Raw genomic sequence first — 72,089 nt, 5'->3', positions numbered from 1 at the left:
CAAGGAGCATGTGTATAACCCAAACCAAGTAGAGAGTCCAGGTTGCTAATATGTTGCTTGCCTCAGCATCTAACAAGGAGTTATATGTAAACATATCTACAAGCATACTCACATGGTGTTTGTTAGCACTATTTAACACTTTCTGTGGGTATATCATTGGACACTTATTTGCCAGTGGTGTCCTCAAAGTACAAAAAGAATTTTACATATGTTAGGGGCTGAATGCAGGACCCACAGGAAAGTGACTGCTGAACTTACAAAACAAGATGGACAGTTCTAAAGGGTTCCTGCTTCATCAAAGAGTCTGCCAGACATTCTGCAGGACACAGAGGAAATTGACAAACTGCCAATGCAGGCAGACAGTTTAAATTTTCCTGCTTCACTGAGAAGTCTGCCAGACACACTGGCCTATGGGCTGAAGATGGATGCTCCAACTTACAGAGGAACTTCAGGTGACTGTCCAGGCATCGGGATGTCTCTGTCAGATCTAGAGTTTATATTATCCTTCTGTGGTCTTTGATGGAATTGAAGACAGTTATGGTTATAGTTTTCTTTAGTTATTATAAAAGATAAGCTACATATAAGACTCACAAAGATAGGATAGATGATAGAATATTTTCTTTAAAATCTCGCTAAACGTTAATGAACTAAATATTGTAACTACAGTTCTTACTTGATAAATGTTTTGTTATATATTTTACTTTGTTAATGTTAAAACCCTTCTTTTTATTTAGACAAAAAAGAGAAGATGATGGGGGAGGTCCTTCTGTGCATATGGTTGACTTTTTGGTTGATAAATAAAGCACTGTTGTCCAATAGGGAAACAAGTTAGGCAGGACTAGGAGAGAAGGAGGATTCTGGGAAATGTAGGAAAAGGAGAGAGTCACCATGTGATCCAGGAAGAGAGGACGCATAAGGCCAGCATCCTCAGTAAGGTAAGCCCTTATAAAAATATATAGATTAGTAGTTATGGTTGATAATTAAGACTGAGCTAGCAAATAAGAAATCCTAGTTATTGGCCAACAACATGGTAACTAATATAAGACTCTCTGTGTAATTTGGGGGCCCTAAAGCGGCGGCAGAACCCAGGAAGCTGTCAGAAAGAGTTATCTTTACAGCTGAAAGTCCCCCTTTCAGTTGTACTCCATAAGAAAAACATAGTTTTATTTTACCAGAAACAGGGTTTTAAAATTTTCCAACCAAACCAAAAGAATAGAGCTACAAAATGCAGACCTCCCAGAACAGTTGACTGAGAGGCACAGAAGACAAGACCATGTTAAGGTGGCTAACCTGGAGACCACCTGCACACACTAATGAAGGCTCAAACAGGAAGTGTAAGGATCAGTGAAACGCAGACTGCCTGATTGTGCTGATCAAGTATACCGCATGCAGGAGGCTATCTGGATGAGATAAGGACTTCCATATCAGACTGTGCACAGAGTGATGCCAATTCCCAGTGAAGAGAAACTAACAGACTGTGAACATTGCATAGATTAAATAGAAGGACACAATGAAAATATGCATAGTTACAGAGTGGGGACTTAGTCAGCACGAGGAAGGTCTTTAGTTAGTCTTAGAAACTTCCTACTTAGTGACACATGAATAATATTGGTGCTTCTACTGGACCCAGTGTGCTTTATAAGACTGTCTTCTGGCACTTGAAATTATAAAAACCAGGATGTATGTGCTTAACTCGCTTGGGTTTGTTTGTTTGTTTTCCATTTTCTACACATTATTTGTTTTTCCCCAAGGAAGTTATTTTAAATTTTGCTTGAATTGAAAGTTTGAACTATTCTTTCACGTTGTTTTAAAATAAACTATCTTCAGTGTTCAATGTTTCATGAGGAAAAAACAAAGGAGACTGCAGAAACTTGTGCGAGGGTCAGGGAGGGTTTCCAGGAAGCTACCATGGCTCTTTTCAGTCGTGCGACTTAACTCAGCATTGTGTGATCAGAATCCTTCACATCCTATAAACATTTCTTTGCCTGTCGTAATTGATGATCACTCCCCAACCCCTGCCAAAATGGCTACTTGAGTAAATTGCTTTCATTGTACGTGAGTATGCTGGTTTCTCTCTGACACTGTTATTCAGTGGCAATCAATGCAGTGTCAAAAAGCTGAACATGGAAAGTATAAAATAGTTTCAGGACAGAAAAAATAATTCTGCCTTCTAATTACTCTCTATTTCATGTTTCCCTATTTTTACCAATACATACTTCAGCTTGCAGTTCCTTTTGTGTCTTTGTTTTTGAGACAGTTTTATGTGTTGCAGGTCTTGCCTTCTAACTACTACGTAGGTGAGAATGACCTTGAACTTGTCATCCTCTTATTTTCTCCTTCCACATGCTGTTGGGATTCTAGGCTTGAGCCATGTCTGTTTTCTGCGGTGTTGGGTTGAGCTCAGGGCTTCTCGAATCCTAAGTAAACACTTTATCAATGTAACTATATCCACCTCTGCTTTTTTTAGTTTCTAGCTATTGCCAGAACATTTGAACTGATGCTGTCTTCCAGGAATGGGGGATAAGGAGGGAAGAGAATGGAGATTTACTTTACTGGGTGCAGAACACATTACACTGATATTTGATTTACTGTATGGATCTCTGGGAGGTTGAAACTATTGCCTCTGTTTTATAGATGAGAAAACCAAGACTCAGAAAAGTTAAGTGAATCATCTAAAGCTGCACGTATCAAGTGAGAGAGCCGAGACTGTTCACCGAGAAAGGGTCTAAGCAGAGATGGCAGGCCCAAACCCACCACTTTCCTCAAATGCTTAGATTTGAGTCAATCTTGACAGCATTCTCAATTTTAACCCTCAACCTCTTCATGATTTTTCTAAGGGCTTCACTGTCTAAATAAAATGTGGAGGAACCAGTACAGCCTGTGTGTGGCTGGGGCAGCTTTTGAGTGTATTTTGAAGCCAATATTAAATGTTGATTCCAAAAGGGGGTTATTTATTGGATCACCATGTGCAGTCACACCTTGGGTTTTCTTTGGTGGTCTTCCTTGTAAGTAATGACAAAGTAAGACACCGTTTATTTTATGAGAATGGAGAAAGTCACAGCACAGGGTGGTCTTAAATTTCACAAAGCTTTTGTTAACATAGTTTTTTTCCAATCCTCAAAGTCACACTTCTGTGCATAAACAGAAGTTTTAAGAGTCATATGTTTTCAATGGGCACAGGCTCCTCAGTCAGCAGTCCTTGGGATTTGCCACTCACCCCTGGTAGCTGAATAGGCGAGATCTATGATGAAACCCATTGAGTGAACAACAGTTACTCTCCACCAACTGCCTCAGATTTTATTTTATGGATTTTAAATGTTACTAATAGCTGCATTGTGGAATTTAACACGCTTGCTGCTTTATGATTAATTTTTCACTTCAAACACATGAGAATTGACTTCCTTGCATTCCAGCATGTATTTCCCTAGGCATGACTGTCTGAAAGGAATTAAACTCAACTAATATTTGTTCTTCTTGGCTCAAAACCTTCCCCTGGCTTTGTGAAATAGGGGCTCAGATTATATTTACAGCCCAAAGAAAAATCCACTTAAATATATGTTAAATTGCATAGTCAGATAATAATTATGGCATATCCTTACCAAATTTGTTATATTTAAATTTGTTTAAATAAATGTAAATCATTATTAACTTAAATATGTTGTAAATTTAATCATGAACCATGTGCTGGATTCTAACCTTGTTTTTCACTAAATATTGTATTAATAGGAATTAATAGTCAAAGGACATGTTCTCACAAAATATTTCAATATCAGTTTGAATTATTTATAATTATGACATTTATTTTCAGTTAAATTATTTACAAGTACCAAAATTAATAGCACTAAGATATTTATAGTCTTATCTGTGTGGAGACTTTTGTGTGCACTTTTTAAAAATTTCCCAAATACATCAGCTAATTGCTTTTTACCAGATGATTTTTCATTACAGGTCTCTTATAGGACAATAGTCCTTATCTATCAGAGTCCAACCAAGAGTGAGTTACCATGTGGTTATAGACATGGAAGTATTCAGTGTGACATGTCATTAGTTGTGCTTGTTGTGGACTGGTGTTTTGTGTTACTAGCTGTAAAAAAAAGTAGCAAGAACCTGAAAGAATTCATAAATAACAGTTATTGTAAGCAGTTATTGCTCCAAGAACCAAGGTAGAGTCTACTGCAGAGTCTCCTTCCTCCAGGGCTGAAAAATTTCGGTCTCATCTCAGAGGACGCCTGCATGAATGAATAGCAGAAAAGCCCACTTATCTGTCATGCTGGTGGGATTTTTGTAGAAGCCTGCTCGCCAGGATGCTGAAGAAAGTTGAGTTCAGGAAATCCTCTTATAAGAGTTATTCTCTTAGCCACCAAAGGAAGGTGCAGGGTGGCCTGATGGCCACTGTGTCTTGTAGGAGGCCATATGCAATTCTTTCTGTAACCTAATAATCAGAGTTGCAAGTTATATTTTTGGTTGTGAGACTAGCCTTTAACGGCTGAGCCATCTCTCCAGCCCTAGAGTTGCAATTTGTAGACTACACATATGGAAGGAGGAACTTGCAGATGGGGTGTCAAGGTGCCCATGTTTGGATTACGGGGCCAAGGCCTAAGAAGCCTTATCCTTGTAACAATGTGATGGGAGCAAGATCCAGCAAAAGTTGTCTTATGTCATTACCCTCAGGGTGAATAGGAGATAATGATCTCTTGAGTTAAATAAAATGGCTAAGCAAATAAATGAATGTGTTGAAGAAAATCTGAGCTGCTTTTTTCATGCTTGAGATATTTACAAATATATATAAAAAAAGTATAAAATTAACCTCCATGGTAATAATGGAGACAGAAATCTTCCAAAGGGAAGTAGATATGTGTATGTATTTATTGGGAGCATGGTAAGTGTGTCTGTACACCTCCAGTCTTACCTCTGCCCACTAAAAGGGACTAGAGATGATACCCTAGTAGCTAATGAGCTTGCCGAACATCAAGGTGTCAATCTTCAAATACTATTCTGGTGATGTTCAAATACTATTCTCTAACAAGAGTGGAGAGAATTGAGTCCAGAAATGAGTCCACCTGTATACAGTGAACGTGGTTTTCACAAACTTTCAAGACTATTGAATGAGGACACAACAGTCCTTTCAACAGCTCGTGATGTGATAACAAAATATCTGCAGGAAATAATGAAATAATAGTCACATGATTTTTTTAGAATTAAAGATTTAAATGTGAGAATGTGTAACTCTTAAAATATTAAAACAGAAAGAGAGGGAGAGAGAGGGGGTAGAGAGAGAGAGCTTGGAAACCAGGAAAATAAAACTCTTCCTGCTTGTCTCCCCAGTGACCTCTACAAAGAGAGCCATAGCACCAGCTGGCAAAGCGAAAACACTGAGTCCAGATCCATTTTCAAAGAACTGGTGAAAAGGGTGACCTGAGCAAAGAGGCTAGCATGTTATCAGACATTTTAAGATGATTGAATATATTGGTGGCAGCCATGTCAAATATTATTTTTGATATGGACATTACTATATAATACCATGGATCTTTCTGGAAGGGATTTTATTTTTTAAAAAAATTAACATTTATGCCAGATCAGTTAAGAGCAATCACCAGCCCAACACTTCATGTAGGTGAAGTTATGTAAATTTCTAACTCAACCCTTTTATTAGCTGCAGCCTTAGGCAAGGTATATCACCCCTGGGCATCCTGTCCTTTTCTTCATTCATAATTAAAGTGGACTCAGTCTAGTGGGGGCTTGTGAAATGGATACAATGTGAACAGCACATGGATCTGGCAGCTGGCACAGGGTAAGTCCTCAACAAATATGTAACCATTTATAAAAGCTTAAGAAAACTGAGATTTTACATTTTTTTCTGCTGTGTGTGTGTGGGGGGGAGGTTATGGGTATTTGTGAATGTAGAATCCAGAAGTTAAGTCGAGGTATTTTTCTCAATCATCCATACCCCTTTGTTTGAGATGGATCTCTTTATGTTAACCCTTGTTGGCCTAGAATGTTCTATGTAGACCAGGCTGGCTTAAAAAATCAGAGATCTACTGGCATCTACCTCTCAAGTGCTGGGATTAAAAGTGTGTGCCACCATGATTGGCCTGAAAAGCTTATTTTGAGATAGGATCTCTCACTCAGTCTAAAGCTCGCCAGTTGACTAGAATAGCTTGCTAGCAAGCTCGAGTCCCTTTCTCGTGCACAGGGATTCCAATGTGTGCCTCTGCACCTGGATTTTTATGTGAGTGCTGGGGATTCAAACTCAGGTCCTCAGGCTTACATGACAACACCTCACTGACTGTGCCATCTCCTCAAATTAAGTTTCAAATAACTTAAAACAACTGAAGTAATTTGACTACTAAATATTTCCTGACAGATAAAATCTTCTAAGAGCACAAAGTGCGACCATTGAGACTATTGTCTATTGATTAGTTTGTGAGCTAACTGGCCAGTGAGACCTAAGGATCTTCCTGTCTCTTCCTCCCTAGGGTTGTGAGCACAAGCACATGTCACTAGGCAGTTCTTTCGTTCCTTCCCTTCCTTCCTTCTTTCTTTTTGTGCATGTGGCTTCTGGGTATCAAGTTCAGATTCTCATAGTTGCAAGAAATGCATGTATGAAATGAGAAATCACCAGCCATACTTTCTTAATTCCAATATCGACTGATAAGAAATCAGTGCAAATGTACTACTATAAACAAGTGAAACTTTTAGGTAAGGTAAGAATATGGCCATGTTGCTAGCTGCTTTTCTAAGTAGTCACAAATGTTACATGCGAAGAATTTAAATGTGATTTATAGAAAAGCATCCCTTTTGCTAAATGGAACAACTATGTCATCCCAAATTTTAGTGGTTTAAAAAAAACAAATAATGATGTGCTAGACTTGAGTTTTCAGAGCAGATTAACCCAATAGTCAATATATGACATGTTAAAATTGGACATAGCATTCGGCCAAGTTCTCTGAATCACTCACAGACCTCGAAGAAAAATGGATTGTCTTCAAGATAGTTTTGGTACAGTGTCCAAAAGAAACATTCCTGTAACTTCATAAAAAATATCATTGTTATTTATTGCAAATATTTTGAGAAGGTGACAAAAAGAAAATTACATTGTATGATACACAATGTTTCTAAACACTCACTCAAAATGTGATTCATTTATTCTAACAGCTTATTTCTTATGCAAGTTGCTCACCTTCTCTCTTTGAATGGTTTCAAAATGGTACCAAAATGGTTTGGTAACTCAAGTACCACTTAGTGCCCCTCTCCCTCGATTGTGCAGCTGTGTGAGAAAAAAAAAACACACACACACACACACACATTTAAGAGCATCAAGTTTAAGTTGATTTTCAAGTTCAAGTACTTTCTAGTGTATCCTTGAAAGTGAAAGCCAATAGCCAAGCTTTCAAATAGTTTTGTGTGATGGCTAACAATGGCTGTCAATCTGACAGTGTCTAGAGTCACATGGGGGGCAAGTCTCTGGCCATGTCTATGAGGGATTATCTAAGTTAGGAAGATCCACCCTGAATGTGGGCAAGATCATTCTTCAGGCTGGGGTCCAAGATAGTACAAGAAGGGAAAGCCAGCTGAACATGAATGTTTATTGCTCTCTGCTTCATTACTGCAGACCATGACCAGCTGCCTCATGTTACTGCTGCCAGGAATTCCCTACCATGATACAGTGGCCAGTACCATTGAACTGTAAGCTAAAATAAACCTTTCTTCCTTTAAGCTATGTTTGTCTTCTTTGTCAAAAATCAGTTGTTCGATGGGCGTTGGTGGCATATGCCTTTAATCCCAGCACTTGGGAGGCATAGGCAGGAGGATCTCTATGAGTTCGAGGCCAGCCTGGTCTCTAGAGCGAGTGCCAGGATAGGCTCCAAAGCTACACAGAGAAACCCTGTCTCGAAAAACCAAAAAAAAAAAAAATCAGTTGTTCATAGGTGTGTCCATTAATGTGAAGGTCTTCGATTTGATTCCATTGGTCCATGTGTCTGTTTCCATGCCAATACCAAGCTGTTTTTATGACTATGGCTCTACAGTAGAGCTTGAAGTCAGGGATGGTGATGCCTCCAAAAGTTCCTTTATTGTATTCCATATGAATTTGAGTATTGTTCTTTCAAGGTCTGTGAAGAACTGTGTTGGGATTTTGATGGGGATTGAATCAAATATGTAGATTGATTTTGCTAAGATTGGTTTTTTAATTATTATTCTGTTGATCCTACCTATCCAAGAGCATAGGAAATCTTTCCTTTTTGATATCTTCTTCAATTTCTTTCTTCAAAGACTTAAAGTTCTTGTCATGCAGGTCTTTTGCTTGTTTGGTTAGTTACCCCAAGATATATTATATTATTTATGGTTATTATAAAAAGAGATGTTTCTCTGTTTTCTTTCTTGGCCCATTTATCATTTGTATAAAGGAGGGCTACTGATTTTTTTTTCAGTTTTTCAGTTTTTTCCTGCCACATTACTGAAGGTGTTTATCAGCTGTAGGAGTTCCCTGGTAGAATTCTTGGGGTCACTTTTGTAAACTATCATATCATCTTCAAATAGCAAAAATTTTACTTCTTCCTTTCCAATTTGTATCCTCTTGATCTCCTTTTGTTGTCTTATTGCTCTCGCTAGACCTTCTAGCACTATGTTGAATAGGTATGGAGAGAGAGGACAGCCTTGTCAAGGAGGACCCGAAGAGGGATACATGGATCAACCTGGGGAAGGGAAATAATGAGTTTTCTGTGGTAAACTGGGGGTGTGGACAGTAAATGGGAGGGGCTAGGGGTGAAACCATGAGGCAATGGGATGATGGAGTTGGGGAGGGATATGGTAGAAGAGCAAGGAAAGAAATAACTGGGTAGAGGGAGCCATTTTGGAGCTAGAGAGAAACCTGATGCTAGGGAAATTCTCAGGAATCCACAAGGATGACCCCAGCTAAGACCCTTGGCAATAGCATAGCTTTTCCTGTAATCAGATTGGTGACTACCCTGTCATTATAGAAGCTTCATCCAATAACTGATGGAAGCAGATGCAGAGATCCACATCCAGTTGAAGAGAGAGAAGAGGGATGATATGAGCAAGGTGGGGGGGGCTCAAAATTATGAGCACGAAACCCACAGAGACAGTTGACACAAACTTGCAGGAACTCACGGACTCTAGACTGATGGCTGGGGATCTTGCATGAGACCAAACCAGGCATGTGGGTGACAGTTTCTGTTAGTAGGACCCCAGGCAATAGGACAGGTTCTAGCCTTAGTGCATGATCTGGCTTTTTGAAGATGCCAGGGATGGGTGTGGGGGTTGGTCCTCCTGCAATGGAATGTGCCAGGCTTTCTTGACTCCCCATGGGTGAGGAGGCCTTATCCTTTCTGAGGAGTGGATAGGGGTGAGTTGAGGAGAGGTGGGGGGAGGTGGAGAAGCAGTGGGAGGGGAAGCTGTGGTTGGTATGTGAAATGAATAAAAATAAAATAAAATATAAAAATGTTACATTCATCAAGTGTTTTGTAAGATAGTTTGTGACATATGTTTTCCCTTGTCCATATATAGTAACTCAACTGGAAAACATGAATCATTCAGATTACCCTTTATTCTTTCTATTGGCTGGAATAAAGTAATTCAAATGTAGTCACATAAATTCTACCATTGGATAAACTATATAGAATACTGTAAGTAGTATTAGTTTGCAGTAGTATTAATTTAAGCATCTCTGAATCTGGAAAATTAAAATATCAATTAGAGTAGAGATTTTGATCTAGGCATTCTGTTTCATCATACATGGACATAGATGGACAATGGTAAAAATAAAATACAGGGTAGAGTTTAGTTGTAATTGTTCCCCACCAGTGTCCTGATTTTTGAGGATTTGCACATTGATGTCTGTGCAAGCAGTCACAGTCAGGAGGGAAAAAGTGAAAAATCACTTTGGGGAAGAATCCCAGAGAGAAGTGGCTTTTACTAGAAAACCATTGAAGAACACTGGGAATGGAAAGTTATCTTTGTGCCTTAGCAGTTATTTCGGGGTTTTCCAAAGAGTGGCCAGTGTATTAATCAATAATTACCAATAAATACCTGTGCTAGCAACACAGCTTCACTGTGTCTTCAAAGGTCCAACGGAGCTCACTATTATTTTTCAGTGCTGTAGTTACTGCCAGTTGCCAACCAATTTCCTGGTTTTCTGTCTTCTTAGCCAGTTCCTTTCCACGACCTACAATGTTTTCCACAAATTCATCATTTGCTTTTCACACAACTCTCATACTGCTGTCCATCACCATTAGCACATGGAAGCCTGCCTCCAACTGCATGTCCCAAAGAGTTTGCTCTTCAGACTTCTCTTCATCCACTAATGACTTAATGTCCATCAATCACTTCTCAGCTTTGTAACACATGACTGTTTACTTCCACTAGTCATTGGCATCTGTGTTTACTATTTCCCCTTGTACATGTGTCCTCATACCTCATAGTGGAAATCTGGGAGAGAGACAGGAAGGGAGACATCATCTTTACTGACACTGACTCATGAAATGACTCATGCATGTTTAGTTCCCTACTGGAATCTTAAATTGAAATTATGTGAAGCAATATATTTCTACATTTCTAGACAAACATTTAGTAAACCAACCTTGAAAGAGATACAATATGATCCTTGCTTTCAAATATGTCTGCCAAAGAAATTTGAACTTTTTTGTGTCCTGTGTCTTGCAGAACGGCAAATCAACCTGGCTTAATTACACTATTCGCTGAACAGGTCAAATGTTGAGGCCTGTCCGGTTTTAGCCACTTGAACATTTGTGTTCTCTCCCTCTTGGCTATTCTTACCAATGCATTTTCCCCCAACTATTTTCATTTTGGTTTGTAGATTATTTTAACCTTTTAAATGTATTTCTTTGGGGCTGGACAGATGGCTCAGCAGTTAAGAGAACTTGCTGTATCCATATCAGATGGCTTGCAAACACCTGTAACTACAGCTCCAGGGTATCTGATGCCCTCTTCTGGATCTTTAGACACTTGTATGCATGTGGTGTATAAACATGCATGTAGGCACACACATACACATTTTTAAAAATCTTGAACTAAAGACTTAAATGTGTTTCTTTAGCTTGGGGAGGTAACATATACATGAGGTCATGGCCTCTAGATTCTGCCTGCCTTTCCAGTTGACTTCATTTTCTGTAAGGTTACATCTTTATTTAAATTGAAACAACTCTTTCCCCAATGTAAAAAAATATTTTTATACTTGTATTTATAGTGCACCAACTATAGTTTTAGCAATTTGTTTCTACAGGCTCCTGATTCCTCCCCCCCAATCCCCAAGTACAGTTTATGTTAAGAGATATACCTTTTCTGGGTGTATTCTACACCCACATCTTTTATAAATTAATTTTTATTTAAATTAAAAGCAATCTTATTTTACATACCAATCCCAGTTCCCTCTCCCTCCTGTTCTTCACTCCCCTCACAGCCCCCCCATTCCATCCCCCATCCACTCCTCAGGGTGGGTGAGACTTTTCATGAGAAAACCCATACTAGGATTCTTCTCACTATGACATGCTTTCTCATCTACTTTATTCAATAATGCACATATGGGGCTGGAATGATGTCTTGGTGATTAAGAAGGTTTACTACTCTAAGAGAGGACCCCACTTCAGTTCCTAACAACCACTATCTATAACTCAGCTCCAGGGCTTAGATACCCCTGATCTCCATGGGCATCTGCACTCATATGTACATACCCTTACAGAGACTCACATGAACACACATGATTCAACTTACAAAAATAAATGTGAAAACCCATGCTTATACACCCACTGAAGCAATGAGCAGTTAACCTTAATTGATCCCTCAAAGTTCTTGCCAAAGAGGTCTTCAAGGGTTCTCTACAAATAAGTATTTAGCATTTAAAAATAACCTCAAGAAAATATCAGTAATGCAATGATCTAGTAAGTGTTTCCTACAGAAAAATCATCATGCTTACAACCCTACTATAGATAATTTCCCCTTTTTATTGTAGACTGATACCCTTTCTGTCAGCATGATTTCTCTGGTCCCTATTCATTAGGTACTTATATGTCAGACTCAGTAAAACTGATTGGATTATACGAAGATGGCTTACAAAATCAGTGTCATATCATAGCAGAGACTATGGGCTTTACATAGTAACTCAAAACCACGGTTGCTGCTGCTTCTCTGCCCTCTCCTTCTTTTTTATATCAAATTAAATAGCAAATTCTCAAATGATGTTCTTGTCAGAAAATTATCAACACATATTCTAGACAAAATCCTTTTAGGCTTTGAGAGAAGGTGATTGGTAGAATTGCACTCTAAGTGGTCATGAGCTAGTCAGGAGGGACTGTAGCTGAGCATCCCACAGCAGTGGCTACTGTGACTTGTTCTATACAATTAAAAATGGCTCATTGAAAACACTTAAGATGGATCAACTTTTAAGTTTAATAAGTCTGAAAAGATCTAATTGTGTTGGCCAACCTGAGTTTCTACAGTCATATTTGTGAAACTGAGTTAAAATGTATTCATAGAGCATGGTGACATTTTGGGGTAAAGATCTCTGGGGTAGATATCAAGGCTTATTATCCAAAGAGGTCTCAGAATAATATAAATATTTCTGTGAATTGTAAAATACTTGAATTAATTGGCATCCTGAGATTTAATTACACTGGAACTCAAGGAATTTACTTGGTGCTATAGTTCAGTCTAACACTTCATATTTTCTTATACCACTGTCCGTTTTTGTGAACATCTATATGTTAAATTACAGTTAGAGTTACTTGCTGTCAATTAACATATCAACATTTAATTAAGACAGAAACTAATCTTTTAAAAATGAATAGATCTCCATCATTTGCTTCAGGCTAGAAATGAGAATAGAATATAATACATGTTGAGGATGCAATATGCATTGTCCATAGCCAATGTGAAACATAGGACAAAATTCAGAGTTATTAAGCAACAAAACTAATGTCCTAAAGCACTGGAAACAGTTTCAGGAAAAAGGAGTCCACAATATTTTTTGATCATGAACTATTATTTCATTTTTCTTAGAAAACCTAATCACATGCTAGCCTGTACATCTAGAAGCCCTGTCATAAGAAACAGATACTTATGCTTACTACCTCTGTGTCCCATAGTGATTTGTGTTTCAGAATGCTTTCATTTTTAGAACAATGATTCATATCTCAAGGGGCCCTAGAACATTCTTTGGAAAAGTGGAAAGCAATATGAATAAACATAATTTATTGCACATAAGAGGTACACGTACATACAATAGCAGAATACACCACCTGTGATTAAGCAGAACAGTCTGTCTTGGTGTGTGCTATATACAATGAAGGTTTATGGCTGAATCTATTGCCTGGAACATAGTAGGTACTTGACAAATTATCTTTGGAAGCAAATGCACTGTAGTATGCAAGCCTTTACTCTCTCCACCCCTAGCCTTCAGCAGCTAATTTCTTATAAGACTTCTTGAATTTTTTATATGTGATCTACAGGAAGTCAAGTTTATCATGAACTTGTAACTGGAACTCTGCTTGGCATATTTTAACTTATTATGTTAAAGCAAGGAGCTTCTTTTTATGGTTGTAAAATGTTGCCTAGTATGAAACCCTAGCATGCTGAAGCAGACCCTGTAGCCATTAACGATGAGAGGAGGATTTTTTTCTCAATATTACATATCCTTTGCCTATGTTGAAGAACACATTAGTCTCCAAAGCTCACTGCTCCCCCTGGACCCCACAAGGTTCTGGAATCCTTAGGTCTCATGAGTTGTCTTTTCCTAGGATTTATACTTCTAAGAACTTTGTTTGTGTTTTCTATTTCCTTGGAACTCATATGCTCAAGTCCACTGAACATTTTGCTATTTAAAAGTCTACTATCCCTTTTCTTCTGTATATATAATTTTATTTATCACATATTCATTGCATATAGTAATGGATATAACACTAAAGAGTGTGAGTTTTCTTGTCTCATTCTTCATTTTGAATGAAATACTCTCAGTTTCACCCCATTTATTATATGTTGATGTTTCTGTTGTGATGAGACTTATATGGGGTATGCTTCTTGTTTACAGATTATTGTTTTGATCATGAAGAGTTTAGTCTTATTAAATCATCTGTTGATTTGATTATGTGATCATTTCTGCTTGTGTGAAATATTACATTGGCTTGAGTTACATTGTATCCCCAAATGAAGGCAACTTGATGCCTATGAATCATTTTTTAAGAGTTAAACTCAGTCTCACAGTATTGAGATGTTTTTGCTTTCATATTCATCCAGAAGATTGATTTATAATATTTCTTGTTGTGTCTTCAACTGGTTTTATGTAAATGTGAAGCTTTGTAAAATGAATTTAGAAGGATTCCTTTTCTTTCTATTTTATTGACTAGTTTGAAGTACATTGGTGCTCTTTAGTGATTTGTGAGAGCTGAGTGGTGAATCTGTTTTGGACTGGACTTAATCTCTCTGGTGTTGTCAATTCTATTTAAGTTGTTCACATCCCCTTGGTTTCATTTCTGTAGGTGATATATATCTAGAAATGAATTCATTTCTTTTAGGTTTTCCAGTTTATTGGAATATAGGTCTTTTGGAATACGCCATAAATCTTCTGAATTTTGCTATTTGTCATAATGTCTCCCCTTTCATCTCTGATTTTATTAATTTGAGTCATCTTTCCTTCCTTGATATAGCTATGAATTTATCAATTGCATTTATCTTTTTAAAGAACCAATTAATTGTTTCATTGATTATTTTTCATGTTTATTTAATCAGTTTCTGTTATGATCATTATTATATCTTTGATTTGGGGTTGGGCTTGTTTTTGTTTTACTAAGATCATGGGATGAATCACTAAGCTATATATTCATGATTCTCCCAGCATTATCTTCCAAGTTTCTGGAAAACCTCGTTGATCTCTGAGGAGCCAATCGCTTTTCCAGCCCCAAACTTCAAAACTCTTCACATTCTTCTATATGTTCAGCTTCATCAGAGAACCCCACTCCTGGAATCAATTTTTGTCAACTCTGTTTTCCACTGTGTGATAAACACCACAAACAAAAGAAACTTGCAGAGAAAAAGGCTCATTCCAGCTTTCATGTTGTCATCCATCATCAGCAAGGGAAGCCAGGGTAAAAGATTAAGCAGGAACGAAATCAGAAAGTGTGGAGGAATACTGCTAATTGGCTTGCTTCCAGGTTTATGTTCATTTGCCTTTTTTTTTTTTTTTGGTTTTTTGAGACAGGGTTTCTCTGTGTAGCTTTGGAGCCTTTCCTGGCACTCGCTTTGGAGACCAGGCTGGCCTCAAACTCACAGAGATCACCTGCCTCTGCCTCCAGAGTGATGGGATTAAAGGCGTGCACCACCAACGCCCGGCTCATTTGCCTTTCTTATTAGCATAGGTCAACCCATCTAGAGAAGGGACTGACAACAGTGGACTTGGACATCACATATCAATTATCACTCCAGAATATGCCCTCCAAAAGTGACCTCTGATGAATCTGAAGCAGAGAATTTTTCAATTGAGTTTCTCTCTTTCTGGGTACATCAAGTTGACAACCTAGTTTATCACCACAGTTAGTGTTAAAATAGTTTTATTTTCCTTTTACTGTACTTTGCCACCTTCAGATCTTCACTATTGCATACAAATTTAATTATATTCTTGTTTTATATCAAGCTTTATAATTTATTATTGTTTCTCCATCTATTCTGTTTTATTTGTCTAAGAATTAACTCATGTGCAATCCGTATACATTCTCTCAGTCCTACTTTATTTCCATCTAATTTCTACACAATTTTTAAATAATTTTAATAGTTTTAAACTCTTTAAACTTCATTCACTTTGACAATATTCCAATATTTCCTTCTTTTAATTTTGTTTGTCTTCTCTATTTTTCTGTTGCTTTTCTAGCATTTTTAATTTTGTTCAGATTATTTTCTTTCCATTTATACCCTTAGTTCCTAATACCATAGTCAGTATAGTATATACTGTATGATCCTTCTTTTCATATTCTATAAACCATATTGAAATTGAAGGGGTAATTGTTTTAGTTGAACATTATTGTGTTTTCTTAACAAGCTATCCATCAGTTTTGTTCATCCATCAGTGGTTGCTTCCTCAGCAGTATTCCACTAGTGGAGTATTGATAGAAATGTTTGTTTACATCCCAAGGTCTGTTTCATGAAGTTTGTGGCTTTGTCATGTGAAATTTTATTTTTGATGTTTTTTCTTCTAGATATTTTCTTTTTCTTCTACTTGTATATCCAGAGAAGGTAGAACTACTAACTCTTTCTTCTGTCCATAAATTCCTAGAGGAAACATTTGCTTTATGTTCTAGATTTTTGAAATGTTCATAGATCTCTACACAGGTAGAGGTGACCCAAAGTTGTCTCCTGGTCCAATAACAAAGCATATCAAAACCAACACCCATAGTTCTTCACGAGAACAAGTATGCTCTGACTATATACAGATGTCTGTGTTATCCCAGAAGACAGTCTGGGAATGGCGGCAGACGCTCATCTTTATGGCATTCCGGAGACTGAGATGGGAGGATTACTAGTTTGAAGTCATCCTGGGCTACATAGTACCACCCTATGTGAATAAATAACAACAGTAACAAAACAAAATGTAAATATTTGATAATATTTGATGGGATTTGAATATGAAATCTCCACAGGCTCCTAGGCTAGGTGCTGAAGCATAGGTCCCCAGTCAAGTGGCAGCAGTATTTGGGGGAAATTACAGACACTTCAGGAAATGGGACCTAGCAGAAAAATGTAGTCCTCTAGGGATATACTGTCTCTGTTCCTGCTTCCCATGAGGCAGACAGCCTTACTCTACCACACACTATCATGACATTCTGCACAAGCACATGGAAGCTCTGAAGTCACAAGGCTAAATAAACCATTGTCTTTTAAGTTGTTCTCTCAGTAGTTCTGGTGATAGAATACTTCATATCTGTTCCTCACCTTTATTTTCCAGTCTCCTCTAAGCTGACTTCATTCACTGAAATGCTCACTGATATGTACATCTATATAATAGTGTTGGAGTTAATGAACCCATTGTTACCCTTCCCTCACCTCACCTTAATAGAGCTCTAAGTAACATGTACTGTGTTCATGTTTCCTCCTCAAACTTTGTCTTTGGGCTTCTACATTTGTGGTATAAGTTATATATTTTTTTACTGTCCATTCTTTTTATTCATTTTTAAAGACAGGGTCTTTCTATGTAATCTAGTCTGGGCCTCAAACTCTCCAAGGTCCTCCTACCTCAGCTTTTCAAGTTTACTCTCATGGGCCACTATGCCTGGCTTCATTCTTTTACTATTTTCAGATCTTGGCTCCTCTGCTTCATTGGATAAACTCTTTTCTCAGGTGATTTCATACATTTCCAAGGTTCTGCATTTTTCTTTAGTGTCATGACTCCCTGGAGCTTCCAGCTCATAACTGACTACCTACTGGAATATATTTCATCACTATTTCAGTTTAGGAAGTGTCAAAATATAGTCTCATTTGGAGACACACTTCTCCCATAACATGCATGGAACTTTTCCCTTCCAGACCATTATCTCTCTCAAAGTGTATAGGGCTTTCCTGAGGCTTACGAGCCCCCGAGACATTACAAAATGATTTCTCTATTCTCTGTATAAGTCAAAGAAGGGTCAAACAAAATCTGAATCACCAACAGGTGTCACTCTTGCTGAGCAGTGACTGGGAAGGGTGCCAAAGATGATTGAAGAGATGCCTTTATTAGTCATCAGTGAGGAAAAGACCTTTTACATAACTCTGCATATAAGGGACAAACAGTGATTGTGTATATGTAGTCCAGGATGTTAATCAGATGATGACTTCCACATGGCTCCTAAATACTTAGGTGATGCTTTCCCTTTAGTCCTTTGCTAAGCCAGTCCCTCTTCTATTCATCCAGGTCTTAGTCTCTTGCCCTTTGCCAGTAAGCTGCTTAGTCTTCATATTTTGTTTCCTGCATTTCTCAGTATGATTGTTAATATTACTGTCAGCTTTAATAGATTAAAGTACACATACAGGGTTGGTAAAAATGTCTTTGGGTATGTCTCTAAGGACATTTATAGGGAGAAACATCTAGGTAGACTAGAACTGCCTTGAATGTGGCTTCACACATGTAGGGCAGGAGCCTGGATAGAATAAAAACTGGAAAGGAATGGAGTTTAGGGATATATCTCATTTGGTAAAATGCTTACTGTACAAACATGAGTACTTTCCCATGAACTTCTTGTGAAACTGAAACCCATTGCATTACTTAAGCTTGCAAGAATCTTCTGAAATATTTGAATATTGTAGGAGAATGTTAAAATATTGTAAGATTTTAAATTACAGAAAAACGATTGGATCTCCTTTTTGAGACATGGGATTTAAGAAGGAGTGGGAATATCCAATAGGAGAAAGTCCAGACTCATGGCAGAAAGAGATATATAGTACATACAATGATATAGATAGAATACAGAGAATTGTAAGATCTGAAAGCAATGGCCCTTGAGAGAAATGATGGAACACACTGAGGATTATTTCTGAGACAGAGGTACAATAATAAACCAAAATAGAGCATATGTAGAGATGGAGTTGTACAACTATTCTACTATAGAACTGAGTTTATCCAGCATCATTCTCTCAGGAAGAAATTCAGGAGGGGCATAGTTTTGAAGGGGGTGATAAATTCCCTAACTCTTAGCTAAGCTTGAGAACCTGTAGAAAATTGAAATGAGTCACATTCATTTGGCTTTTGGGTCAGAAATCTGGGAGCTGAGGTACAAAGATCTGGGGAATTGGAGGAGTTTCCAGAGGAAAGGTTAGAATCTTTGCTTCCAAATTGTTTAGCAGATTCTGGAAGAGTGATCAATGGAAAACATGGAGAAATGGTTAGAAAGCTGTCCTTCAAAAGACTGTTGATTTAAAATGTATAGGACAAACAGTCAGTTAGGACTCAAAACTCCTTGAATTCCCAGTCAGACAGCAGGAATGGTATTGTAAAAAGCAATTTGGATAAAATTGTAGGGATAGAAAGAAACTGTATTGAAATGATCTTTTGAGTAAACGAGAGTTACTTTATTTTCCAGTTTATTAGCTGAAAAATGAATTAAGGTGCAAATGAGTCAACTTAACTTTTTAGCTTTGCAATTAGAAGAAAAGGAGCCAGTGATTAAAGGGGCACCTAAAACTCGTCCAAAATCAAGTAAAGAGCAGTAAAAAGGGAAGGGGAGATAATAAATCCGTGGTTAAGTCTCAATATGGAGCAGGGAGGCTGTGGCAAGCAAAAAAGAAAAAAAAAACTGCTTTAAACTTGCCTTCATCTTCCTGGGATTGAGACGTACCTTTTATTACTATGGGGCAATGTTTTATGTTTTCTATGATGTTTAAATGTCAATAGTGTGTGTGTGTGTGTGTGTGTGTGTGTGTGTGTGTGTGTGTGCACTGTGAGTCCACACTCAGCTGTATATTCCACATCTGCAACGTGAAGCTAATTTTGTTTTCACTTTCGTACAGCCTGTCACTGCTTTGTGGTAACTAACTGATAAGCCTTGACTAAACTCCGCCATGTTGCTGGTATCTTCTCTACTTTCTTCCTCTCCAAACAAAATCTATCATAAGCTGAACCGTGAGGTTTCAGAATACACTGCAACTTCCGAGCTGCCCACTGATCAAGCCACAATTACTCCAAATACATCATCATATTTTTCCTTTTAAAAAGTAGACTTTTGACACAATTTTCTTCCTTGATGACTCAATTTCTTTTATTGGACATCTGACTCTCATTTTAGGAGCCATTGAGAACCTTAAATAATTAAAATTTACAGATCATAAAGTTTTATTCAGTCAGTGTCAAGGCTGATTCTCCTATAAGGAATTGAATGTCAGAGATTACTTTTCCAGTGGGAGTGAAGATCAGAACAGTCTCATTTCATCTTTAACATAAATTACCACCAAGTAAGACGCTTGACTGAAAAATCAAGAAATCGTTGTCAGTATGCATTCAAATGCGTTAGAGTAGATAGTTGGCTATTCTGTTATCCATGAATAAGATGCTTAAAAAGTTAAATGTAATGTTCGAACATCAAAGAGGATGGGGGCAATCATCTTAGATAGGAGTTCAGAACTCAGAGGCTTCACTGGTTCAAATTGTTCTGTGGTCTAAAGAGTGAAATTTGTTTATGTTTCAGAGAAATGCTTAAGAGTATATATCTGAGAACGGTGGCTTTTTCTATGATTTATGAGTGTCACACATAGTGTTAATTAGGTAAGGACTATCAAAGGGCTTGAGAAACCACAGCTGGGAAAACGACAGGGATCCAAGTATCTCTGCTGGGAAGATAGTAAACTCCAGAAAGATGCAGGCAAGATCTAGCTAAAGAAACAGCATCAGCTTGAGTGTCACAGACTTGATGGTGAAGCTCAACAGTTGAGCCCTTTTGTAAGGCCAAAAATATGGAAAAGGTTGAGACTGGGTAAAGATACAGGAACAGACAGATAAATGGATGGTAGGTCCAGGTCCAGATGAGAGAACAGGAAGTGTGAACAGTTGTGTACGTAGCATCACCAGAAGGAACTTAACTGAGCTGAATCATCTGGGACTACTGGGAATTCTATGCTTGTCAGTCTTAAACACACACACACACACACACACACACACACACACACACACACACACACACACACACACACACAGAGGTATATGAATGGCTAGATAATAGGTTGGTAAGGGCTGATAGCAAAAGGAGCTTGTACAATGGAGCTTCCCAAGGCAAAGCACAGTGTGAAAAAATTGCCGTTTTATGCAATTTAGAATATCATAGAGCAAAAATAAAGCCTTATCTCAAAAATCACAATTTTTCTTTACTACTTATTCAAATATCGCTAGCTTTATAAATGCCCAATGATGATTAAATGTATTTTTATTGACTTGAATTCACATGGAAATTGGTCATAATTTTTCTTATATATTTTGGAAAGACACCTTGTTAGGCTTGGGGGTAGGGAAGAACATATTTTACTTATTTAGTTTGGAGAGCTTCTAAAGTTTTGGATTACAACCCCTCAAACATTCACAGAGTGCTGTTTTTACTTATCACAATTTGCTCCAGATCATCAAAGAACACATTTTTCCTACAGGAAAGGAGTGTAACGCAATGACTTTGTTGAGAGCATTCAAAATATATAAGGAGCTCTTTCTAGTTTACCTTTTAAAGACGACTAAGGTGTGTGAAAGGGCATTATCCCATGTGGTAGTATGACTTTTTCCACTCCAGAAACATCTTATTCACCACCTTCAAATAGTTGGCTACCTGGTAAGGTAGCAATGGATCCTACTTGAGACAACAAGGCAGAGGTAGCTGGTCTATTATCATCTCAATGAGGTCTATGCTTTGGTAGAAGAAGGAAAGTAGGGTTGTCTGGATTGAAGTCTTTTACTCTCTCTTGCCTAACTTTTGCTACAAGTGACCTTAGGAGATGTTCGAGTGTATAGGAAGTGAAAGATAAACCGATTTCACCATCTGTGATTGAGAAGGACTTATATGAAAAGAAGTCAGCAGGTAACCTCTGGTAGAGAAAGTATTTTTCAGGCAGGCAGGGTATTATAGGTGGACAGTTCCAGTAGGCATCTAAAAGACATTCATTATGGCTGTATCATGCTAAAGTCAATAAGGGAAGAGGTGAGAGATGGAACTCTAAAGGATAGAGAGCTAATAATTCATCACTTTATGATTACAAGTCTCCTGAAGGAACTCAAGTTGAGAAGGATTAAGAAGTGTTTTGGCTGCACTGGAATGAACGAACTGCTGTGACCACTACTTCAGGGAGGACTGGTGAAGGATGAAGAATAAAATACAGAGCTTGGAGGAAACTTGGAGTACATCTCTGATTTATTCTCATTTTTACCCATTAGGGAAAAATACTTTCTAGTTGAACATACGTGTAGCATTGTTTTCAGTTTTACATAGAGTTTGTTCTCCCTCCCCTCTTCACTTGCCAGTTTCTGTTTGCTTCTGAGTTGAATTCAGAAGCTTCCTTTAATTGATACATTTCTTTTGTACTTCACATAAAAGTGGAGGAGTATCAGAGAATGCTGCAGTACTGTTTGTAGCCCTCTGTTTATAAGAATGCATGACAATCAATGTTTGCACTCCGTGAAAGGATGGTTTCAATTTTGTCATTGACATAAGGATGAGTTGTGTTGTTAGCACATACTTACCCAGCCAAGCATCTTTTTCTTCCTAGAGTGTACAGACATCTTCTGGGGCTTTCTTTTCAGTTTTGTCCAAGTTTTAGATTCATCTTAAAGTGGGGGACACCTGTTAAAGGACAGCATTTATGACAAAGACAAGAATATTAGTTGAATGATACCCCAACAGAGTAAGTGGACAAGCATTAGTTTTAGCATGTTTTTTAATACTATCAGTTGCTACTTTATCTATTGAGATTGATGTTCAAATATGCAAGGGAAATCAGATCTGAACATTGCATTTGTTATAGCCAAACAAAGAGCTACAATTTGGGACAGGTGTTTAGAAATGTCTATATTTTGTACTTTATAGCATATCAATATTCAATTAATATTGTGATGCTTAATAATCACAGCCTTAGAAGATCATTATAGACACATCACATGTTTATTTATGAGGAAATGAAAACTTGTTTTCTTAAATCAGAGAATGTGGGCTTTGAATGGTAAAATATGAAAAATGTTAGCTTTTTATTGTTCTTAAATTATGTTTTGAAGTTCATATTCAAATTCTTATTCTTAAATATTTATATTTATTTTATGTGTATGGTTGTTTTGTCTGTATGTATATAAGTGTACATACAACATGTGTGCCCGGTGCCCTCAGAGGCTAGAATTGGAGTTACAGGTGGTTGTACATCCATGTGGATGCTGGGGACTGGACTCTGGTGTTCTACAAGAGCATCAAGGCTCTTGACTGTTGAGCCTTTTTCTAGCTTCCAAGATCTTTTTATGTTTATATCTAGCATTTATAAAGAAATAGTAGTATGTAGTACATGCAGTTTTGCTACAAATAAAGCTGAAATATAAAATACATTATTTCAATGTATTCACAATTGGTTGCAAAACACTTATAATGATAAATAAGAGGAAGTCATTGGAGCCATGAATAGTTTTAAGGTTTTTTGTTTGTTTGTTTCTGAGGCAGGGTTTCTCTGTGTAATAGTGCTGGTTTCCTGGAACTAGCTCTGTAGACCAGGCTGGCCTCAAACTCACAGAGATCTGCCTGTCTCTGCCTCCCTAGTTCTGGAATTAAAGGCATGTGCCACTATCACCCAACTTAGTTTTCAGAATTTTGTTGTTGCTATTGTGTTGAGTTGTAGATATCTTTCTTATGTCTATAACACATTTCATTGTTTCACGCAACTAATCAAAATTCTAATATCTTTGGAAGTCCCAGAAGAAAATTACTTTACTGTATATGCTCAAATTCTTTTTTCATAAAATATTCTGATCCGTTTCCCAACTCCTCTCAGATCCTCCCTACCTCCCCACCCACTAACTGTTCTCTCTCTCTCTCTCTCTCTCTCTCTCTCTCTCTCTCTCTCTCTCTCTTAGAAAATAAACAAGCAGAAAAAAACAGAATTAAAAAAAAACAAAACAAAGACAAAAGTGCAACACACACTATAAAAACATAAAATTGGAAACCATAATATACAAACAAAAGACCAGTAAGATAAAAATGCCCAAACAAAGCAATATGAGACAGAAGTCTACAAAGGTACCATTGAGTTCATCTTGTGTCGGCCATCTACTGCTGGGTATGTGATCTACTGCCAAGTGTGGCTTGTACATCAACTGAGACTATATCAAATTTACTACACTGATGACATTTAGAGATCTTTAGAATCTGAGTGCATATAGACAGCCTCTTACATTTGTTCGACACAGTATTTCTTCCTAGTTCTCTAAGTGTTATGAATGAGTATTTCTGCACAATTCAGGACTAATTTTCAGTTATTTTCTAAAGTTCTTATGGACTGGTGAGTTGGATTACCTGGGAAAGCTTCTGCCTTCAATTCTGAACAAAATTTGAAGCCCAGCACCACATGGTAAATGAGAACAGATCACCCCAAGTTGCTCTTTGACCTTTCAACTTTGTGTCTTAGGCTAGACATGTCAGAATAATTTTACTATTTTATTGTAGCATGGTTAATAAAAACACAGAGACAGAGATTAGGGTTAAAGCTGAAAGATCAGTAAACCAAAGCAGCCAGCCACTAGAGAGTGCTCATCTTTCCCTATGCTCAAACCGAAGTGGAGATCCACCAAACCTCAGATTGCTCTGCTAGCCACTAATTAGTTATAGCCTTCTTCTTAAAAGTTTAGACAAAAGGGGAAATGTGGTGATACTTTGTTTATGATCTAACAAATAAAGCTTGCCTGAAGATCAAAGTGCAAAACTAGCCGCTCTAGTCGGCCACAGAGGCCAGGCAGTGGTGGCACACTCCTTTAATCCCAGCAGCCACACTAGTGAGCCCTAGAAGCTGGGCAGTGGTGGTGGTGCAAGACCTTAATCCCAGCACTAGAGAGGAATATAAGGCAGGTGGAGACAGGCAGGAGTACAGTGTATTCAGTCCACAGTCACGCTGATGACAGGATCACCCCTTTTGGTCTAAGCTTTGGTAGAGGTAAGAACTTTCTAGTGGCTTGGTTGCTTTGCTTCTCTGATCTTTCAGGCAAGCTTTATTTGTTAGGTCATAAACAAAATATCACCACATTTAATCTTAATTTTACAGCAATTGCACAGACATCATAACACTTTGACTTCTAGTTGCCCAGAGTCCACCATCAGCTGCATTCAGCTGTATGCTTGTGATGAAAGAGACTGTTTTAGAGGCTATTATAAAAAACATCACATTACAACATTAAAAACTCTCCACACTCCTCCAACACTTGGAACAGAAACTATCCCCCGTATCATTCATGATCCTGAAGGAGATTCTGCATTGCATCCTTTCTTCAGGCTACAGCATTGATAAGAGGGGTAGTCTAGGAATGGGCGTATGGGTCAGGAAGAGGTGGAAAGCAAGGTCTTAAAGGTTTACTACAGAATTGCCTGAATTTTGAGGGATTGTCATGATTTTTGACATAAACAATATTATTGAACAAAACATTAAAGCATGAATTACCAGGATCACAAATCATGGGTAGAACACATATCTGATTTTTTTTTCTAAGAAAAAGTAGTGATAATTTTTACAACATACTTACTAATATACAGAACTTATTCTGGACCTGCTTGTTATATTTTACATTTTTTTTTGTGTGTGTATAAGTGGAGTGCCTATGGAGCCAGGAGAGAGTGTCAGATATTCTGGATCTGGAGCTCTAGGCAGTAGTGCATACTGGGAAACAAAGTCGGGTCCTCTGAAAGAGCAGTGTATTCTCTTAGCATCCCAGCCATCATCTCTCCAGACCTCAGCTTGTTATATTTTTTTAAATGCCTGATTCACCTTCATTTTACTACCTTGGACTTGGGGACAGGGACTAGAAATTATTATCTTACAAACAACACTTCAAATGATCTGGAAATGCAAAAACAAAAACAAAAATCCCCACAAAATTTTGTAGTACATCACCCGGTTTTCTTTGAACTTTATAATAGAAAAAATTATTCTATTGATACCTTTTTATATTTTCTTGTATCTTGGAAATTAGTACAAAAGACATACAATGGGTACAGCATGAATGAATATACCAAAGAGAGGTTATATGTCAGAAGAAGAACACTTGAACAGAAATTAAAACATGGCAGTCTTCCAAATCAACATCGGGCATAGCCATCTTTGTGACTTTAACCTGGGCAAATGTAGAATACTGTAGAAATGTAAATCACAGCAATATTTCTAGCACATAAATGTAAATGTATAAAAATGTACAATGTATAGCATATATATGTAAATGAAAAGCTTCATACTTCAGGTTGTGTGAGAGATTTATATTCCTCTGCAACATCCTTGGATATGGTGCAAGAAATTGGGAGGGCATTTAGGGCTGAAGATGTCCTCCACAACATTTGGTTCACACGAATCTTTTATTCATTTATTATGAATTTTAATTAAACAGACTTAATTGGAATCACTTTTATATTCCCTTTGTCCTAATATATTGAGTTAATTTATTGGATATCTTGAAGCAATATTGGTTAATAAAATTGACTTTGTAGTTCACATTGAGTTTGAATTTTAACTATCCCAATAATTACTAATTGGTTTTCTCATGAATGACCTAAATTCTCAGAAACATAATTTACTCATAGATGAAATAGTACCTACTCTGTGGAGCTATGGTAGGAGTGAACTGATGTCTGGGCTAAGCATTGAGAATAGTTTAAGGAAAATGATGTGTTTAAAAACTGATGGAGAAAATAAAAAGAACAAATGTTATTTTGCCTGCATGAGAGGGTTAAATTTAGGACATACACTCAGAGATGATGAATTATTTTTACTGAAATAACTGTGTGCATGGTAAATCTTTTTACATTCATATATGCATATCTACATACACAGACATATTTATGCACATATACAAAAATAGGAAAAATTCTGTAAAAAGGTTAATTTTTTTCAAATTTGACATGCTTTTATTGGAACTACAGTAAATGTGATGCAATATCAGTATTTGCTCTGATAATTCATATACAAATTTTAATTAGGTGTAGCTTGAGTTTTAAAATTTCATGAACAAGAATTATCAAGCTAGATATGTCATTTTCTCCCTAGAAAAAAGTCACACTGTTCTCCAGTCTATTTATTTATTTAATTTTAGATCCAAGTTTCCTATGGAGACATGTTCTTCAAGGACATTTGACACCTTTCTGAATCTACAAAATTTAATGCAGGTACTTCTGGGAAATGCTTTTAGTTCATAATGTCAAGGTAAAAGAAAAACTGCACATATTTTTAAAGTTCTTCAGAATAACACCAACCAACATATGCAAGTAAAAAATATATATATATTTATTTTAGAGGTGGTGAGCGGGCTTAGTGATTAAAAACATGTACCTCTCTTGCAGAGGACCCAAGTTTGGTTCACCTCACCCAAGTGTTGGGGTGGCTCACAACTGAGTCACCAGAGGAACCCGACATTGCTGACCTCCAGGGACACCTACTCTCACGTGCATATGTACTCATCCATGGAAACACTTAACTCTGTTTATGTGTGTGAATCTGTGTGTATCTGCACACCTGTGCAGGTGCTCACAGAAGTCAGAAGAAGGAGTCAGGGCCCCAGGCATTAGATTTGCATTGAGGACATTGTATATCAGTAATTACGGGTACCAGAGCTAAGTTCATGTCCTCTACAAGTGCAGGACACACTCTTACTCCTAGGGCCATCGCTGTGGCCCCTTTTTTTTAAAGCCACTTTTAAAAAGCTGAAAAATCACTGACACTGAATTTCTACATTGGTCCACTCCATCAGAAGTATAAGCGATAATTCTAGCATTTTGTATTTAAGGAAACACATCTGCTTGTGTTTAAGAACCCATCAGGGTGTTGGTCTCCCAGTAGTATAATGCTGTGAGTAAAATTTTGTCTGGAACATTTTCAAAGATAGCACACTCCATGATTTCTTTCATACACTACAGCCTGGCATCACTTCCAGTGGGCATGCTAGACACCATATTAAAATAACTGTTGAAACAGGTTAAGATGACTCACCTAAAATATTTTAAGAGTAGGATTAGCGAAGACAGCCTACTAATTTTCATTTAAGTGTTTTCTTGTATCACCCAGCATTAGGCTGCCTGCTTGGGAAAATATCACCTGAAAATTTGATTTCCTTATTAAACGTTTAACATTTTAGAGTTGATGACAGCTAGATAAAAATGATGCAAGGGGAAATAGAACCTTGTAAAGAGTGTGTTTTAAGTGAAATGACTGGAATTATCTTAGACAAGATATATATATATATATATATATATATATATATATATATATATATATCATCAGTAAATATACTTTTCACCCTTTCCTCTTGATTCACATAAATTTAATAAAAAGAGTTTTAAAAAATGTGTGCTGGTCTGCATTTTATTATGTAATAATGTCTGCATGGTACCGATTTTCTGTTTCTCACTTCATCAGAACTGTTTTTCATTTGGTTGGACCTCCTCAGCTGTGACGGTGTTGGGAAAAGTCATCTGCAGTTTTGCAATCGTCTACTGAAAAAGGCTGTTTTCATGTAACTATATGTCTCTTGGAGACCAAATGGGAGATGCTTAATGTTAATAAATAAGCAGTTTCAACATAAATAGAGACCAGGCTTTGAGATCTACAGACTTGATTAATTATTATTTTTTTCTGTGCCAAGCCAAATGGACTCATAAAACAAGCGATAAAGTTGTGAATTGTACACTTAGTTACAAATGTATTCAGAATAAATATGGTTTCTATTTGTCAATACAAATACTACAGTGCCGTGGGACTCAGCCTTAATTCATTACAATAGAGCAAAATACAAATATATGACCCTTGTGTGTAAAACACATTTGTACCGAAGTACTGCAGGAACAGATAACTTTGTCTTTCTTTTAGATGCCAAAAATGTGTGTTTCAAAGCCCTGGAAGCTGTTAACTTACTCCTTTCTGGTCTCCATATAGATTCTTTGAAATTCATTCTGATCAAATCGTATATCACACGGTGGCATTTATATAAGCAATATATATATATATTGAGAAGCTTCATACTTATGGAATTGCAGAAACGGGAGAGTGTCATAAGGGGCCAGGCTGGTTACTATTTTCATTGCTATACTATTACATTTTACCATTTGAATAATATTCTGGCTGAAAGATAATCTCACTTTGGTTAAGAGAGACCATAATTGATTATAATGAACAAAGATTATCCTAGATTGGATTGTGATCACAAATTTCACTTTTTAGATCAAATTGATGGAGAAATTCTGCTACAAGGAAATTCATTCTCTCTATAAATAAAATAATGTTGGTCATCATATGGTACAGTGAGAAGAAATAAAAAGCATGAAAGGTCACAGAATACATGCTTGTATGGCAGCAGCATTTAAAGTTACTTCTGTTTGGACAGTTGTGCTCTACAAAAAGAAAATATAAATTAAGACATGAATCATTATGGCTTTCCCCACTTCTAACAGGGAAATATATTTTATAATGATGAGATGCTGCCCAACTAGTTTATTTTATAAACAATAATAAATTTAGTATGCATCAGTCAATGCCTAACCTGAAAAAAGGGCATATATTCCTGCTTAAAAGACTTTACTTGCTTAACCATCAGTTATAGGATGGACATCCAAATATTTTATGCCTCCTAGGGTGGCTCTTGCCTATCCATTTCCACTCAGCAGTTAATTAGGTGAATTTCCCTGCTTATCAATTATACTTTGCTTTCTCAGATCTGCCCTTCGAAGGTCTTATAGTACCACAACCACCTTGGAAATTCTAGCTCATTGTTTACACATCGAAAGTATGCCGGTTTGAATGAAAATGGTCCCCATAGGCTAATAGGGAATGGTACTGTTAGAAGGTGTGGCCTTGTTGGAAAAAGTGTGTCACTGGGGATGGATTTTGAAGTTTCAAATGCTTGCCCAGGTGTCGAGGAGCACCAATCATGTCCCGACAGGAAGGGGTGTGGCCCAAGCTGACTACTGGCTTTCCAAAAGAGGGAGTGACCCAAAGCTGATAACTGGGGCCATTACAAGATGGTGCTGGGAGGAAGCTATGGAGGGGAGGTTTCAAATATTTACTAAAAAAAAAAAAAAAACAATTGGCTGCCCAAACTCACACCAGATGAGGTCATTACACTCGCCGACTATGCCTAAGAGGGAAGAGGACACTAGGTAAAACACAGGAATACCTGTGGTTTTTCACTTTGAGAGGTCTCCACTGTTACCCAATAAATGAGATCTTGCTTGACTTGACTCCCTGTTGTACCTGATTGTCTCCAGGTTCCGAGAGGCTGCGTAATTGGTGAACAGCTTTCATTTAGTGTGTTTCATTTGTGTACATGTTTAGGGATGACTAATTAGGATTGGAAACCCTGTTGGCAGAATTTGTCCATGTAGAAGATGAACTATCCTCTCTCAGGTACTGTTAACTGCTTCTAACTGTCCATCAAGGGTTGGAGCCTTTGGAGATTTCCCCTATCCATGTTAGTGTTTTTGCTGGTGTTATCACCATGCAGGCAACTGTATTATTCAAATCTGTAGATTCAGCTCTCTGTCATATATAGAAGACACTGTCTTATAGTGGACGTCTGGTTCTTAAAGTCTTTATGCCTCCTCTTTCTTGATGTTCTCTGAGTTTTAGCAGTTGTGTTATATGTGTATCAGTTGTGGATGGATGGATGGCCCACAGTCAGTTGTTTTCTGTATTTAGAATTTCAATTGATATTTAAATTTGAAACTGTTATTTTTCTTTTTTAGGGGTGTGGCTTCAAGATAGAATTTCTTTGGGTAGCCTTGGCTGTCCTGGAACTCACTCTGTAAACCAGGCTGGCCTCGAACTCACAGGGATCCACCTGCCTTTCTCTCCCAATTTCTGGGTTTAAGGGAGCATGCTACTATCTTGCATGACAAAACTTTGTTTCTCATATTTCTGAATTGAGGGACCAAAGGGATTTTATCCAAATTCTTTCTATCTAGAAATATAAAAATCTTTAAGAAAATAAAGATAGAGAAATTATTCATGAGGCAATTCTATGAACATGCAGGCCTAAATATTTTGGAGACACTTTAAGATGCGTTATTCAAAGTGTTGAATTGGCCTTCATGCACTCTCTTGTTACTTTAGCTCATTTTTGAAAGATGAAAAATAAACAAATGAAAGTATACATACGTATATGCAAGTATACCCACATGAGTATACAGATCTAAAAAATAATGTATGATGTATAAATTTTCTTCCCACTGTCAAGTTTTTAACTTCATACTCTAAAATTAATACCCTATATATCTTCATGTGTTTTTCTTTTGCTGAGAAAATTTATTTATTTATTTATTTATTTCGAGACAGGGTTTCTCTTTGGAGCCTGTCCTGGAACTAGCTCCTGTAGACCAGGCTGGTCTCGAACTCACAGAGATCTGCCTGCCTCTGCCTCCCAAGTGCTGAAGTTATTTTATTTTTATCTTCCCATTATATATATTTCATAATTGAGACAATGTTTTCATTAATGATTAATTATTCTAAACTGAGCTTACTACATTCGTTTTTGTTCTTCCCAAAAGAAACAAGATCATAAATTACTTATATGTGACAACAATCACAAATTGAAAATACATGCTTGTTCTTTTTCTGTTGTTTCTGTCAATTAATCTCCTTGAATGTTAAATTGTGGAATATCTTCTTGTCTTTGGAGCTACATAGAGTATTATAAGTATTATAGTTTCTATTAAGGTTGAGTTTCCTTTTGTTTATTTGGATTTTACAATTTAAGATTCTTAAATAATATATTTACCTTAATTAAGTAAGATCCAAATTATTAGTTAATTAATGATTAATATTTATTAATATTTCATTAAAGTGATGAGAATGTCTTTCCCACCTAACTTTATAGAAAGATTCGGAAAGATACTGAAGCAGAGCACTGGAGGAAGGTATCAGGAAGTATGGTTATACTAGGGAATTAAGCTCTATGCTTATTTTTAATGTTTTGTTTTGCTTTGTTTTTTATAGAAGGTTTAGCATATTTCTCTCTCAAGGAAAGAGAAAGTCTATGAAGAAGGAAACCTGTGTGGAAGATCTCTGATTCAATTTGGGGACATATACTCATTTCTGTGTTCATCCATGTAGTCAGAATTAAGGCAAGCTAAGGATTATTTTCAAAAACCTCAAACACTATGGAAACCCTATGGCAATGTGAAACTTTATTGAAATATTTTAATGTAATGCATTAGGAAATTGCAAAGTATGATGCCAAAACAAGATGATAAATTCAAAGTGAATGCCTATGTATGGGCTTCATAAACATCCACACTCTCATTGGGAATAGACACAAGTTTTAAAAAGGAAAGGACAAGAAGAAATTGTAAAGAACATTTTTCCAACAAAGTTAGGCATTTACATAGTCTGGATTATGTAGGAAGACTGAACTATGGCCTATGGAAAGAATACAGAACATTCATGACGCTCAGAGGGCAAGTGGTTGAGATAAGTACAGAGAGTCTTCTATTGGGATCTATTTTCTGACCTACCTGTGATGTGGTCAAAGATTCTCAAGTGTGTCCTGGTTATACTAGCTTAAGAAAAAGCATTGTCATTTTTTTAAAAAAATATTAGCGACATGGTTTATAATAATCATCATCAATCCCCAAGGAGAGGCTAGAGATGGATGACAAGATCCCTGTTACAGAGGAAGAGAACTTACTTCTGTAAGCATGTACTAAAGTTTGGTGCATTCAAGAGAAATAGAGTTCAGAGAACACATACCATATGCAATAAGAGGGTGGTGGAGTAGAGCCTTAAAACAACACAAACTTTCTTCAGAAGAGAAAGTTCTGTCTCTCAACATGTGCCTGGCCTTGAGAAAGAGAAACAACTTAAATCAGGGCAATGGAGTAGAATTTCCCTGCCTCTGCCTATCTCTCTTACATGTTTTTCTGATGTGTAGAGTCATAGATTTGAGAATTCTAGGAGAAAGAGATGGAAAAAGTGTTCCCTATCCCCTCTATGGTCACATTAACCTTTGAGCTGAATGTGTAGAAGGAGTCTAACATTGGAGAGTGCTACATACGTTGGTTATGTGTGTAGACGCTGGAAGCTTTCCAATCCAGAGTGCTTACCAAGCCTTCCATCATCTAGGTGTGAGATAGCTATCACAGAGCTGCCTGTTCTGTACTGAGTATCAAGAGAAGAGTTCATATTGTTTTAGGAATGTTAAGAGGAATGTATGTGAATAATAAGGATTCTTTCTGATCACAATTCTTTAGATTTTTCTCAGGGTATAGTCAGTTTTCAGAGTTTGCTGATATACCTGACTAACTAATGCTTACCAAAGGATCAGTATCCTTTTGTATTTTATCAGCCAAACTCACACAGAACTTGTGTACTATCCTATTTATATCTACCTATTAAGTTTTTGTATACTTGATCTGGTGCATCAATTATAGGTACAGCTTTGTTGAAATTAAAATGTGTTTGAGTCAGACTCATATTATAAAAGCAATACAGAAAAGTTAACCACTAATTGGGACTTGCAAAATATATTTTTACAGATTGAAATGAAAAACAAAATGTCATTTAAATGTTTTAATTGGTTTCAGTTTTACAAGTGCAAACCAGATGGTTTCTTTTCAAGTAGTTTACAATGTCTATGCTGCATAACTGAATTACCAAGGCAGCTGTGATTGCTAACATTTACCTAAATAGAACAACATGCCTTCTATTTGTTTCCTGAGAGTACCTGCTTGAGAACAAAAAAAAACCCAGAAAGACAAGAAACCAACCCACATCTTTGCTTATTCTAGAGAGCATACTACTTTAATAAAATAGCCTAAATATGGGCTATACATATTAAGCTACATCACACAGTGAATGCTAATTTTGTAGTTATACTTCTTTGCTAGGTGTCAAAACCAGTCTCTCTGGATTCATTCAATTTTATGTGTCTACCATAGTAAATTTTATTTACACATTTAATGTGAAGAAATTGCTTTTATATTTATACTTCTGTTTCTTGGTCTTTTTAAACTGCTGGCTGAAATGTTACGTTTTATAAGCAACTGTTTCTTCTAAGAAGGAACTAAAGTCTTCTCACTATACTTTTAGTAAGATATTTCTTTATGTCGTAACAGTAACTGAGGTACTGAAGAAAATGCCTTTCTTCAATCCTATTATGAAAGAGACTAAAATCACGATATACAGAGCCAATGAAACAGTTGCTTCTTTTAAAAGTTAAGTAAAATTGACAAATTCATAGGCAAATGAACAAAAAGGAAAAGAGAACATAAAATTACAAATTTCATGACAAAAGAGAATGACTAATATGTCACACTCCAAATTCAGAAGTACATGAGGGAACAAAATGTACATTCCAAAATGCTAGAAAAGATAGATGAAATGGATCCATTTCTAAATGTATATGACTGGTTAAAGCCAGAAGCTACAGATAATTTAAACAGATCCACAAAAAATGAATGAGATTAAAGAAGTAATTAAATGTCTCTCCATAAAGAGAACTCTCAGAGCAGATAGATTCTGCTAGATTTTATCAAACTTTTAAGGAGGTCTAATATCAACACTTACCAGAGTATTCCAGACAAATTGAACATTACAAATTCATTCTCTTAAGCCATTATTGTTACCCTGGATAAATAAAACAACAGCAACATCAACAAAATTAGAGATCAATTTCTTTAATGAACATAGATGTAAAATTCCTAAATAGAATTCAAATATAATTTTAAAAATACATTAAGAAGACCATTCATCATGACCAAATGGACTTTAGTCCAGAGACGATCATCACCATATACAAATCATATAATGTAATGCAGCATACACATCAACTTAAGAAAGGGCAATCTCAGTAGATGATGGAAAGAATTTGACAATGTTCAACATTCCTCCATGTTAAAAGTCCGGGACATATGAGGAGTAGATGGAATCGAGGGTCTGTGCATAACAAGCATACATTTAATGGCATAGTAAATAGGGAGGAGTAGATTGTTTCCTCTAAAATCCTATATGGACAATAGTACCACACGCTCCTTTATCTTACCCAACACTTAGAGTCTTAAACTAAGCACTAACAGACAGATACAAGATGGATAAAAAACTAGTAAAGAAAAAATCAAGCTGTCACCATTTGAACATGCTTTCAGGTTTAAGGGATCCTATAAACTTTCCACAGAACTCTTTAGATACAACAAACACTTCTGTTAGGTTGCAGAATACAGAGTCAACCTAGAAAACTTCTGGCTTTCATAATACTGATAATGAACTCAGAGAGAAATGACAAGAAAAGTAATGTATCCTTTAAACCAAAGAAGTGAAAGATGTCTACAATGAAAACCTTAAGATCCTGAAAAAAGAAATCAAAGAAGACACTAGATGTTGGCAAGAGCTTGGCAAGATGTTTCCAATCCACTCATGGATTGGAAGAACCAATATTATGCAAATAGCTACATTACAAAAGGCAATTTGTAGGTTTAATGCAAACCCAATAGAAATCAAAATGTCTTTCAACACAGAATTTGGAAAACCAATTGATAATTTGCACAGAAACATGAAAGATCACTAATATCTAAAGCAATCTTAAGTAAAAAGAACAAAGCTAACAATACCTGACCCCAAACTCTGACAAATACTGGCACATTCAGACATTCAGACCAATAGAACAGAGAAAGAACTTCAGAAACAAACCCACACAAATATGGGTAATTAATATTTAACAAGGCTTTCAAGTCTACTTCGGAAGGCCTAAACAGGTAGCCAGGGCAAATGGTCCAGGGAAAACTGGGTCTTCATCTGGAGCAGAATGCTATTTATCATACTTGACATCTCCCACCAAAGCCAATTAAGTATATCAAAGACCTTATTTTAAAAACTAAAATGCTGAAAGGGTTAGAGGAAATCTTAGGGAAAGTGCTTCTGAACAGGACTCCAAGAGAGTCATCATTATGGAAATCAGTATGGAGATTTCTAAAAACCTTAAAAATAGAACTACCATGTGACCCAGCAGTACCATTCCTGGGCATAGATACCCAAAGCACTCCAAATCCTACTGTAGCTGTATCTACACATTTGTGGGTATTGTTGTCCTACTCACAATAGGAAAGCAATGCAATCAGCCTGGCTGGCTGTCCATCAGCAGATGAATAGATACTGAGAACACACAAGAAAATGGATAGACTTGGGAAGCTTTACATTACATAAAATAATCTAGACTTAGAAAGACAAATACCACCTATTATCTCATATGTGGATGCTGGCTTTTCGTGTGTGTGTGTGTGTGTGTGTGTGTGTGTGTGTGTGTGTGTGTGTGTGTTTGTACATGTGTGCAGGCTGTGAACCCACAAAAGAACAATGAGGGTGGGAGGTGTCGAGGAAGGGGAGAGGGCAGTAATGTGTGATTTGGAAGTGAGGAGAAGGCTGCTGGGAATGGAAGGGTACAAAGGAGGAGGGGTGGGAGGTAGTAGAAGAGAACCAACAGAAACAAATGTTTTGAAATGCTGTAATGAAACCTAATACTTTGAATGCTAATTGGAGTATCTTTAATAAGAGAAATAAACAGGAAAGCAAAGCAAAAATGATTTAGTTTTTAAAGGACTTGAGAAAATGAAAAAAAATATATGTGACTCTTTATGGCTGTTAAGATCAAAATGCAGAAAATTGCACTGAAATTTCTTACAGATAATCTAATTATTAATCGTCATTTGAAAATACTATTTAAATTTTGACTGTCAATATAAGTAGGTCATTGTGCTCTGGGGAAATTATCTGTGTACACAATTGGTTTTCTACTAATTTTCTCTGATTTAACTGCACATTTTGTGCAAACCATAAACTTAACAACTCAATAACTTTTGAGTGAGTCTTAAAAATTGAAGTTATTTGACATACTAAAATAAGTGCAAATCCACCAAAATTTTCTTTCATCTTTTATATGATTTCTTAAGTTTTCAATTCAATATTCTGAGGATTCTATGGTCTTGGTTTGCTAATTGTTTCATTTCAAATACTCTTAAATTTTATAGCTGTTTTGTTTGGCTTTTGAAAAATATAGTTAGCTTCATGCTATGTTGCCTTTTCATTTGAAGAATGCAGATGTGTTTATCTTGTATTCTATAGTATATCATTATTTTATCCAATATTCCTAGGGAATTGTTTTAAATGTTTCTATTTCTCTGATGGTCTGCTGATTCTTAATTTCTTCATATTTTCTCTAACATTGGCGATGTAAGTGTGTGGACAGACAGTGATAGCAGGCACTGAGAGACCAGCATGGGTGACTGCCGTCACCATCAGCTCTGCAGCCCAGTGCAGGTTTTCTTTTAAAACAAGTCTTTATGTTGTGATAAATGGTAATGATTAAATAATCAATAATAATATTTAATGATAATCTTTAATAGGCACTGTCTTAGGGGACATAATTCCACATCACAATGTTGCATTTGATATGCACAATTGCCTATGTGTCATATATAATGCTATAGATTTGAAGTCCATTTAATGATTACTCCCTGTTGAGATGGGAAGGGGGCTGACATTTGGAGGTCACAGAATATGGGAAGTATACATTAAGGTCACAGTATTGGGGATTCCCTTTACTTTAGAGCCCATAGCTCATGTTTAGGGATTAAACCTCTTGCCTAATAGTCATAGATTAGAGGATGCTACCTAGACTCCAACAAAATCCATTTTAATCTCTTATTAATATAGAATTCCAGTAAAGTCTCATGTGACGCAGACTGTTATTATTACACATTTCTTGGTTTTTAGCTGGAATTTACAAGGCATTTTCTACCTCACTTAACATCTTAGTGTGGTGTACCAGAATTTAGCCAATGGAAAGACAGTGATGTGAAACATGGACCTTTTAGGTACCAGCTTTATGGGAAGGGGTCATGCACCTCCTTGCCCTGCTCTTCGTGCTTGCTGACGTTGTCAGATGTTCTCATGGGGACCAAGATGAAGGGTGTGTCCATGTGAAAAACAGTCCTCAATAGCGTCAGGGGATTTTATCATTGCTACTGTTGCATCTCAACATAAAAATACTGAAAGCCAATTATTAAACACAAACCACTTGTCTGATTTAAAAACTGGTTTTCTTTCCTCCGTTTTATTGTAAGTGCATTGCTCAATTGGGAAATAATATAGAATGTTAGGTAAATAGGAAATTAGTGAAAGATTTCCTTCAACATTAACACCCTTTTATTCACATCATGTGATTTCTCTTCTATTTCCTATAAAATTTATTTCAACACAATTAATTGTGTCTTTTCACCTGCCACGCTTTTATTCATTTCTATCTGGGGAATGAATCCTTATTTATAACTGAGCACATTGTGTTCTATAAAGAGGCCATATTTACTTAACTGGATCTTTTATGATGGTCCCAATTTTGGGGGCAATGAAACCTCAAGTGAGTTTTATACTAAATGTGTGACTTGAAAATTTACATCTTGGTATATCCTTCCTTTTCTGTAAAACAGGAATAATTCTATCACCGTAGTTATACAGAAGATAAAAGGAAGGGGTGTGTGTGTGTGTGTGTGTGTGTGTGTGTGTGTGTGTGTGTGTGTGTGTGTGTGTGTGTGTGTGAGTGTGAGTGTGAGTGTGTGTGTCTGTGTGTGTGTGTGTGTGTGAGTGAGAGAGAGAGAGTGTGAGTGTGAGTGTGTGTGTGTGTGTGTGTGTGTGTGTGTGTGTGTGTGTGTGTGTGTGTGTGTGTGTATGCATTACTACAGTCCAGGAATGGATAAGTGCCATGCTTTTCATGTATAGATCAGTTTCTGACATGTGACAAACATTCATAATTATTAAGACATGTCTCAATAGTTTAATAATTGTGAATTCATTAAACGAGCCAGATTTGATGTTTTGTCAGCTCCATTTAGCTTTATTTTTTTCTCCTCAAATGTATCATATGGACTGACTCTTTTTCCTCTTTTAGACATTGTTCTCAGTTTAGAGAAACCATCCTGCAAACTGCCACTTCATTGACTCTCTCTGTCCCCATCTCTGTGCCTGATGGAGACAGGGAAGTTTCTCGTAGACGAGGGGAGGGATTTCCATTCACTACATACCAGTTTTCCTTCCCCTGTCACTCTCCAGTTAAAGTTGTTGAATAATAACATATTTTAGTTTTCTTCCCAATCTTTAAAACTTCTTTGCTTCCATACCTCTGAAAATTATAATAGATATAAAAGAGGGAAAAAAACCCATACTTCAAGAAATGGTTAGTTTATTCTTTTCTGGGCAGCTATCTAACTGATGTCATTCAAGTTGCACATGGAATGCTTAGAAATGAATCTATAGATGGGAGCAGCAATTTGAAAACTGTCCGAGTCACTAAAGCGTGATGGTTTATTAGTTGTTTAAATAATCTGTGCTGACTTATTATGAACCCGCCACTTTATAGCCCAGAGATATTTTGTTTTTCTCTTGCCCTTCTCTCTTTCCGATTCTGCTCCAGCAGCCATCAGCCTTAACTTGGATACACTGCTGAGAAAATGCAGCAGAAAAATTTTTGACAAGGTCTTTCACTCTGTGACCTTTGACATGCTCTACCTAATATTTCTTAGCAATGTCCACTTCTTTCGGATTATTTTTTCTATTTCAAAGGCATCTGTTGATGAAGGAAAATGCAGAAAAAAATACCATGGTTCCTGGCAATCTTAACAGAGATTTGTTTCAAAGCCAGTATCTTTCATCAACATTGGAAAACAGATTTGTTTCCTCATGTAAGCATTTTATTTCTACTCTGGAAAATGGGATATTTAGGCAGAGGAAGATAAGAGGAGCTGCCTTTGGCAGAGGGAATCAGTTTGAACTATGAATATTAACTAAGAGGCCACACAAGTAAGGTGAACTTCTCAAAGCTTCTGGAACAATTTGTCTTACAAACAATTGGGCTGCTAAAAAGTGAAGGTGCAGTATCCAAAATTTTGTGAAACTCTGTATTTCAAAAATAAATAAAACCAAAACAGACATAGAAAGTTTAAAAATCTTGGCAACTGCATTGTTTCTGGAAGATTCCAATCAACATAATTTTTAATGCCTGAATTTTAAAAATTGGCCTCAACCCATTGTAACCTAAAGAACTAAATACTCTTGATTTTTAATATCCATTTGTATAATATTCCACTAATGTAAAAAACAGCACACCAGGAACAATTGTCAAAGTCATTCATTTTATTAATTTGATCTGAAAAGTTAAATTTACAAGGGCTACATTTTTGGTAACATATTCCACCACATGTGAGCATCATTGTAACAATTTATATAAAGCAAAAACAAATACTTTCTAAAAAAACAGCAAGTAGTGAAAATATTATTTTTATTTCTTGATGCAAATAATTTTCCTAAAAACATTTTCAGTATAATCAGAAATCATTTAAAACTACATATGGCACCAATTAACCAAAAATATATAGTATCTCAATTTTTTAAAAAGTATGACTATTAAAGAAAATGTGGACAGGACTGAAAATAATTTTCAGAATTATTCACATTTCCATTACTTTAAAAGGAGTGCATTTTTTAAATCTTTCCTCCCAGATTTGTAGGTGCACACCATTATATCCATGTTTATCACTGTCTCCCATAGCATGAGGATCAGGTTTCAGTGATTCATTTTGGAGAGTTATAAGCTTTTAAAGTATCAGATATCAAGGAAGCTAATATAGGTGGGCAGTTTGTTCAGTCTTGAGAAATAATATAAGAGATATATTATGAGTATGTATTAAATGTATGTATTTGGGGTGAGCCACCATGTCGTTGCTGGGAATTGGATTCAGTACCTCTGGAAGAGCAGTCAGTACTCTTAACCTCTGAGCCATCTCTCCAGCCCTTAAGTATATGCATTTGGAGTTGGGACAGATTTGGCCTCACAGGTGTGGAAATAGAAGTTAAGATAGCTGCAGCCAGCTTAGAGGACAAGAACAGAACTTTTCTATGAGCCTTAGAAATCACATTTGGCAGGCAGTATTTTCCTTCACAGACAGATCTCCCAGTCTTTAACCTTCATGTAAAGAATGTTGTGTTAAAAGTCAAAAATGGGCATCTCATTTTCTAAAACTGAAATAGTGTTTTTCATGATGTTGGTTTAACTGTGTGCTGCTTTATATAAACTTGTAGGCTGTAGATGATAAATCCTTTGTCAATATTCCAAGCTAACAACAACAGCAGCAACAACAAAGCATGCTAACAAGATCCCAGTTTACAGTCCTGGGACTTCAGATGACTTACTGATTATTGATAATTCATTCCTGATAGCCTTGTACCAATCAATCACCTATAGCTTAAAGAATGAAGAAATAAATAATCACCAACCTAATGCTTTCCAATAATACAAAAATAGTAGCTATTTAAAAGTTGTTCAAAATAAGTTACTTTTCCTCACTCCCATTTTCTTTGCTAACATTGACAAATTCTGTTCCTTCAATGTGAAAAAAATATTAATTTAATATTTAATTAGCCTTAGTAATGGAAAAAAAGAAAGCATCTTCAACAAATGGTCCTGGCATAACAGGATGCTGACATGTAGAAGTCTGCAGATAAATTCATATCTATCACCATGCACAAAACTTAACTCCAAATGGATGAAAGACCTTAATATAAATCCAGCCTCGCTGAACTTCTTAGAAGAGAAAGTAGGTGGTACGCTGGAAAAAATTGGTACAGGTGACTGCTTCCTCAACATAACACCAGTAGCACAGACACGGAGACCAACAATTAATGAATGGAACCTCCTGAAACTGAGAATATTTTGTAAGGCAAAGGACACAGGCAACAAAACAAAAAGGCAGCCCACAGAATGGGAAAAGATATTCACCAATCTCACATCAGACAGAGGGCTGATTTCCAAAATATACAAAGAACTCCAGAAGCTAGTCACCAAAACACCAAATAATCCAACTAAAAAGTGTGGTACAGAACTAAATAGAGAATTCTCAATGGAGGAATCTAAAATGATTGAAAGACACTTAAGAAAGTGCTCAACATCCTTATCCATCAGAGAAATGCAAATCAAAACAGCTCTGAGACACCATCTTACTCCTGTCAAAATGGCTAAAATCAAAACACCAATAATACGATGAATAACTAATACATAGCCTGTAATGGTCCAGATATCTTTAATAAGTAAATGCCAACCAATAAGAAACCAGAGTGAGCCGAAGCAGCAGACAAAAGAGAGCCACCATGTGCCTTGACTATCCCTTTAACCCTTTATCCATGCCACCTTGACATGCACTGATGGGCATGGTTGAACACACCTGTAGCCAGCCCTTAGGAGGCATGGTTACTGTCTCCCTACACACCAATGATAGTTTATGCTGGAGAGGATGTAGACAAAGGGGAACACTTCTCCACTGCTGGTGGGAGTGCTAACTCATACAGCCACTTTGGAAATCAGTATGCAGTTCCTCGGGAAAATGGGAATCATTTTACCACAAGATCCAGCAACTCCATTCTTAGGCATATACCCAAAAGATGCACATTCTTACAACAAGGGACATCTGTTAAACCATGTTCATAGCAGCATTAGCCAGAACCTGGAAGCATCCTAGATGCCCCTCAACTGAAGAATGGATAGAGAAAATGTGCATTTACACAATGGATTACTACTCATCGGGGCGGGGGGGGGTTGGGGTGGGGGCGGCGGGGGGGGGCAATGGAATCTTGAAATTCGCAGGCAAATGGATCGAACTAGAAGAAACCATCCTGAGTGAGGTAACCCAATCACAAAAAGACAAAAATGGTATGTACCCACTCGTATATGGATTTTAGACCTAGAGCAAAGCAGTAGCAGCCCAAATCCATAGAGAAGCTAGGAAACAAGGAAGAACCTAAGAGAGACATACATGGTCCCCTGGACAAGGGGAAAGGGACAAGATCTCCTGATCTAATAAGGAGCATAGGGGAGGGGCAGGGAGTTAGAAGAAAGAGATGGGGAGAAAAGTAGGGGAGAGGAGGACTGGAGAGAACAGGAAGATGGAGTCAGGGGGAAGAATAGAGGAGAGCAAGAAATAGATATCACAATAAAGAGAGCCCTTATAGGCTCAAAGAGAAATATGGCACTAGGGAAATATCCAGAGATCTACAAGGTTGACCCCAACTAACAATCTAAACAATAGAGGAGGGGTACCTTAAAAGCCCTTCTCCCATAATGAGATTTATGACGAGCTTATATGCCATCCTAGAGCTTTCATCAAGTAGCTTATGGAAGAAGAAGCAGACACCCACAGCTAAAAACTGAGCTGAACTCTGGAATCCAGTTGCAGAGAGGGAGGAGTGATGAGCAAAGGGGTCAAGACCAGGCTGGAGAAACCCACAGAAACAGCTGACCTGAACAAAGGGTTGCTCATGGACCCCAGACTGATATCTGGGAAACCAGCATAGGTCTGTTCCAGAACCCCTGAATCAAGATGTCAGTTTGGAGGTCTGGTTAATCTATGGGGCCTCTGGTAGTGGATCAGTATTTATCCCCAGTACACAAATGGACTTTGGGAGCCCAATCCACATAGCGGGATACTCTCCCAGCCTACACACAGGGGGAGGGTCTAGGCTCTGCTCCAAATGATATCAGATGTTGAAGATCTCCATGGAAGGCCTCACTCTCCCTGGGGAGCAGAAAAGGGATGGGATAGGGGGCTTGTCGGGGGGGGGGGAGGGGAGAAGGGGAGGGAGAGAGCTGGGATTGACATGTAAAAGAAGTTTGTTTTGAATTTAAAATAAAGAAAGACAAAAGAAAAAATATTTCCAAAAACCCTGAAAAAATATTAAATTAACCTTCATTCATTCATTCACAAGTCTATTTTGTACCGGGGTAAATTGCTCTTTGTTTTTGTTATAATATTGCTTATGATTTCTTGGTTGAGATAAATCAATCTAGAAACTTCATTTCTCTTTTCTCTTTTTAGGCTAAGGAAAGAGATTGTGAGAAAGAATGATGTAATAAGACTTAACTATCATCTTTTTGTGTAAAATGAATAGAAATATGTTGAGGTTCAGCCTTGGTGTGATATAATAATCTACATGAATCATGCAAGTGATATGGCCAAGAGTAGTAGCAGGACAAGTGGGAGAGTAGTCTGCTAGTGTTAGTCAGGGCTGATCCATTTGGGGGCATTGAATGTAAGATGTGATAAGAAAAGGAGACAAAGTAGATTTTGCATGAATAACTTTCAAAGATGGGAGTATAATCATCTGTGATGGCAGAGAGTATGGGGGAGGTCAGGGCTGCAGTGTAGGGGGAGATCAAGAGCTAAATTTTGTCATGTGACATCTAAGAACTTTTAGAGGACTAAAATTCCTATGAACTGAGAATAGATGCCTTAAGTTCAGAGGAGAAAACCAGCGGATTCATTAAAAAATTATCCTGGATGAGATGACATACATAAAACACAGAATTGTGTGGACTGCGATTTGGACTTCATAAGATTTGGAGATAAAGAAGATGAAGAGGAAACAGAAATGGAGACAGAGAGAGACTCAGGTAAGAATCAAACCCACAGATAACTCTGACCAATTAAGGGAAATGTCTTCTTGGAGGAAACAATCATAAAACCTAATAATCACTTCTTGTTGGTCAAGTAAGGAAGGCCCAAGAATTAGCAATTGATTGTTTTACTAAAAATAATTTTCACAAGAGGAAAATCACTGGAGATTGATTTTTATAGTTTCAAAGGAAAATGGGAAAATAGTGTTAACAATTATTTTAGCCAATTGCTTCCACTTTTTCTTTAAAGTTCAATGGTTGAAATTAGAGCCAAGTGAGCATTTTCAAAAGACACATCTGTTGGAGAGAAATATGTAAAAAATATATATAACTGAAAAACTGGACATTGAAAAAACAAACAATCCAATTTAAAAATGGGATACAGATTTAAACAGAGAATTCTCAAAAAAGAAAACATGAATAGCTGAGAAGCACTTAAAGAAATGTTCAACATCCTTAGCCATCAGGGAAATGCAAATCAAAACTACTTGGAGATTTCATTTCATACCTGTCAGTATGGGATCCCTGAAAGTGTCATGGCCAGCAGTTAAATGATCCATGAAGAGGCAAGAATGAGAACTTGGTTCAGTATGACTGGTTCCAAATTCAGGAATCTGATGCCAAGTGGTTTATCTTTTTATATATTTAAACATGGGATATCTTTAGAGAAAAGTTTTCACATGACAGTTATTATATCAGAGCATTAGGCATTAGGCATAGCTACATCAAAACTTCTTTACAGAATATGTGTCTTTTGCAACACAACTGTGGCTTTTGCCCCAAGAATGAGTTCCATTGACTGAGAAACAGTCCTCAGGACAAGGATCTATGAAGGAGAGCTTTGCAGAATAGCAAACTTTTTTGCAAAGTTCATGGTAGCTCTTTCATGAGGATGGTTTTTATTGACAATGCACTGCAGTCTGGGGGATTCCATTGAGGGTTGGTTCCATGGAGCAGCAAAAAGATGCCCAGGTTATTAAACAATATCCACTCCAGCCTTATAGGTGAACAGGCATCAATTTCTTCCACTGAAGAAGGCATGCATATCTAACAATTGTGGCTTCTCTAGTGTTGTCTGTGAGCACTTATACCTCTTGCCTTTTATATGTCAAAATGGCTAAGACCCTTAAAACAAGAATGGGGACATAAAAGAAAAAGTGAATCTAGGGAGGGACAACTAAAACTAAGGGCCATTTGACAGGTAATATGGAAACCTAACAAAGCAGAAGCTTCCTAATACATACATAATGAAGATGATCTGAAAGGAATCCTCAAAGAACAGGAGAGACTGAACCCAACTGAACATCTCTCATCATCAAATGAAGCCTCCAGTTCTGGAAATTGGTTACATCTAATCAAGTGTTGACCAAGGATGTCCCATGGGAACCCCCAAACAACCCAGGATATTGCAAAGTCTATTGGTTGCTCTCCACAAACTGATGGTAAGCACTATTGCTGAAGATAACACCTACACAACTCATTAAACATGAGTTGAGCTTGGGCCTTACTGGAGCCTTCATCTCTACAGACTAGTGTTCATGGTACTGGAAGATACTTTGCATACTACCTAAGAAGAAAGGTAAACATTATTTCAGCTATAAACTCTTCCGTCTATAAGGATGATCTGCCAGCAAGATGTACTAGTGCAATGGTGACAAAGCTTGTGGGAGTAACCAACAAAAAACTAAATAGACTTAAGGACCACTCGATGAGATATAACCCATCCCCACATTGCATGGGTGACAAAGAACCCAAAACCAGACAGGTCAGAGACCTAAAGGAAAACCAAATACTACTGTTTTGCTAAAGGAACATAGTCATAAGGTAACTCCTAATGACATCTGCTATACTCATAGATCAGTGCCTTGTTCAGTCATCATCAGAGAAGCTTCCTCCTACGGTAGATGGGAACAAATACAGAGACCCACAGCTAAACAATGTGCAGAGTATGAGAGATCTTGGAACACTCAGACCTAAAATGGGGTGACTCCATCAAATCCTTCCATTTGCAGGGAATCTCAAGGAAAAGGAAACAGAAATTTTACAAGTCAGAGGGGATGGAGGCCAACAAGGATGTAAGGCTTTTGACACACAGCAGAAGTAAAACATGTATGAATGCACAGAGACTGTGAGCATGCACAGAGCCAGTACAGGTTTGCATCTGATGGAGCACCAGCACTGAGAGGAGAAGTGGTCACAACTCCCTATCTCTAACAACACTGAGAAGCGGTCACAACTCCCCATCCCTAACCTGGTAGCCATTTCCAAATGATAATTACTTGAAAATGAAATAATTAGTTTTTTCTAAGCACTGTTTCAATGGGGATACAAACCACTATTAAGGGCAGGCCCCAGATCTGGCAGTAGATCACAACACAAGAACTCAATGTCGTTTTTGTAGGTTGTTTCATAATGTTTTGTCAGGGTATTTAAAAAAAGAAAAAGAAAGAAACCTTTCCACTTCTGTGTTTTTATGTGTGTTGGAATATGCATCTGTATGCCTTTTTTGTGCCTTTCTTTGGCTCTTTTTCTTCTGTTTCTTTTGTCCTCTCCTGATTCTTTTGTAATGAAGGAAAAAATAAAGCATATTTGAAAGTCATAGGGATGTTAAGGAAGGGAGTCTCAAGGGGCAGACATTTGTGAAGAAAGCGTGATGTGATTGAAAAAAAATCTCATGCAAAACGAAATGCAATTATGTAAAAGTGTAAGTTACTTTCTGTTTAATATCAGAAAATCAGACCTTGTGAGTAAGGCACCAGATCTTAAGGAATCCTGAGCAAACACGAACTCCTTTCATTTACTTTCCAGTCCATTGGAATCCAGTTGCTAAATGGAGAGCTTGGCTAGCACATAAAGCTCTTGTCGGACATATCAACTAATGTCCCAATTCCCCACTCTTCCTATGAAAACAACAGTGGAACTCCAGGTCCGCAGAGACCTCTAACTGCAGGACGGCGAAGCAAGCCCAAGCTCTTTAAGACGCGGGCTTCCGGGACACCTCCATCTCCCGCCCGGGATTCCCTCCAGCGCGCGCTTCCGGCGGCGTGGGTGGGGCTTGCCGGCGACGTCACTGCCGTGCGCCAACGCGCTGAGTGGCGCGGGATTCAAACGGAGGGCCAGCCTTCGGGTCTGGAGCGGGAAGCGGCGGTGTCGTCCGGAGTGAGGCTTCCTCCTCGGCCCCCCGTGAGGCGAGCCGTCCGGCGACCGCGGGAGCCCGGAGATGGCGGTCTCCACCGTAGTCTCGAGGCGCGTCAAGCGCAAGGCGCCGCGCGCCTTCCTCAGGCGCACCTTCAAGCAGAAGAAGCCGCACCTCCGCCTGGAGACGGCCTGCGACCTCCTGGTGAGTCCGGCGCGGGGAGCCAGGGGCCAGCACGGGGCCCGGGCCGGCCGGCGCCTCGTCAGGCCCCGTAGCTGTGGCGCGGCAGCCTTGTCAGGCTGGCGAGCGAGCCTGCACCCCGGGACCGAGGGAGGAAGACCCGGAGCTGTTTAAGGGAAGGCTGTCAACCAGAGCATGGACGCTTCAGTGGAAGCCCCGCCTCTTAACGCTTCCCGCTGTAGAGGTTCTTGTCCCGCATCGTGCTTGGGTTTCCTTGAGAAGGACATATCTATTTATATATATCCACTCAGATTGGGCCGCCTGCCTCCCCTAGCTCCTTTGTGATGGTACTGAATACATTTCACTGTCGCTACTGCGCTAGGTCCCCTCCTAAGGTCTGCGATTCAAAAGTGATCACCGTCGCTGGGGATTCATTTTCCGAGGTGGATGATTGAGCACTGTTCACGTTTTTAACCTTTCAAGACTGTTGTTCATCAGACTCATACTTAGCTGCAATAAAATGCTTTCCAGTAATTGGCCCCAGTCAAGCAACTGCGTGTTTCTGCCTCTAAATGAATTCAGTTTGGGAGCATTATGTCACCAGCTAGAACCACAGGAGCACTGCTTTTTCCTCTGTTCTGAAAAACGCATGTCTCTTCCAGATGAAGGTGTAGAATTGGAGTTATTTTCCTCTGTTTTTCTGACTGTTGGCTTCTTGTAGGGTTTCTGTTTCCTTTGAAATGGAACTCCACTTTGTAGTGCTGGCTGGCTTGGAACTCATTGTGTAGACCAGGGTGGCCTGGAACTCAGAGATTCACATGGCTTTGCTTCTCAGTGCCCGGGATTAAAGCTGTTTTCCCACCCTTGCTTTAAGATTTATTCAAAATTGTTTTTAGTTATGTGTTTTTGGGAGGGAAGGTCATATGTGTGTGGGTGCCTGCAAAAACCAAAAGAAGTTAGATCCCTTGTATGTTGAGTTACAGGTAGTTGTGGGCCTCCTGGCAGTGGATTCTAAGAACTCAGGTATGCCAGAAGAGCAGCAAATACTCTTAACCACTGAGCCATGTCTCCAGACACTTGTTTGTTTGTTTGTTTGTTTTTCGAGGCAGGGTTTCTCTGTGGCTTTGGAGGCTGTCCTGGAACTAGCTCTTGTAGACCAGGCTGGTCTCCAACTCACAGAGATCCGCCTGCCTCTGCCTCCCGAGCGCTGGGATTAAGGGCGTGCGCCACCAACGCCCGGCCAGACACTGCTTTTCTAGACTATTATAAAATTGTCAACTTTTTTCTTTCTTGGTCTCTAACGTCAACCCCCCCCCCCCCCTTTAAAGAAGTGGTAGTGGTCAGAATAATACTACCTTCAATTGTTCGTATTTCCCTTTCTCATATTCTATTAGGAAAGGCAGTATTTCTTTTTCCCCCCTCCTGACTCTTGTGGTGGTTAAAGTATCATTAAGTGAGCTAGGTTTCCCTTGGTTTCCATGGTTTATTCTGTTTTCACTGACGCTGACTAGGAATATCCAGGAGACCACTTGCTAATGCGAAGGGTTGGCAGACCTTTCTCAAGTAGTCAGTGTCCTTCCAAAACCACTTTTTCTGTCCTGGAGTGATCTGTGGTTATGTGGACTCTGTGGTGGGATACTCCAGGTCAGGAGAAAGAAGCAGAGTTGAAAAGCAAGTCTTTACTGTGGTGGGAGAAGGGAAGTTCCTTTGGCCATTTGTTGCTCCCAGGTGATGTTGTCTTCAGTGACTTTAGTCCTTTGTTAATTGATTTCATTTCTCTGCTTACAATTTTCTGCTCTCCCATCATCCATAAAGTTCATTCCATCTAAAGCAGTTTTGTTCTTTTTCCTGAATACCATGCCATTTAGTTACTGAGATGCTAACACTATTCCCAGTGGTGTTTCAGTGTTGATGTTGTCTCCCAGCATAATATGTCATGATTGTTCCATTAGTCTGGGAATTAGAATCAGGAGCCCTTTGTCGTCTCTGTGGTTAGCACAATGTGCTGAATCTTCTGAGTCAAGTTATTGTTTGGATTACTGGATAACTCATGTAAATAATAAAAGAAATAAAATTGTGAACGATTCTTTTTAACTGATTGTGGGTAGTGCCCTCACACACGTGGAAGAAGCTATGGATGAGGAATCACTGAGTAATTTCCTAAAGATTACATCATTTATATTATGCATAGCAAATATATATTAAAAGGGATTCATATATATATATTTATATATATTTAATTTATATATTTAATGGTACATGTGTTTTGCTTTTAAAGATTCATTTGAATTGCTTACTGTTTGTACATCGATTGGCAGAAGAATCCAGGACAAATGCTTGTGAAAATAAATCTGAAGTTATCAAAAAGGATCATGTAATGGCTGCATCAAAGGTAAAACATAAATTCTCTTTTTAAGCAAGTTAACTTTAAAAATATACCATGGCTATTATCTTTGTCTGATTCAAATACTTTTTAAAGATTTTTATTTTGAAATACCTATAGCCTAACTTAGTGTAAGAAGAGGTGAACCATAGTTAAAGTTAGGAAAGATTATGAGAAATGTACCAGTAAGGAAGAGTGTTGAATTTTGTTTAACGGCATTTGGGAAAAATACACAACATGTTCAACATTTTGTAAACTTGTTAAGCACAAGATTTTATAGTACCCATATTAATATCACTTTGCACAGAGCAGTGCTAGCCTGGGTTACAGACCAACTTGTGATAACCAAGGCATGTCTATGCCCCAGCAAGTACTATGGGACTATTAAAAGTCTGGAAGCAATGCAATGACTAAGAGCATGAAAAGTATATGTGAGTGTTTTAAATCTAGACCTTTGTTTTTTCTAATTTTTTATTGCCTTTATTATGTGTCCATGTGTGTGTATATAATGTCTGTGTGTATTTGTGTGTGTGTACATGTATACATGTGTGCACTTGTCCCATGGAGGTCAGGGAAACTTTTGGCAGTTGGTCTCTCCACCATGTGGGGTCAAACTCAGGTTTGACTTAGCACTTAGTGACTACACAACCCAAGCCTGAGGCCATTTTTCTTATTAAACTATAGTTGCTACATTCTTGTAAAGTTTTATTTTTATTTGTTTCCTGGAGATAATTTAGGCCTCATCCTCCTAGCATTTTTACAGCTAAATATTTCCCATTGTCTCATTTCTGCAATATTTTATGTTTTGAAAATTATATATGAAACAACTTATTCAGTGGACATGACTAATCTTGACCTCTAGCTGATACAATTCCAGCTTAATTGTGAAACTTTTACATTACAATGGATTTATACTACTTGATACTGCTTTATGGGTTTTATTTTGTTCTTTTAGAAGATTGTTTTAACACCCTAGATCATTAATTTGTTTTTTGGGGGGGACCCAAAACCCAAAGCCTATTTTGAAATCAACAGTTTTGAAACTTTGATTGTAATCGGCAAGGGTAGTGAATGAGATTGACTCTAAAACCAGATCTGATAATGTAGAGCTGGGTTCGTCTTCACTGAGAGTTGTAACCTAGAACTGTAGGCCACTTACACTGCAGGGCAGTTATTATGATTTATTTTCCATAGGTATAATATGTATCCGAATTTCCTCTCTTACAGGTAATTCTGAAGAAGAGCAGAGGTTAGAAGTCAACACTTGTTTAAGAATTATATGATGTATTAATTTAAGTGGCAACAGGTCATTAAGGCATTTTTGTGTGAATCAGTTTATATTGTGGATTATTAAAACACTGACTATATGAGCAATGTGTGCATTTTACTTTTTTAGGAATTATGCTTTATTCATTTTAAATGGTTTCTCAGTTTTCTTCTCTTTCTGCTATTTTGCTTAGTATATAAAAAAAGTGAAATCATACTCTATTGAATAGCTTGAAGAGATATACCCCTTAGACTTAAGCTTATGTCTTTGGATTTAAGCCAGAATTTTGCAGCGAATTTAATTTCTGAGAGAAAGCAGTATACATTAAAATCTAGGCACATTTTAAATATGTTAATAATTGACACATTCTGAAAGCATTTCTTTCTAATTTTGTTTTGTACTAATAGTGACAGTAAACTTTCTCAACTAGAAGATTGTATTAGCCAGTTTTTATAAACTTGTTTCCCTCTATAAACGACAAACAAGTTCTGAAGCTACCTACTTTTTTCAAATCATGGGATTTAGTAGATAAAACATTTCCCCACAGCAGTCTTTTAGAAGCTTATTGTATATTATTCAATATTTACTTCTAAAATTTTATTCTGAGATAATTACGATTGTGTATGAAGTTGAGGAGCTAATGGAAACATACAGTCTACACCAGTTTCTGCAGTGATTGTATTTAACATATGATGTAATATATCAAAACCAGGAATTTGGTAATTGCTATAGTATATATGTAGCTCCATGTTATTTTATCATGTGTGCAGATTCATGTGATTGCTATAGCCAGTATATAGAATTCCTTCAGTACCACAAAGGTCTTCTTGATTTTGTCTCATACTTCTCCAGCTACCGTGTGCTCTGCCAGACTACCACCCTAACCAACTCTTCTCAGCTCTGTAGTTTTGTCACTGAGAATGTTCTATAAATGGGAGCATGTAAAGAAGTAACCTTTGAAGGTTTTTTGTTGTTTTGTTTTGTTTTTCACTCAGTGTAATATCCTGAGTCATTGTGTTTACTGCTGAGTGATCTGGATGCACCATACTTTGTATAGCTGTTTGCTTATTGAAGAATATTTTGATATGTCTAATTTGGGAATTATTATAAATAAAATTTTATGAATAGTTATAAACATTTTAAAATGTGTATGAGTTTTCATTTTTTTCTGGAAAAAAATACCTACAAGTTTGATTGATGGGTCATATGTTAAGTATATGTTTGACTTAAAAAAAAAAAACCAAATAAACTAAATAAATGTTAGGGTGATCATACTATCTTACATTTTCACTAATAGTGTATGAAAGTAATTTTATTTGCATTCTAATGAACATTTGGATTTGTTATTTTATTTTGTAAATTTTTAGCTGCTCTGACAGGCGTGTGTAGTTTTAATTAGCATTGCACACATTGCACAGTGGCTTTTGTCTACATTGGGGCTTCTATTACAAATTGCCATATACTAAGAGGCTTATAAGCAAGTTTATTTCTGTCAGTTCTACTGGTTAGAAGTCTAAGATAAGAGGGCTCAAATGGGTGAGTTCTGGTGAGGTTTATATTATTCAGCTTCAGTTTGCAAAGATTTAGAAAATGGAAATTCTGTGGGATAAAGATTATAATAATTTTGGAAGGATTTAAGATGGCTAATCTACAGATATTTTTAAAAATTGAAAATAAGGAACAGCCAATCTAATAGTGGTGAGTGAGAGAGCTCAGCAGATAAAAACAGATGCCAGACACTGACACAATCCTGAGCCTTGAGTTTAGTACCCAGAAGCCATGGTAGAACGAGACAACCAACTTGCCAAAGTTGTCCTAACCTCTGCTTGCACACCATGGCAGAAATGCATGTACACATGTAATAATAAAATAACAATTAAAAAATATATATAGTCATACAGTACTTTTTTTAGTCATACAGAATTTCAACACAAGCAAACCCAGTTTATTTGCAAATTGGGCTGTATCAGATTTGCCTTATTTACATAAGTATAAGAAAAATGAATTGCCCTATAGGAATCGGAGATGTAGAAGCCTCTTGGGATTACATAGGCAAACCAAGCTAGACTTGTACTCCACCAATGGAGTACTGGCCATGTTAGGACGTGGCAGATTCACTCACAGCACAAAAGTATAGACAGAAAACAAAAATCTTTGTTTCCTAGGCCAGTTACCAAAAGGTAAAGAAAGAAATTTGTCTTTGTGGAAATAGAATTTTAAACCTGGATGTCACCCTAAATGTAAATAAAACAGTAAAAACATATGAGGTGTTTGGTTTTATGTAGCAGTTCACATATATGAAGGAAAAAAAAACGAGTAAATAAAGTTATTCCAGGTTTTTAAGACAAGTATTTTAAACATCTGGGCCCTGTGGAAGAGTGAGAACTGGAGAATAATGTTCTTTAGAGCAGTTGATTAAAAAGAGAGTCACACCAAACAAATGGAATCGAAAACAGGGAAATTTCTAAAGATACACCACTTGACAAGTAAAATCTCTTGTAAATGTCTACTAAAACCAAATATTTCAGGAAAATCTTAATACTCAGAACATGGAGATAGAGTTTTGAGGCAAGGTCCTTTTAAAGGTATCATTATCCACATCATATCACAAAGTTGACAGGGAGTCCATCAAAAAGAACAGACTCGACTTGAGAACAGGCAGAAGTAAATGAAGCCAGGAAAACAGATGGTGCAGAAGGCTCTTTGTGGTAATATAGTCTAGAAGTTGCCAATTGTCTTTAAAGAACTTATTTCAGGTTCTACTAGATACCACATGTGTCAGCCAGTGAGAAATCCCTTAAATATTGTTTACATGGGATTAACGTAGTATTACAACAGGAAAATGCACATCACAGTCAATTACACTACTATTTCAAGGTAAGTGAAGTTTCCAGAGATAAGGTGGTTTAATATGACATTTTGAAACAAGACTTCTGTGTATGAAATGTAATCCCAAGAGTGGCGTATAAAGAGGTTTAATAGACAGTGGTGTGCAGATACTCTTTTAGAAGTTTTACTTATTTTCTGTTTTTATAAATTACTCTGACAGTCTTCTGTGAGTGGCTCTTGCTATCAGGAATATATAGATGTGATACCTTCATGACTTCTCAGTTTTATTTAGGGCTTGACAAAAGGATTGTACGTACATCCTGACAATTTCCACATGGGTTAATACACCTGTTGTCTTAAGTTGTCTTCTAGCTTTGTTTTATATTCATTTATTACTTTGATGAATAAAATTCAAATTTTCTAAGGCAAGAGGCTCTCATTGAATCCTCAAAGGCATTGTGTAGTTTTTTATTTAATTCTGAAACAACTGGATTTTAAATTTAGGGACTTTTAGAGGACGCAGCAATTACTCCAGGTACACATGGGCAGTAATATATATCCATGGCCTTCCTGAACATGGAGAGTAGTAGATTTTTTGAGAAGTGAACACAAAGAATAACAGATATACTAAACCCCTAACATTGAGTTAGTTAATCTTGATGTAATCTTGAGCCAAGATTTGTCTTTATTTTGTATGTATTATTTGTATGAGTGCTAAAGCCAAGTGACTGTTTTACTGAGAAGCATCTCTAACATTTATTCCTTTTCCCCTATGTCTTCTCCGCTTCTAATTTTTCCTCCTTTGATCTTGTAGTTTTGTTGTTATTGTTGTTATGGCCTCATGGATACTCAGCAAGCCTGCTGCCACTAACCAATAGTCTCAACTCGCCTGTAATTTTCTATTCTATTAAAACTGGTTTTTCATAGCTAATAATAAAACTGGAACCACTCTTAATATTTGAAGCTGTATATAGTAAGACAAACTGCTGGAAGGAAAATTGTATCAAAGATACATCTTTGTAAAGTTGGAGTAGCTTTGGCTTGTATGCTTAATTTAACTTAAAAACATTTCTAGTTAATGTAAAAATATGCAATGGAAGGAAAAATGGCTAGTCCTGTTAAGTTTCAGCATGCCTATTCTGTTAGAGTCACAGCCACCAATGTCTCTTTAGTGAATAGCAGCACTGACTACCGATAGTATGCTGCCAATTGGAAAGAATCTGAGATTTGTAGGCTGAGGCCATGATAGCTTATAGACTGTTTTAGGAAAGTCATTTGTCTCAGATGGGAGGGTTTTGCTCAGCTGGCTGCCTGTACTGGTAAAGAAGAACCAACCAGAGGCTGGGGCAGGTACTGTAATTGGCCTGCAGTGGGAAAATTTTTCTTAATTGAATTAGTTCTATTTAAAAATTAAATTACACATACAAACTTAATTTCTGGCTTCATTTAAAAAGTTGGACAGTATGGCAATAATCAGTTGGGCCTAAGTAGTAGTACCTTGTTTCAAATAATCTTTTATTTATTTCACCTGGGGCTGTTTTACTTACATTAATATCAGCATTTTTGTTTGTAAGTAGTTGAGTGAGTCCATCATCTATTTGAAAACCTGGATTTCTCTTGATAGATCCATGCAGTTTTACTGACATGTCATATTCCTGACTGAATGATGCTCTTTCTCAGCATAGTTTCCACAACTCTCTCATATTCCTGTTAGCAACGATATCCCATTGGTGTCAAAGCTTACTACCATGCGGTCACAAAGGAGCAGTCATGTCCTCATGAATCTTGTCCCAGGCAGTAAAATATGAAAAAATGTTTGAACTTACCCACCCAACGATATTTTTCATTATCCTCAGCTCTCCAATCTGAAAACAGAACTCAAATTTAAGACTACCTGTGCATGCTAGGTAAAACTAATGTCCAATTTAAAACTTTCTAAGAGTTTTTTTTTTTGAATTCTGATTTTAGTATGCAGACAGTAATTTGGCATAGGATTTGGCTCTTTATATATTCAGTGCCAAAGTGGACTGTCTTAAATTGTGCTTTTCTCTTCAATAACTTTTTCCTTCACAATTGCTGTTCCAAGAGTCTTAGTAACATATAGTTATTTTTCTTGCACTGCTTTTTAACAAGTTAGAAAGGCATGGTATAACTGCACTCTAAAATTATCACAAGTGGGATCTGGTACTAACATTGAAGTCCTGAAGTCTGGACAGACACACTATGATGCTGTTGTTAGTGGGAGCTTTTGGTGACATATTTGAAGAGATGAGTGACAGGCACCTGCTCTGTCTTGCTGGATAATCAGGCTTGGGAGAGCACAGGTTTGTGGAAGTTGAGCTCATACATATCAGCATTGAGCTGAAATCTAACAGTGAGTTTGCATGGTTTTTGTGAACAGATGAATGACATTATGATGGTAATGTACTATGTGGAAACTCTACAGTGAGTTTTAACAAGACAAATTTTTACGACCCTTTTTTTTTTTTTTTTGCGAATCCAAATCACCAAATGAACTCCAATTACTTAATGAAGAAATAATACCACCCATTCTTTTTGAACCTTTGTGGATTTCTTGACTCATGAATAATAACTCAATGTGAAGAAATCTAATGAAGCAGAGTGATTTTAATTTTGAAATTTCTTCACTACCTATACTGGCTGCCATCCTCCTCGTGTCCCTGTCAGAATCCCTTTCAGTCTGTTAGCTGTTCATGGCAGCATTTAAGTTTTCTCTTGGGGCAAACTGAAGGTCACTGCCCCATAGTCGTGTAATTTGGCTCTGGGAAAGTGTTCCACATGGTGAATCATGTGACACTGGCTTACAAAATAAAAGAGGAACAGAGTGCCATATTCTACTATGGGTTTCTTGGTGCTCTTTCTGTGGACCAAGTCACTGTGAGATGAATTTACCCTATGTTTTCAGTTCATCCTGTACACATCTTCAGGTAAGTGTAATAACATTCTATTTTTATAGCTAAAGTCATTCTACTGTGCGTTAGGTAAACAAACTATTTTATAGTTTTAGATTATAGAGCTCGGGGAGAGAGCAAGGATAAAAGAATGCAGTGTATGCCTCCCTAATGGGATATGGACTAGGGGATGTACAAAGGTGAGAACAGCAGAGCTCTTTCACCTAGACATCAACTTATAGAAGGTGCCAAGTTTATCCTGCTGTTTGTCAACAGTAGCTGAGTAGTGCATGCTTTTATGGGATGTGTAGCCCTAATTAACTAAACACTTTATTCAATAGCTTATTTACCAGCATTTTAACTAAAGAAAAGGCTAAGCTAGTCTCTATAGAATTGAGCTCAGGTTGTGATATGACTCAAACACTGTAATTATAGATTTTCCCCCAAGCTGTACTATCAGCAAATAGTATCACTACCTACTTGGTTTTCATGATGTGAGTCTTAAATAAACTTTTCTTTATAATCTGTTTAATAAACTTTTCTTCATAATCTCATATGGAAGTATGAGAAACTGTTTCTCCAACACCATAAATTCATATTGTAGAAGGTGATGTGTGGCCAGTGTGAGTCAGTTGTACCACACTGGGATGGTTTGGGTCTTCCCCACGTCGTCACAGACCTTTAAGAAATGAGCAAGAAAGCCATCTTTTAATTTGTTTTGCATACGTCAGACGCGTGCTAGCAGACCATTCCCTCAGAGAAAGCCAACCAAATATTGCAAAGCACATTTTAAAGGCTGGATGATTTCCAGTCCTTCTGTCAAAGAGTAAATAACAAGAAAACTGTTCCAAGGCCAAATCAAGCAGAAACTTGGAGGACTTCACAGTAACCTGCTTTGCACAACAACTCAAGGAAACTATGCGAACAACTCCCATTGGGGAGGATATAAACATATAATACTCAGAACTTATTTCCCAAGTTACATGTGATGACAAGGTAAACATTTGCTTAAGAACTCTTTCAAAGAGCAGAGGGCTATGAAATTGCCAGAGGATGCTCTCCCATACCTTAAACCTCAAATTAGCTACAACTTGGCTCTATCCAGCACCCTCAGGGGCTGAGTGTTACAAATTATCTCATCTTTTGGTTTAAAGAAAACAAGAGCTTAGCTTTTCCTCCAACAAACTGTAATTATAAATGTTTGACCCGGTAGAATAAAGGTATGCTTGAATGATAAGTTGGTGTTATTTCTGGTTGTTTGCCACTCTTTGGCAATCGAAACATCTGCCACCTGGCTTCTAATGACTCCATGCATAGATATACTTACTATATTCATTTAGAATTTTTCTGCTGAGGAACATGATTGGCCAGGTCTGGAGTTTGTTTTTGTTTTTTGTTTTTTGTTTTTTTGTTTTGGTATAGATGTAAATTCAAGGTAGTTGTTAATGGCTAATAAATAAGACCAAGACACATCAACTTCATTTTGGCAGATTTGTGCTTGGCGTCGCTAACAGCAATTAAAGTTAAATGTCCCCAGAGATAGATTTTTTTTACACTAATTGTATTACAACCATTGTAGATAGAAAAAAAGAAAAACAAAAATAATGCACTCTTCTTGATTTCTCTATCCTTGAGCTAATCCTTGAATCAGATAATACTGTAAGGAATTTATATTTATCGTTTTCAGGACTCATTCTTGTTGTGACATATGGCACAATGCACATTGGGTGCACAAAACAGAAAATGGTTATTAATGTTACTTGGAAGGCATGGCCTAAGTGCAAAAGAGGACTGCAAGAGTGTGCATACACATGAGGTTCCAAGAATTCAGAATGTTAGACATGTTTATGAGGCAACTTGAAAATATTATTCCTGATTCAAGTAGCTTCATCCTTTAGAGAAAAAAGAAACCATCCTCATATTCTCTGTGGCCAAATGTCATGTGTACTTCAGTCTGAGTAAAGAATTGGGGAAAGTTAGCTTCACTCATTTTGCATTTAGCTACATTGTAAAGAGCTTAACTTAGAAGAACTATATTGCTACGTTTTTTTACATCTCAATTAAACCTTTTTTGATAAGTAATTAACACTTCAGTTTCTGGTTTGGTTATGCAAGTTACAAACCTTGTTAATGTTTATTTATTGAGATTGAAAAATACTTTGAGGTCAATGCTTAAAAGTGAGCTGGTTATATTAACTGTGTATTATCTGATAACTGATTTGTGTCAATAAAGAGGCAAATCCTCAAGTCCCCTCTATGAAGAACATGGTGGTGACAGGTAGCATATGTTTCTAAGGAGTCTCAAGTGCATTAAACTAACAGTGGAAGTTTCTAGAACCTTAGAAAGTCGTTGTTTCATTAGTTGAGAAATTTTAAGATTAAAATTTAAGTTATGGATTTACTACTTTAAGGTGTGGAACTCCTTTCTTGTGTGTGTGTGTGTGTGTGTGTGTGTGTGTGTGTGCACATGTGTCCATGCATGCATGCATGTACTTACCACAGTGTCTTTGTGGAGGTAAAGGGACAACTTGAGCTAGTTGGTTCTCTTCTTCGACCATGTGTGTTCTGATGACTGAGCCCAAGTTGCAGGACTTGGTGGTAAGTGCCTTAACAGGCTATATGAGTTTTGTTTTTGTTGCTGTGATAAAATAAGCGGACAAAGCAAATTCAGGTAAGAAGAGATTGCTTGGGTTTACAGTTCCAGAGAGGGTAGAGTCCAAACAAGTAATGGCCACAAGAACATGAGACCATGTGTCACATTGCATCCATACCCCAGAAGCAGAGGGAACAGCAAGTGGTACAGGGCTATCTAACTCAGTCATCCCTTCAAGGCTCCACCCACCAAAGGTTCTATAAACATTCCAAACAGTGCCACCAGCTGGGTATCAAACACGTGCCCTAATCAGCCTCTGGGGGAGGCTTCATGTTCTAACCACAGTACCTGCTGAGTTTTCTTGCCTCTCCTACTTGGTTTCACTTTTCTCAAGATGTTTCTTCATAGAAAAAGACTAAAACTTATTAAATGGACATTACAGGAAATCTTCCTTGCAGTTGAGAAGGAAGCCCATATCATGGGCTTTGGGGAAGATGGGAAAGTTCTTTGTTCTGGAGTGCAGATAAACTCAATGCATTTTCCTTATGCTACTTTGGGGAAGATGGGAAAGCTCTTTGTTCTAGACTGCCCTTACAGATGAACTCAATGCACTTTCCTTATGCTACTACCAAGCCCCTGCTTCCCCTGAAAGCTATACCGCTTTGCTTTAACCAATGTGGTCTGAAACACCGCCAACATTTTACTAATATTTATCAGTGTTAAGCTTAGTATAACTTGAGAAGTCAAATTTGTTTCAAATCACTTCCACTTGTATAAATATATTATTTATGCAGAATTGAAAAAAAACCAAAAAAAAAAAAAAAAAAACAACAGTACTCTCATTAAATAAATTGGCATGTTCATCTTATGACCTGGGCTGGGAGTCTGGTTAAGTAGGATTATTCTAGAGAAAGAAAAATCAAAAGAATTGAAGAGTAATTGTATGAAAACTGTCATCTTTAACAGCAGTAAAAGGCATTTACCCAAAAATGTTTTCTTTATGAATTCAAATACTCCAACTAGAGTTTTGCCATTGATGAGCTGAACTAAGTATTTATTTATTTATTTATTTATTTATTTATTTTAAGCTCATGGGCTTAATGTCTACCTCCAAAGGTTCAAAGCTGGTCAGACTTACTGCCAGGGGAAATGCTCAGGGCACAAGTTCAATTTGAGGAAGAGACTGAAAGGTATTTAAAGTCCAGGACAAGAGGCAGAGGAGGAGACTAAGTCCACTGTGAGGCCAAATAAGTGTATCTAGATGTGCAGATATAGTCTTCTAGATTAATATTCTGCTAACTAAACTGAAAGTATGGAGGCTCAAATCTGAAACTTCATTACTTGTAAAGATTAACTATAGGTTTAGTGATGACAATGGCTTAGTCATTGTTACTAATGTTGATCAAAGGACATTGTTACACTACCTTAGGTTGAGCTGTCTGAGAAGTTGTGAAAAAACTAAGGAACATGTTGCTAGATTACACTTTCATATGGCTTTTGTCTCAGGGTGTCTGTCTGAGGGCATGCATGGGAATATATTGCTTCACCTCTAGACCATCACTTAATGAGACACAAAAAAATATTTCATTCATTAATTAAGTTGAAATTAAGATCTTACTGTGCTTTAGATATGCAGGTTATTATAGTAATGGCCTCCACAAACACAATGCTTATACTATGGAGTCTGAAGTTTAGCATTTGTTGAATTGACTGTTTTTGAAATTTTCATTTGTTTGTTTTCACTTATTTCTTTTTAAAACAAGATCATATCAGAGAAATCATCCACCATGATCAAGTAGGATTCATCCCAGGGATGCAAGGATGGTTCAACATACAAAAATCCATCAATGTAATCCACCATATAAACAGACTAAGGAAAAAAACCACAAGATCATCTCACTAGATGCCGAAAAAGCCTTTGACAAAATCCAACACCCCTTCATGATAAAGGTCTTGGAGAAATCAGGGATAACAGGAACATACCTCAACATAATAAAAGCAATATACAGCAAGCCAACAGCCAACATAAAATTAAATGGAGAGAAACTCCATCCAATTCCTCTAAAATCGGGGACAAGACAAGGCTCTCCACTCTCTCCATACCTCTTAAATATTGTTCTTGAAGTCCTAGCTAGAGCAATAAGACAACAAAAGGAGACCCAGGGGATACAAATCAGAAAGGAAGAAGTCAAACACTCACTATTTGCAGACGATATGATAGTCTACATTAGTGACCCGAAAAACTCTACCAGGGAACTCCTATAGCTGATAAGCACCTTCAGCAAAGTGGCAGGATACAAGATTAACTCAAAAGAATCCGTGGCCCTACTATATACCGATGACACATTGGTGGAAAAAGAAATCAGAGAAACATCACCCTTTATAATTGCCACAAACAACATAAAATACTTTGGGGTAACACTAACCAAAATTGTGAAAGACCTGTACCATAAGAATTTTGAGTCTCTAAATAGAGAAATTAAAGAAGATACCAGAAAGTGGAAAGATCTCCCATGCTCTTGGATAGGTAGGATCAACATAGTAAAAATGGCCATCTTGCCAAAAGCAATCTACAGATTCAATGCAATCCCCATCAAAATCCCAACACAATTCTTCACAGACCTTGAAAGAACAATTCTCAAATTTATATGGAAAAACAAAAGACCCAGGATAGCCAAAACATCCCTGTACAATAAAGGAACTTCTGCAGGCATCACCATCCCTGACTTCAAGCTCTATTACAGAGCTATAAGTCCTGAAAACAGCTTGGTATTGGCACAAAAATAGACAGGTAGACCAATGGAATAGAATTGAAAACCCTGATATCAACCCACACACCTATGAACACCTGATTTTTGACAAACAATCCAAATTTATACCATGGAACAAAGAGAACATCTTCAACAAATGGTGCTGGCATAACTGGTTGCAGACATGTAGAAGACTGAAGTTAGACCCAAGCCTTGCATAAAACTTAAGTCAAAATGGATCAAAGATCACAACATAAATCCAGCTACACTGAATCTATTAGAAGACAAAGTAGGAAATACCCTTGAATTAATTGGTACAGGAGACCACTTCCTGAACATTACACCAGTAGCACAGACACTGAGGTCAACAATTGATAAATGGGACCTCCTGAAACTGAGAAGCTTCTGTAAAGCAAAGGAGACAGTCAGCAAGACAAAACGCAGCCGACAGACTGGGAAAAGATATTCACCAACCCCACATCTGACAGAGGGCTGATCTCCAAAATATACAAAGAACTCAAGAAGCTAGTCTCCAAAACACCAAACAACCCAATTAAAAAGTGGGGTACAGAACTAAATAGACAATTCTCAATAGAGGAATCTAAAATGGCTGAAAGACACATAAGAAAGTGTTCAACATCCTTAGCCATCAGGGAAGTGCAAATCAAAACAACTCTGAGATACCATCTTACTCCTGTCAGAATGGCCAAAATCAAATACACCAATGACAGTTCATATTGGAGAGGATGTGGAGAAAGGGGAACACTTCTCCACTGCTGGTGGGAGTGCCAACTTGTACAGCCACTTTGGAAATCAGTATGGCGACTCCTCAAAAAAAAAAAAAAATGGGAATCAGTCTACCAGAAGATCCAGCAACTCCACTCTTAGGCATATACCCAAAAGAAGCACATTCATATAACAAGGACATATATTCAATGATGTTCATAGCAGCACTATTTGTAATAGCCAGAACCTGGAAGCAACCTTGATGCCCCTCAACCAAAGAATAAATAGAGAAAATGTGGTGCATTTACACAATGGAGTACTACTCAGCGGAAAACAACAATGGAACCTTGAAATTTTCAGGAAAATGGATGGAATTAGAAGAAACCATTCTGAGCGAGGTAACCCAATCGCAAAAAGACAAACATGATATGTACTCACTCATATGCAGATTTTAGACATAGAGTAAAGGATTACCAGCCTACAGTCCACACTGCCAAAGAAGCTAATAAGCAAGGAGGACACTAAGAGGGACATACATGGTCCCCTGGAGAAGGGGAGAGGTTCAAGATCTGCTGAGCAAATTGGGAGCACGGGAAGAGGGGGAGGGAGCTAGGAGAATGAGAAGGGGAGAAGAAGAGGGATGCTGAGGACATGAGGGAGCAGAAAATATGAGTCAGGGGAAGAATACATGATAACAAGAATGGAGATATCATGATAGAGGGAGACACTTTTGGTTTACAGAGAAATCAGGGAAACTAGGGAAATGTCTGGAGATCTACAAAGATGACACCAGCTAACTATCTCAGCAACGGAGGAGAGGCTACCTTAAATGCCCTCCCCGATTATGAGATTGATGACTAACTTATATGCCATCCTATCCTTCCTCCAGCAGCTGGTGGAAGTAGAAGCAGACACCCATAACTAATCACCAAACTGAACTGGAACCCAGATGCAGAGAAGGACCAGTGAAGAGCACAAAGGTCCAGACCAGGCTGGTGAAACCCACAGAAACAGCTGACCTGAACATCCTGGAACTCTTGCTCCCCAGTCTGATAGCTGGAATACCAGCATGGGACAGATCCAGACCCCAGGAACATGGGTTTCTGTGAGGAAACCTCGGAAATCTATGGGACCTCCTGTAGAAGTTCAGTACTTATCCCTAGCATAAGTGTGGACTTGGGAGCCCATTCCATATAGCGGAATACTCCCTGAGCCAAGAAACATGGGGGTGGGCCTAGGCCCTATCCCAAAGGATATGATAGACTCTGATGACATCCTATGGAAGGCCTCACCATCCAGGGGGAGCAGAAAAGATATGTGACAGATAAGGTTTTAGTTGGGGGGGGGTAAGGGAGGATGGGTGGGAAAAGGGAACATGTATTGTCATGTAAAACAATCCTGTTTCTAATTAAAATAAAAAAGTTGGAAAAAATAAATTTAACTTTTATTGAAAATAGATATTTTCATACAATATGTTCTGATCATTGTTTCCCCACCCAAATCTCCCAGGTTCTCCAGCCCCACTCAAATTTATATCATGTACAACAGCAAAAGAATAGAGCAAAACAACCAGAAAAAAGACCCAAAGAAAATACACATGAATCACATGAGAAACAAAAATATACACTCTCACTCACATAAATCCTATAAAAGCACAACAGAAATCCTGCAAGATTTTTTAAATGCCCAGACAAAGCATTATGAGACAAAAAGACAAAATCAAAAGTCAGAACAAAACTCCAAAAAATGACATTGAGTTTGTTTTTTGTTGGCCATGGCCACACTGGACATGGGGCCTGTTCTTAAGTATACTTTGTATATCCAGTGAGATTCCTCTGGAGAAAACTCATTTTTCATTGTGAGCACTTTCAATTGGAGATGGACTGTGGGTTAGGGATAGAATCTTGTGTCCACCTCATATCTCTGTGCTGGGAGCCCATCTGACTTAGACCTGTGAAGGATCTATGACTGCTGTGACAGTCTCTTGAGAGTTCATATGTGTGTCAGCCCTGTTGTGACTAGAAGGCCTAATTTCCTTGTCTGAAGAACCAGTGCACTGCTTTCCACAGTGCCTGAACAAGTTTTCAGTTCTACCAACAATGGATGAGTGTTCCCCTTACTCTACATCCTTCGCCGAATCAGCTGTCATTTGTTTTATTGATCTTGGCCATTCTCACAGGTATAACATGAAACGTCAAAGCAGTTTTGATTTGGATTTCTCTAATCACTAAGTATGTTGAACATTTTTTAAAACAGTTTCTCAGCCATTTGTGTTTCCTCTTTTGAGAACTCTCTGTTTATATATGTACCTCATTTTAAAATTGGGTCATTTTTCTCATGGATTTTATGGGAACTCGATCAGCCAATAGTCTTTGAAGTAACCGCCCCTTTGGGTGGGGTCTCGTGTGCTACTCTGGACTTGGAGAAGTGCTGGCTCTCTTGGGTGGTAGACGACAGTGAGAGCAGTATCCTGTGCCTCCAGGGCAGAGGACCTCTGTGGTTCTTACCTTCATTGTGTGAGTGTTCCTCAAATAAATATTTGATATTCTTTACCTGGGCGTTTGTGAACTTCCTTACTCTGCTCACAAGTCATGTCCAGTTTTTGTGAGTTCTTTGTATATTTTAGATATTAGCAGTACAGAAGGCTTTCAGCTTCATGAGGACCCATTTATAAATAATTGTTCTTATTGTCTGTGCTGTTGGTGTTTTGTTCAGAAAGTTTTCCTGTGTCAGTTCGTTCAAGGCTATTCCCCATTTCCCTTCTATCAGATTTAGTGTATCTGGTTATATATTGAGTTCCTTGATCCAACTGGAGTTGAGTTTTGTGCAGGGTGATAAGTACTAATCTATTTGCATTCTTCTCCATGAAACCATCCAGTTTGACCAGAACCATTTGTTGAAGATGCTGTCTTTTTTTCCCCACTATGTATTTCTGGATTTATTTTTTTTTAATTAAAAATCAGTTGTCCATAGTTGTGTGGACTTACGTCTGAGGTTTTTTTTTTTTTTAAATTAAATTCATCGACCAATGGGTTTGTTTTTATGCAACTTATACTGCTTTTTATTACTATATCTCTGTATTACAATTTGAAATTGACAATAGTGATGATCTTCAACAGTTCTTTAACAAGATTGTTTTTAGCTATCCTGTGTGTGTGTGTGTGTGTGTGTGTGTGTGTGTGTGTGTGTGTGTGTGTGTGCATTTCCATTTTGAAGCTGAAAATTGTCCTTTTATTTTTTTGTGAAGAATTATGTTGGAATTTTGATGGGGATTGCCTCAAATACGTAGATTGCATTGGTAGGAGGGCTATCTTGACTATATTAATCCTACATGTTCATGAGCTTCAGAGGTCTTCCCATCTTCCAATATCACTTTCAACTTCTTTCTTCAATGTTTGGCAGTGGCCATGTTGGAGTTGCTGCACTCAGCAATGAAACTCACTGGAGAGCACAGCTATGATGGAGGCACCCTGGATGCAAAGCCCAGGGAAGATTGTCTCCAGAATGCCCCTTGTGTCTGCCATGCTTTCTGCTGTCATGTTCTTACTATATTTGGCATGGTGTGATTATCATGTGAGAGAATCCCACTGTATCTATTATAGTATGATTGTTTCATAGGAAAATCCTGCTCCTCGCTGGGCAATTTGCTTGCAGGTTATAATGAAGATCAATGATTTAAAGATACATGTTGTTAGGAGAGTTAGCAAAGATGATTAAAGAAATTGTTTACGTTATTCTGCCAATTGCTCCAATAAGAAATACAAGAAATAAAAATAAGGCTGGAAGTCACCTCCTGTTTTTCTGGATTTTCCAATAGTGGAAAATATGAACAATAAAGTTTCAAGCATTATAGATCCACAAATTCTGCCTGTGAAAAAACAGACAGGATCAAAGAAAGCAATATGCCCCTACATCCAAGGTTAGGTCTGACTGAGTTCCTTGGTCATGTAACTTAGAGAATTAATCTCAGGTTTTGGTTTGCATCTTGAAAAAACAAAGTTGTGAAAGGAAATTAAATGACCCTAGTGTGTGTAAAGAAAGAAGAAAGCTAGATGGTTAGCTAGACCACTTGAGTAAAGTCTTGTAGAGAAGAAATAGGATATGAATATGCTACACTGAAACTTTGAACAGCGGCCTGCCGGTTCAAAGGAACTGGCAAAAATATACTTGGTTTGCTTGAAACTGTGTTAATCAATAATAAAAAAATAATTGCTTTAGGGTAAAGATGTTATTGTGGGAGAATTAATACAAAGGAAATTTTAATTACTTGTGGGTTTCTAAGAAAAACATGTAACTTGTGGTTTTAACATGATTTCTTCCTGTTTAAATATTTTAATTTGTTTCTGGAAAATATGTAAGTTGTGGTTGTGAGGTAATTCCTTTCTTGCATAGAAATTTTTGTCTTAGGTAGTGTAAAAAATAACAGAAAAATAAAGAGGAAGATAAGAGAAAATAAAGTGAAGAATTAAGCTTAGCCTCCTCAGATAAATCTTTATGTTTGTATAGCTACTGACTCCAAATCTACTCTCAAATTTCTCTGACCTGCTAGAGCTGGACTCTGGCAAATGTTTTATAGTTTTTATAATAGAAATCTTTCACTTGTTTGGCTAGAGTTAATCCAAATTACTTATTTACTTATTTATTTTGAGACTGTTGTGAAAGTTATTGTTTTCCTGATTTCTTTCTCAGTCCATTTGTCATTTGTATATAGGCAGGCTACTGACTTTTGCATATTAATTTTGTATCCTGATACTTTGCCGAAGGTGCTTGTCTGCTATAGAAGTTTTCTGGTGGAATTTTTAGGGTCATTTATGTATACAATCCTATCATCTGCAAAATAAAGATATTTTGACTTCTTCCTTTCCTATTTGTACCCTGATCTCCTTCAGTTGTCTCATTGTTCTAACTAAGACTTCAAATCCTATTAAGTATGGAAAGAGGGGATAGCCTTGTCTTATTATTGATTTTAGTGGAAATGCTTTGAGTTTCTCTCTCCTTAGAATGATTCTGGCTGTGGGCTTGCTGTAAATCACCTGTATTATGTTAAAGTATGTCCCATGAATCACTGGTCTCTGCAGGATTTTTATCATGTAGGGTGTTGGTTGGATTTTTTCAAAGGCGTTTTGTGCATCTTATGAGGTGATCATGACTATTTTGTATTTCAGTTTGTCTATGTGGTGAATTATAGTCATTAATTTATGTATGTTGAACCTACTGGTTATGGTGGATGCTCTGTTTTTATGTGTTCTTGTATTTGGTTTGCAAGTATTTTATTGAGACTTTTTGCCTCTATGTTCATAAGGAAATTGTTCTGGAATTTTCTTTCTTTGTTAAATCTTCGTATGGTTTAGATAGCAAGGTAATCGTTTCCTTATAAAAAGAATTGGGCAATGTTTCTCTATTCCTATTTTGTGGGATATCTTTGAAGCTGGTGAACAAGTTTAAATACACGAGACTATGGGGGTATTTCATATTTAAAACATCAAGACCATTAAGCATGGTCATTAATTTTAAATGACTATTAAAATGTTAGTCCATGTAAATCACATGTTTTTAAATAACCATGATTTAAAATTTTAATTTTAAATTCATTTATTGTTATTTGCACCATGTAGTACATGTGTGGTACCCATGGAGGCCAGAAGAGGGCATTGGATGCTTGTTAAATTTACTTACAAATGGTTGTGAACCACGATGTGGGGAGTGGGAATCAAACCTGGTCCCTGGAACATGCAGCAGGTGCTCTTAACCCCTGAGCCACCTCTCCAGCCCAACTATACCTTTTACATGTTCTTTTCCATTAACATTTTTCATCCTATGTATTCATTGGGCACAATACTCATCACATAAGGACACTTTAACACAAGTATGCCTTGGACACTAGGCACATTATATATTTTATTTAAAGATGACCAAATTAAGGGAGTTGGAATTTACCAACAAACAAGGAATTAGGATACAAATTCTTAATTTTGTTTGCATAGTAGGTAAATTATTTAGGGTCCCTTTTTCTATAAGTGTACTTCAAATATTTCTCTTCATTAAGAACTTCTCTTATGACCACAATTCCTTTCTGGCATTGGTCCCCTCCCTCATAATCACTTATTGTGAATATAGAATCTGTACCCCTGACTAGTTCACACCCTGGCTAACATTTATAATATTTCTCGGTTAAAAACTATAAATTCCAAAACAAAGAAATTGTTGGGAAAAATCAAATATAAATTTTATGCTTTCTATCTAGTAATCTTAATTTTGAAAATTACAAAAAGAATTTACAGAAGATTGTGGGTCCTTCTTAATCTTGTTTTCCAACCATAAAACCTCTCAAAATAGCTTTGTGTTCTTACTTTATATATGAATATATTAAATCTTAAATCTGTTCAAATACAGTTAGTAGTCTCACTCATTTCTTAATAATGAGATAGAGATAGAGAGAGAGAGAGAGAGAGAGAGAGAGACAGAGAGACAGAGAGAGAGAGAGAGAGAGAGAGAGAGAGAGAGAGAGAGATCAAATCTGAGTTCTGCTTTAGTATTGGAAAGATGCCACAGCTCTATTGTTTCCCAAACTGTTTTAGAGCTATCAAATTATGGGTATGTAAATGTGTAAAAAAAACTCGATTAGTTTCTACATCAGATTAGTCTTGATCTCAAACTGTAGTTAATGTATAATTCAGAAGACCCAGCAAAACTGTTTTGTCTCAATGACCAACTGTAGCATGAAAACTAAAAGACCTAAAGACAGATATTGGAGTTCAAGCTTCAAGCTGAATATCAGAAAAGCAAACCAGCTGGTCACTAGCTCTTACTCTACCTCAGAATCAAAGGCAATCCTTGGTCCACCAAACTTCAGACAGAAGCCTCTCCTCAGCGTGGCTGGAGAATCCTGAGATTTCAGTGTCTTCCTAGTCTCATTGTGGCTGGAAAATGAATGCCTGATACTGACTACTAAAGACCCTGCTCCAATCTTTTATACCCTTCTAGTGCTGGGATTAAAGGTGTGTGATCGATCCCAGGTGCTGAGATCATCTTTTTTTTCAGAATTTATTTTTATTTTTATACTTGTAATTAGACCAATTTTAAATTAGAAACAAGCTTCTTTTACATGTCAATCCCAGTTCCCTCTCCTTTCCCTCCTCCCATGCCCTCCACCCCCTGTCCCAACTCCTTTCTGCTCCTCAGAGAGGGTGAGGTCTTCCATGGGGGAATCTACAATGTCTGTCATATCATTTGGAGCAGGGCCTAGACCCTCCCCCATGTCTAGGCTGAGAGAGTATCCCTCTGTGTGGAGTGGGCTCCAAAAGTCCATTCATGGACTAGGGATAGATACTGATCCACTATTAGGGCTTCATAGATTGCTCAGTCCTCCAAACTGACATTGTCATTCAGGGGGTCTGGCACAATCCTATGCTGATTTCCAGCTATCAATCTGGGGTCCATGAGCTCCCTTTGTTCAGGTCAGCTGTTTCTGTGGGTTTCTCCAGTCTGGTCTTGATCCCTTTGCTCACCACTCCTCCCTCTCTTCAACTGGATTGCAGAGTTCAGCTCAGTGTTTAGCTGTGGGTGTCTGCTTCTGCTTCCATCAGCTACTGTATGAAGGCTCTAGGGTGGCATATAAGGTAGATTTAGTCAGGGGAAGAATAGAGGAGAGCAAGAAAAGATATACCATAATAGAGGGAGCCATTATAGGTTTAAAGAGAATTCTGGCACTAGAGAAATGTCCAGAGATCTAAAAGTTTGACCCCAACTAACAATCTAAGCAATAGTTGAGAGGCTGCCTTAAATGACCTCCTCTGATAATGAGATCATCTTTGTGTGAGCTGTTTCTCTTTAGGATTAGATCAATCTTGTGTAGATTTGGGTGGCCTTGGACTCATAGAGATCCCTCTACCACTTAATTCTGAGTCCTAGGATTACAGGTGTGTATCACCACTGCCTGATTTCTATAGCTTAAGTCTGACTTTGATTTCTGAATCCTCAGGCAAGCTTTAGTAAATCACAAATAATATATCACCGCAACCAACTGTGTGGGCTTCTCTATTATTATGCAATATAAACCTAAACTCTGGATGCTATAAACTAGCCAGACACTGACTTGCCTAGTAAAAAGAATAGAGTGTAAATAATATTTATGACCTTTAGACTATTTGGCTCAATTTACCTTGAGACACAGTTTCATTCTGCTTATTCAGCAGTTTCACCATCAACAGTAGCATGTATGCTCTCATGCATGTGCACATTCACACACACATGGACCTTTATACCAAATCAAATTTGCCACGTAGAGAAAAGTATAAAAGAATGTGACTGAACTGAGACTTCATATGACTGTTTATTTGTCATAAGTCTATCCATGAGCATAAGAATTAAGTGAATGACAGTTGTTTTACTGTGTTTTCAGCCTTTTTAGTTGTATCTTTAAAAATACCAGATGCTATCCGAGTGATGCCAAACATATGGCTTTTGGCCATGCTCTTGTGATCTGTAGTCGATTGCTATAATGTACAGGGCAGGGGGGAAAAAGCGATTTACAGATAGCCTTGGCCTGAGTTCTTCACAGCTGGATCTCATTTCACTAAACCGATGTCTCTCCCCTCCAGCAACTTTTATTTTATCAAATGCCACATATTATTTTTTGAAGTGGTTCTTGTTGTCGTAGTGAATACCACAGATGGATAACATACAGGACATTTGGTTGTCTGTTTTCTGACTAAGGTCAGGACCTACTGTTGTTCACGTTTGGGTGGAGGACGTATTTCATGGGACTGCCCAAGAAAACTAATGAGTTTCAGCTGTTGAAGAGATAATGTACAGGGCATCGCTTACTTAGTTAACAACATGCTTGTAGTCTCCTACAGTTATTCAGATATTTAGGCACTAATATGGTACCTCTCAAATACACTATTTCTTTTTACCAGTTACCAGGCTGACATATCATCTGGATAAAATTGAACAAGATAAGGAGGTATGACTGCCTATTTTAAGATTTTTTACTCTCCTACTAGATGTTAAGTTTCTTGGGAGCAGATAATGTGCTTTGGCTCAGACCAAATAGCACATAATCTGGTATATAATGGGGGATTAGATATCTATTGACTGAATAGATGGGAAGCTTTTGTTTTCTAATGATATAGGAAGTGGCTGAACAGTCT

General features: G+C 37.4%; 1 protein-coding gene across 1 annotated transcript; it reads left to right on the top strand.

The window, feature by feature from the left end:
* Positions 1–47,255: 47,255 nt before the first annotated feature.
* Cenpw (centromere protein W) lies at positions 47,256–52,264 on the top strand. Its single transcript, XM_027398417.2, has 3 exons — positions 47,256–47,501; positions 49,756–49,869; positions 51,088–52,264. Exons 1-3 carry the CDS (start codon positions 47,382–47,384, stop codon positions 51,112–51,114), a joined length of 261 nt encoding a protein of 86 aa, XP_027254218.1. The 5' UTR covers positions 47,256–47,381; the 3' UTR covers positions 51,115–52,264.
* The last annotated feature ends 19,825 nt before the right edge of the window (positions 52,265–72,089 follow it).

The sequence above is a fragment of the Cricetulus griseus genome, chromosome 2, assembly GCF_003668045.3.
Source record: "Cricetulus griseus strain 17A/GY chromosome 2, alternate assembly CriGri-PICRH-1.0, whole genome shotgun sequence".
Taxonomy (NCBI): domain Eukaryota; kingdom Metazoa; phylum Chordata; class Mammalia; order Rodentia; family Cricetidae; genus Cricetulus; species Cricetulus griseus.
Note: the sequence above shows the minus strand (reverse complement) of the source record. Positions and strands in the feature narration are given on the sequence as shown.

Excerpts from the sequence above, each read along its gene's own strand:
- Cenpw (XM_027398417.2), top strand. The coding sequence starts at position 47,382 with ATGGCGGTCTCCACCGTAGTCTCGAGGCGCGTCAAGCGCAAGGCGCCG. Across the intron at positions 47,502-49,755 it reads AGACGGCCTGCGACCTCCTG|ATTCATTTGAATTGCTTACT; the intron begins GTGAGTCCGGCG and ends TTGCTTTTAAAG. Across the intron at positions 49,870-51,087 it reads ATGTAATGGCTGCATCAAAG|GTAATTCTGAAGAAGAGCAG; the intron begins GTAAAACATAAA and ends CCTCTCTTACAG.